Here is a 62,610-nt window from a genome sequence, read left to right on the forward strand (position 1 = left end):
ACTTTTTATCCGGCAACGTTTTACATTCATTGTGTGTACATCCTGTTCGCTTTAACCTCAAATGATTTCAAGCGTTCCATCTGTCCTGTTTTAATTAGCCTGAAAACTGCAACACATGACCTGCATTTTCACCGTGTTTCTTTCTAAACTGTTAACAATGAGTTTATTTCAGCATCACCCTGGTTATACCACCATATAGAGCACAAATTCCGCCATGTCTACTGAAGCTTTGTGGCGCCTGTATGAAATGTGATTTGCAATGGCATGCCTCTGTCCACTTGCAGAGAGTCAGACAGGTGCTCTCATTGGACATGAAGGCCTCTGGTGATGCATGTCAGTCTTGATCACCCGTGATGATGCCCCCAGGAAACCAAATAGCTTCCTTTCATTTGACATCCGCTCTGTTTTGTGTTTCAGCACTTTTCTGATAGTTTTGGCAGCCCAGGAACATCCGCTTGGACGGTGGAGACGTCCACGGTGCATGCTTTATGTTCCCCAATGCTTCCAATTGCTACTTTTGCAACTTTACAAATGAATGTTCGGACAATATGAGGCGAAAAATCATTAAATAAAATACTTTCAGAATAGTCATAGAATTTTAACTTCAAAAAATGTCTGCTCTTTTTATTAAACACATCACTTTTAGAGGTCGTTAATATATATTTACCATAATTCTGTAACATAACAAGCATTTTGACTCATCTTCTGAATCTATTAGCAAAAGTGAAGGCCTAATCCTCAATCTTTGCGTGGTTGTGAGGCTCCTCAAATGTGTGAATAACCCTCATCACTCAACACGACAGCAAGGGCCGCGCCCTGCACTTCAGATCATTCATTTCAATTACATTTATAGTCCCTTAATTATTGATTATCTATGGCAAACCAACATGTAATCCACACACATCAAAACGTTAAAAGTGGCCAGCCTGAGGTTCGATGGGGCAGAAAAAGGCCCATACTGATGTCCGACTGCTCCTTTTGACGGCGTGTCAGGGTTGGCTCACACGCCGCTTGGCCTCGTCTGGCTGACGGACGTCATCGTTGTGGCGGGCCTGTCAGAACAAACTGGTGTTCTGGGGGAGAGATCCAGCTTTAGTGTCTGGATGGGGAGTCTGCAACACATGCATTGCCCTTCCATGGAATATGTTCCTCAAAGTGGCAAGCTGGTGGCAAGTTAATGACAGGAACAAGCGATGACATCATAGAAAAACAAGATTACGCTCCACTTAAGACATCTGAGTGAGTCCATAGATCATGCACGTGGGGTGGGAACCGAAAGGTTCAACACATTCATAACTGATATGCCTTTTTACGCAAGCTTTGCTTCCTGCTTCACTTTAATTTAGCACAGAACTGATACATCACTTGGCTAGAGCATGACAAGGATTTTATTTGTGATTTATTCCCGTAGATTGACAGTCACAACGGAGGCTAATGTGTAATCATTAGCAAATGCTTTGAAAATATTTATGTATTGTTAACTGTCGTGATTTACTCCCTCCCTCACATTGCCATTAGCAAGTGCCTTAGAAAACAATAAATGCCACAATCGCTTTCACTTAATTAAGACAATAGATATCATACTGCAAGGTAAAATGTCACTCATAGCGCCGTCTCGTGCATGGGGCAATTTACTGCTAAGTGTTATGAGAGAGGCTGACACAAATAATAGCTGTTAAGCTGTCAGCTAGTGGGGGCTGAGTCACATTAGTGAAATTAGCCCAGATACACTATTATAAACAATGCCAGCATCTCTTAACGCATACATAGTGTGGAAATAAACCCACAATGCAGCAATAACGTGACGCATTAGGAGTGTATATTAAAAAGGTTGTAAAAGTACAGTTTGGACTACTTATAGCACCCGCTCAGGTTTGTAATCATATGTGAAAAAGCCCCTTTGAATATTCTAAAATGTTCTTGTTCTGTCCTGTTCTTAATATTGCACTAATTCAATGAAGTGGATTCAAATATAAGCATAAGCAATCCCACCCAGAGTGACACCATGTTTCAGCATCAGTGGAATCATCAGAGGTGACATTTGGTCAGCACTGTTAACTGCTTGGCTTCATGGCTGGAGGCTGAGTCACAGGCAGCACTGACATCTGCTGGTTGCAGAAGGATAATCTTACTTCAACGTAGCATTTTGTTAACTAAAGTATTTTACAGTTAGGATTTCATACGAATAAGATATTGTTTGCTTACAAGCTCAAACAACTCACACCTTCAATCTAAAAAGAACATGACTACTAGAAAGTATATTATGTAAGCAGTATTAGACACCTGCAGTAAATAATCTTTGGGCCTCTCCAACCATCTATCTACTTTGCCGCTTGTCTTCATTAGGGTTGCGGTATGCTGGAGCCTATCCCAGCTAACTTTGTGTGAGAGGCGGGGTTCAGCCTGGACTGGTCTTTGGGCCTCTGGTTGCCAATTTTAATGCAATACGCCTGTTTATCCGGGCTTGGGACTGGCACAGGAAGAAGTCCAATGGCAGGGTGTTGAGGCATTAGCATGGACCACTGCACTGCTCAATTTTAATTTTAAAAACACAACAAAATAGGTCTGTCCAACTTTTTTCACCAAGGGTTTTTCCATCGTCCAATTTGGCACTGCTCAGAACTTGATACCAGTCCACATTATTATGATTATCAAGCCCTGATATATATGTTCTGTCTAACTCAGGCGGTCTGATTCAGCAGGAAAAGGATCACTTTGACTTCTGAATGGACTGTATGGACAGAAGTGCAGTAAATTACTTAAAGATATGTGTCACTTAGCCTATACTGTATTCATTTTCTATACTACCAAGACATTCCATTCAACTGCCTTGAACTTTATGGAACAGTTTGCATATCAGTGATGTCACATTTTCATTTCCTGTGCATGTACTGTAATGCCGTACCGCTTCACTGTTCTTGCAGCAAAATTCATGAAAAAATATCATTGGTATCATTGGAATAATTTAACAATAATTTATTTACAACAGTAACTAGATGAAGGTACACAAGATAAACATAGTATCTGCATGATTGAGACAACTGGACTTTAGCAAGACCTGTGAAACTGTGAACCTGAAAAAAGAACAAGGAAGCATGATGACTGGACTTAGGAGAAGACTGCATCATTTGCATTTGCATGTGAATGAGAAGAAGTCAGTATGTAATAGTGTTGAGTAATAAAAGAGCACCATGTCATCTAAATATATACATACATTGATCTATATCTATATATCAGATACAAACCTACAAAGTGGCAAAGGGAAGCTTTGGAATAATAAAAGGAATGCAAAGAGCAGCTTTCACTTAACATTTCACACATTCATCAAAAGTATGCGATTCATAAATACATTACTTGGATTTCATAGCATCCAGCAAAAAGCTCTTTTCAGGCACGTCTGTTGTCAAGTTGAACACTGTATTTCTTAGTAGTTGGGGGTCAGCCACATCTTCCCCTCCCCGGGCTCCTGCTTTTTGGGCTGTCTGTCCAAGTTGGGGCTGATGCTCTTGAGCGCTGCGGAGGGCAGGCGAGAAAACCCTTTGAAACTCAGAGCTCCTCCTTCTATTGGGCAGATGTAGTCTGCTGAGTCATCAGGTTTCCTCTTCCTGAGGTGACTGAATTGGGTGAAGCCAAGTTTCTTGGGCTGGAACACACATAATTCAAACACATCATGATTGTTATTGTACTTCATTTATTTATTGATTCATTCATTTATATTTCATTTTGGATTATGGCTTACATAACAGTATTAGGGTCATGTTGAAAATGAATGAAAAACATTATCATATCAATATGTTTAATATATTTATATATTAATATATATTTAAATATATATATAAATATGACTCTACTGTCCTAATTTAACAGCATTATTTTGAAAATGTTTCAATTAAAATATTAATTATAAATCCATCCACTTTCTATGCCGCTTATTTTTGTTAAGTGTCACGGGGTATGCTGGAGCCTATCCCAACTGACTTTGGGGGAGAGGCGGGGTACACCCTGGACCACATGTTTTTGGAATGTGGGAGAAAACCAAAGTACCTGGAGAAAAAACAACCACACACGGACAACATGCAAACTCCACACAGAGATGCCCAAGCGCAGATTCAAACCCAGACCTTCCCGATCTAACAACTCAGTCACCGTGCAGCCTAAAATCTTCATTAATAAATTAAAATATTTTTCTTTCAGTGCGTACCATTCATCCTGTACAGAATATTGGAAACATATTTTTCTATGCAATATACATATTTTACTTTTTTTCATTATATATATATATATTTTTTTTTTATATGGCATTTTTACCTTCACTTTAGCTGTGGTAGTGAGGGGAACATGGCCTGTAGCATTGCCGTACTCTTTCTTCTCCTGCGTGGCCTGAGCTCCCACCAGGGTCGCGAATGCTGAGGCCAGGTGGCGTCGTAGTAATGTCTTCTGTGGAGGAATATTTAGCAGCAGGGCCAAAGTCTCTGGGCTGAAGCGAGGCTCCAGGATCTACACAGATGCACTTAGTGTTAAGTCTGTGTCATAGGCACCAGTGATTGCGCTTGAAAATAGAAATGACTCACAATCAGCCCACCATGTACGCCACTGCCCCGAAGGTTAGGCGCATACTCTGCAAGATCAACAGCTCGAAGCCATTCCATGACACGATGATTTGACCACTGCACCACCTCTGAGGGAGAAGGCTGCTTCTTAAAAACAATAAAAAAAACAATAAATACATGACTTGGGGCTGCATGCCCAAGTTTCTACATTTGGAAATGTGTGTCTATCTTGAACAGTGGTTCTCTGTCATTTTCCGTCAAGCCCCCACTGCGGGACAGAAATGTTTTCGTGCCGCTTAATTTGAAATACTATTATATACTATTACTATTATAGGTCTGCATGAATATTGACAGTCCTCCCTGCCCTTACAGTACACCACACCCCCCAAGGGGAGTCCACCCCACTATTTGACAAGCCTTGATCATGCTTGAGGTGTTTGAGGTATTATTAGACTATTATTATTGTTGTTATATTATAAATGTGCAGGGTTGGACAAAAGTGCAGATCAGAATGTTGAAGTGTTATGGAAATGTACTTATAATAAAAGAAAATGTTGTAATTGTAAATATGTACAGTACCTTCTTTTGGCCCACCCAAAGTCAAAACTAGTACAGCATAGAATAAGCCATCTTTGTGTATTTGTCTCCATCTTCTGGCCACATAATGTAAATTCAGGTTGACTTGCAGTGTATTCTCTTTATGTCGTAGAAGTGTTACATATTTGGACAAATGTTAAATCACACATGGTGTGGTCATAAAAATATACATCTAGGCATTTTCCTTACCTCTTCCCCAGGCCTGCGACGTAGGCAATGGGGGTTGAACTTGTTTGCATGGAGGACATGGATGGCACATTTAATGCTGAGATGATGAAGCTGACTCGTCACCTTCAGGCTCAAGAGGTCATTCTTAAAACAAAGGAATAAGAAAAACGTAAATTAACGTAAATAAGCGCATTCCCCTGTTTATATGTACTTTACCCCCCAGGCACCCTTTATCAGTTCTAAATCAAAACTACAGTGAAAGGCAGAAGCATGTACTATTACATTACCAGGGATGTCTACATCGGTGCCTGTGCAACTGGTCTATCTTACCACTGTGAGATATTGTATCATGCGTCCGTCAACACGGGCTTCATGGAACTGGTCTTTATACTGAGGCAAGCCAATATCATCCAGCCATCCTGCAAAGGAGTTAACAGTACGATATACGACAAGAGTTACAGATGTTCCTTGTTAGTGATAATGGGTGCCACTCTTGGGAGAGGTCTTATTTAAAAAAGAATATATTAGTATACGTACGAGTGACCCAGATGTGGTCCAGGTCTGCTGACTTCTCTGTCACTTTAGTGGTAAACGCCCTCAATGCCAACTGCAATTTTTTTCTGTGCAGAGGGTGCCTCATTCCCATCTCCTAAGGTCAAAGATCACAATTACTCAGAAAAAAAGTGTCACACTGATTATTTACTCCGTACCATGTGTTAGTACTAAGGTTTTTGATGGTCCTACCTTCTCAAGATCCTGAGGTGTAGCAGCAATTAGTGTCTGGCCACTTTCAACCCACTGCCTAGTAAGGTTGACATACTGTCCCAGTCCGAAGTCCTCCAACCAGCTGCAAACCTGCTCTCTGCTCCACTGGCTGAACGGCAGATTCATGTCACTGACAGGAAAAGGAGCAAATAAATTAACCTGGAATTCAGCCAGTTACAGTTTAAACTGTGATTGATGACTTTAGTCGTAGTCTGTTTGTGGACCCTTACCATGCAGACTCCTGAGACTCAGGGGTACGAGTGAGTCTGGCTCCTGCTGTGGCACGGAAACCTCCTCTTGTAAAAGGACCAGAATCCGGGTCCGCTGCCTGGACTCCTCCAGAATTAGTCCTTCGAAGTCTGCATAGACCGTTCAATTATATGCCAAATACTTTTGTCACAGTAACTGCCAGAAAGTAAAAAGGTAGCACTGCATTCAACTAAATGACCAGTAGGGGGCTACTCCATTGATAAAGTCTCAATCATAGTATATGGAATGAATATGTTATGTGTTTCTACTTCTGGGTGAAATAGGTGATCAAGAGTTGTGTGTATTTCTACGCACCACCGTGCAGCCTAGTTCAGTAGTTATTTTTAAAAAAATCACATTTTGGGGGATTTAATGCCACATCTGTTGAAGATACAACAAATATGTTGCCACACTACACTACTTCCACAATGTCTATAGTGTACATAATAGTGTTTGTTGCATGTTTATAGCATCATTTATTGTCTTCCTATGATGAAAATTCCAAAGCTCCCTACTTTTTCACATTTTGAATCATAGTATCCGAAATTATTCCATTATCTGGATCATTGGTTGATATTTTGTCAAACTGGTATTTTTATTTCCAAGTGCTCTGACCATTTTTTGTGGAGTCATATGCACAAATGCTGAAAATGGTGCTAGCTTGCAATTGTGAAGTATCTCAGACTGAAAATTCCTGAAAATTTCATCCCAGTCCCCATTCAGCACTTTTCAAGCTATTTTGAATACAAACAAACAGTTAACGCTGGCCAAAAAAAAAGCAATCTCCTTGGCAGAGGTAACAAAGAATAGCAACACAGCCGATATCAAACATAATGTGCACTCATGCATTATTAAGCATTTCCCATTTGTCCACACTCACTTCCCCCACAGTCTCTTGAGGCTCCGGTTCGTCTTCATGTATTCTGGGGCGCCCACAGCTCTCTGAACTGGTGGTGAATTTGTCCCAGCGCAGTTGTTCAATTTCACTTTCTCCAACTTCACTGGAACATCACGAAACATTCTTGTAAGCACAAATATGATTATTATTGTTTTAATAGAGCAGCAACGTGTGGATGCTCCTAATCTCCAGTATCTATCATCATGACATCAGCAGTATCTACTGTATGTGGGGGTCAGTTTGATGCTCATAATTATTGAGAGCTACAAGTAAAAGCGTGTTTTATTTCTGACGAGAGAAATCCCATTTAGGCGAGGTTATAATGCTCAGCGGTGGTTCTTTCCACTTGGATGTGGTCATCAGAGAAGGGGAACGGGTGTGTTTGGTTCGTCTAAAAAAAACACATCCATCCCATGAGCCTTCCTCGTCTGAAGTCCCTACAATTACTTATGATCAAAGGTACGTGGTCCCTCTGGTTAAAGGGGAGTGGCTCACTCCAAATATAAGTTCTGCCTGGTAATATAATATTGTTAATATCTGTATATTTACTTTGGCTGGAGTCTCCATCTTCACTGTCATCTGGAGATCGCTCGGTGCTGCTCTCGGTGGGAGACGAGCGGGGAAGCAGCATCTGACTCCTGCTGTCCCTCTAGTTGAAGACAACACAGAAGCAAACAATAGATATATTTGTATATTCAACATACACTGGCTTGCATAGTGAGGTCAGAAGTCACTGATGTTGGAGCTGAAAAAGGACCTGCTTGGGTCAGAGTCCCCAATTGGTTTCATTATCATTTTTAGTAGGCAAGCTGATGTTTGAGGGCTCTGCGTGGGCTTGACCAGTTACATCGGGGTCTACTAAATACACCACCTGTATACATTTGTAGAAACTGTTCCATTGGAGGCATAAATAAACCAATGATGGGACAGAAAAGGGCCTTCCTCAATCTGTTCTCCAAAGTTGGAAGCAAATTAAGATTCAGAGAACCCTACGTGTTATTGGTATTATTAGTAGTTCACAAAGCTGCTTCTGTGTCGCTGATGTGGTCTCTATTGCTATTGACGTCCTTGTTCCCAATATTTCTCCTTACAATGTATGAAAAAAATACATACTGTAAATACCTTTTGTTTCTGGCCATTTGTTAAATCATTCATGCTACTTGTTGATGTTTGTGTCTCCGGCCTGAGAAGACATAAGTAAAACCGTTAGGAAAATACGTAAATGTGCTGATGCGTCCAATGTCATGCGGGATGGAAATATACATGCAATACCTGCTGTCACTGTTCCTCTGAGACGCAAGAGACGTTTGATGAGAAGAAGCACTGGTTGTGGAAACCTGGATAGTGAGCAAAAATGTACTGAGTATTTCTCTTCAAAATTCATATCAAAATTCCCACATTAAATAGCGAAAAAAAAAGAATGTGTGGGCAACTTTTATTTTACATTTTTTAAACCAGCCTGTGTTAGTTATATATACAGTATTTGAAAAAAAATTCTTCCATCTGAAGCTTTGTGGCAAATACAACCTTTTTGTCCTTATGTTGCTCTTTTTGTTCATTTTGGTATTATTCTCATGAATTTTGTCATATCACAAATAATATTACAAATAATTTCCCAACTTAATTGCAGTTATTCTTATGACTTAATAAAATGTATTCCTTTTTTCCTTTAATATTTCAACTTTATGCTTCTAAAATAATCGTCTCCTTCATATTATTATGACTTTCTTCTTGTACACTTGTTCCACCTTTGTTCTTCACTATTGTTATGACTTTGCTCGCCTAATATTTTGACATTATTATTGTAATATTATTGCTCTTTTCTTCCATTTTTGCTGTTGTTTTTTTGTTTTTGTTTTCTTTCTGAACTGTATTTTTTAGAAGGTCATTTAAAAAAAAAACACCAGCGGCCACAAATGGCCTCCGGGCCGCACTTTGGCAACCACTGCTTAGAGAAAGGCAATATATTTATCAGGTAATACAAATTTAGTATTTGTTGAAAATACTACCAGTTGCTGTCCCAAAACTATTTCTCAACATCAGATATGCACATATAGAATATATTCATTATCATATTATTACCATTTTATTTTATTTGTTGACTATTTTACATATTTTGAAATTATAATATTTTATTATATATTTTAAATTATAAAAAATGTTATATTTTACAAAAACAAAGTTAAAAAAGGCGAATAGAATTGTTTGTACGTACATCAGACTTTACATCTTCAGACTTTGCACTGACGGAGTCAGCATTCTTCCTCTGCCCCTGCTCCTCTTCCTCACTGCTACTGGAATTTCTTCTTCCGTTTGACAGCAAACGACCGGCAGGTGGCGCTGCAGTAACAAAAGGATCTGTGAAGTATTTTTGTGTTATAGGAAACAGAGGTGTGTTGGCTTTCACTTTGCCGGAATGATTGCCTTTGATTATGTCATCAGGAAAATGAAGGGGAGGATGCGGGAGAGAAAAGGCTGATTACCTTGCCTTGTGTTATGTGGCAGATCTCTGAACTGCCTGCACTGGTTTAACAGCAGAGTGAGCTCTTCAAGACGCCGGTCCTTCAGAAGTAAGAATTAGAGGGAGTTAAAGGTTAATAAAAACCATTAAGATGTTTATCTATGGTTAAGAAACACGCAGATGCTGCTTCCTGCTACCAATGTCCTCTCGCCATATGGCCTTTACATCAAAAGAGCAACGAACGATGAGATACACACCAGCCCAGCTGCAGGGAGGGTGTTTTTTTTTCCATTTTTTTTCAAGTGGCAGCCGAGCTTGGCTTCACCATGACTCCCATCCTGCAGCTCCAAAATTAGGCTTGGCAGATGGAGGCCTATTTAAGTGTGGCTTTGCCTGTGTTGGCTCGCCTTGGGGTGTGTACGTGCGTGTTCAGCAGCTCTGCCACATATAGACCCACGCCTGCAAGATTCTACGTGAGAGTAGAATACAAAAGCAAGTCTGTACTATAATTGGACGGAGGGCGGTGCTTGTTAGCAATGACAGCATCTAGAAGTGATGATATCTGGTCCATATGCGGCCCAACTTCCCACATTATTTTTGATTTAATGGCACACAGATGTGTTGACTTACCTTTTCATCATTAGCTGCCTCCAAGGATTTAATGGCACTCTTAAGCCTTTGCAGCTCCTGATCTATAATGAGAAACACCATTTTCAATTATTATTCCATATCCTAGTATGGTGGATTCTGTCTGCTACATTTCAATCCATCCATCCAGCCATCCATTTTCTGTCCCACTTATCATGAGAGTCACAGGCATGCTGGAGCCTATCCCAGCTGTCTTCGGTGGTGAGAGGCGGGGTAGACCCTGGACAGGTCACCAGCCAATCACAGGGCACATATAGACAAACAACCATTCACACTCACATTCATACCTATGGACAATTTGGAGTCGCCAATTGATGAAAACCCACACATGGGGAGAACCTGCAAACTCCATACAGAGATGCCCGAGCAGGGAATCGAACCAGAGTCTCCTAGCTGTGTGGCCTGCGTGTTAACCACTCCATAACTGTGCAGCCTGATAAATTTCCAAACTAAGCTATGTATTATTTTAGAATATTATTTTAGAACAATAAACTTTATTATTTGTCACAATATAACTGTTAAATAGCAGCACTCTGCAATTTATTTATGTCCAGACGTAGCTTAGGTTACAGGTTCTATGAATTGACGGGTTAACTATGACCACATTTCTTTCAAGGTCAGACAGAAAATTGTTTGTTAAAAATAAATAAAACCTGTTCCGGAGTCAAACTGGACCAATACAAATCACAATTTTTACAAGTGTAAATGTGACTATAGGGGTGTTATTTCATGTCTAGAGGGCATTAATATTGTATTAATAATGTAACTTACCACAGTCAGGTCTGAAACCAATTAACTGTGTGGCCATACAGTATCTCAACCCCAAATATTGGTAAAATTCCAAAATGGATGAGCTTTGTGATATTGAAAATTGAAGGTACACTGTCATGAATACATCATAAACTGGTGAATAAATGTGGCTGAAAGCTATCTTGGCCTCCTGGGATGCCAAAGCCCTGAAACGTGTTTATTTAATCCTGACAAGTGGTTAGCATCTTCCTGAATAGATTTTCTTAGAAAGAAATTTGACATAATCCAAAACCAACCCCTCCCCCCAATGCTATTTCAGTAAAATAATGAATGCAAAAAGCTCTCTTGAAACTGAACAACCCACCGATGATACCAGACTGAGACTGGATGTGCTTACCTCTCTCAGAGCTCTCAGTGGAGAGTGGAGGTCTTGCCAGCAGCTGATTGTGCAGGCTCTCAATCTCAGCATCCTTACTGAGGAGGAGCTGCTGAAGGCTACTGATTTCCACCTGGGTGTACAACAGATAGAGTTGGAATTGTATGAGCCTACTTATGCACCTCGTCTTTCAGTGTTACAACAATAACATGCAAATGCAGATGCATCAGAACAATGGCTCACTGGATGACAGTGTATGTATCCCATTGGGCGACACGGGTGATACATTTTCACATAGACTTTTGTGCATGGTACACTGGTCACAGGTTTATTTTGGTCACATTCAAATTGTATTTGTGTCTTTCAAAAGACAATTAATGGGCTAAAGATTTTGTTCTTCTACTACCATGCAGTTCTAGTCTTAGCAGGTGAAGGACCTTCTAAAATTTGATGCAATCTGATGCAATATCTCAATACATTAGTGTGAAATGATACATACTGTATCATGATATTTATATGTAATGTACACAAATTGCATCACATGAGGAAAGATATGGTTTAATAACAAATGGAAAAGCATGCAAAAAGTGAAAGTAGAGAAAAGATGTCGCAATAAAGTATGATGTTGATGTAGCAGATTACTGAAAGCTATTATTAAATCTATTCCAACACTACATTTGAACTTTATGTGTGTGCACATAAAATGAGAGTGACTCACTTAACTGTCTGGCACATCTGATTGGTTGGATAGCGGTTAGGAAAGTTAAGTGGACAGTTAGCCAAGGAATTTGGACACTGATGCTGTCAAGTCAAAACTGTGTTGAAAAAAAATGGTGTTACCTTGGTGGCTTTGAGTCTTTTCTCATATTCTAACTTCTCATCTTGCAAGCGTTCAACCTTGTCCTTGAGACTCTTGAGCTCCCTTAGCAAAGCCTGGAACACAAACATAATGTTGCCTGTAGTAATCTTTGTAGTAATGTGTGGATAAACAAAATAGTGCATTGTCATTACATATTATGCAGGTATGGTATGAATGATCATGACCCAGTCACCGTTAACAGATAATATACGGTGAGCCCTGCTCCTGTTTCATTTGGTGTGAACTCGTGGTGACACACACACACACACACACACACACACCAGGTGAGACAAAGCATGCCGTGCACAACGTCACAAGTCATGCATCAGGCTGAGCATACACTCTCATCTCCATCGAATCGCAGCTGCTCTGCATCTGTGCTACTCTCATCGGGCCCCTCTGCAGCCTCCTCCTCCTCTTCTAGTTTGGTCTTCACCTCTGTAGCTGTGATACATGAGTGGTTGGTGTGAGAGTCCTCGGGGGATGTGGAGGGGGCGGGGCATGGCGCTGGTGAGTCGCTGTCAGCTGGGTTCTCAGAGGCTTTTTTCTCCTGGATCTTGCTATTGATCTCCTTCTGAAACCTACACATCTGCTCCTGCAGCTCACTAATGAAATTGACAACGCTCTGCCGGATGCAGTGTGGGAGACAGAAAAATTGGGAGAACGTTTTAGACCAATTTTTATCTGTGTTGAAATGAAGAAAAGGTCAGAACGTAGTTCTGACGTAGTAGAAACAGACATCTGTTCTTGATTGCATTATTGTGTTTACATCTTGCTTCTTAGATCAGTCAATTAATTCCACACTGGAACCTCAAAAGTCAGTTGTGGGTTTTCATGATGTCATCAAGGAAAATCCTCTTTTCCCACGGACACTATACCGCTTCTGACCCTCTTCCAGCTAGATGAGCCACCCTGTGTATACAACAACTTCATGTCAGGCAGCAGGCTTTGCTACACATCTGAAAATAAAGCCTGTTTCTGCCAACGATCAGTGAGTCAGCTGCAGATGTGAGAGCTGTAAGTTTTATCATTTTGTTTCTGTTGACAAATATGCCAACCTAACATGACAGCCTGTTAAAATATGCCTATGATGTTAGCACTTTAGCTCACATAGCTATGCTAATGTGCTAATGTTTGTGTGTTGTATGTGGTATAAGGTTAAACCAGCACATCTCAAATAGTAGGGTAGGCCCCCCTGACTTGAATATGTATACGTATATACTATAATATAATATATGCTTGGATTCTCTCCATTTTGTTTCATTTTCCTGGTTTCAGTTTCAAGTTCAGTCTGTACCGTAAATATAAATGAATAAATATCAGTTTTTAGTATTGCATATCGGGGGAGGTGAAATGTAAATAACTGAGAAGCACAAGGTTAGACAAGTGCAGAGTAGTGTTGTAACCCGGCTTGCATTCCGCTCGGGCTCGAACCACAGTCCACAGAATGAGTGGAGAGCGCTACCCATCTAGCTACACACCTAAACTGTCTACTCAGTGTCCAACATATCTCTTAAAGTGGCAGGAATTGAGGTTTACACATATATCTCCATAGGCATAATAGGCATAAAGTGCACAATAACACTTCTTGGAGCCTCACACTCCGTTTGTACGTGTTTTAGAGATGATCTGTGCCAATGTTCCGTTGTAAACAGCGACCAAGCTATGTTGGGACTGCGGGCCGAGGAAGTCTCACATGGGGTCCAGAGGATATGACAGATGATATGAACGCCGACATGGCTAAATTTAACTCTTGAGCTTATTGCCTCTAAAGGGTGGGGGTAGCTTCCACACGTCACGTGCGTGTTTGTGTAGTAAAACTCACAAGAGGCCTGTTAAGCGTTCAAAGACGATTTTTGCCTCTTCATGATTTCAAACAGATGCTGCAAGGGAAAGTGCAGAGGATGAATGTGCACTGAGGAAAAAAAGACGCTGTCTGCTCTCATTATCAGCTGTGTAATTTCTCTTTGCTCCAATGTCAAACACACTTTTGTTCACATACATTTAGAAAGTAATTAGCTTATGTTGTCCATATTTCCATCCAAAAGAGCTTCCTCTTTTCATAACAGCTTTGGGTATCTTTGCTAACCTACACATGTGCTGCATGCACCATCCATCATAGCAACCTTGAAATGCCTGAATTCCTTTCACCTGACAACACAATGGCTCTTTGACTGGCCATGTTTTGACAGTAACATTACAGCATTCTGCCTGGCTCTGATGAGAGTCCCTCTCAGTTTCATAGCGACCACCAAATGCCCAGAATGTCCACTAGTAAGCTGACACAACGGTCCTAAGCAAATACAGAATTAGTTTTGAAATATGGACCAAAAATTAAACCTCTTGGCGACTACTAAGGAGCAACCCGTGCCAAAGTTTTTTGGGAATGTTCCTCTCCATCTGTCCAGAGAGTGCTTATGGACTTCCATAAAATCAGCAGCTGACTTCAAGGTCCACCATATAGGACAGGTTTCCATGTGTTGCTTTGTCATTCTTGGCAGACTCCAGCTAAAATTTCCAAAGGTTCTCCAAACACAAAAGTCTCAGGAGATTAAAAGTAAACGTCCTTGAAAATACTATTCAGTGAAAGGTATCGAGTTATATATCCTTTCAGTCATGCATAGAGCTCACTTCGTCAAAGAGGTCCCGACAACTCAATGACCTCTTAAAATAAAACTAAAGCCTAAATCCCACCTAAATGTGTATTTGACAATGTGTATTGTTTTGGTGAAAGGCCCTACCTCTGCTTTGTGCTGCCTCTCTGTCCCATGGCCTTGTTTCTCCTCCATGTCTGCGAGCTTCAGTTTCAGGTAGGACACCTCCCCCATGAGACTCAGCTTCTGCTTCTCCAGTGACGCCCTATGCACAAGTTCCTGCCATAGAAAACATGTAATGAGACATAAGCAATACAAACACCGAATGCACACAACACAGGGCGATCCGACACTTACTTAACAAAGGCACCATTAGGTATGAGACACAGCAAACTACAAGGTCTGTAATAACAGCTTCGGACAAACCCACTGGTTTCAGTGGCTAAATATACACAACCCATGAATACTATTTATAATGCCTATTTCACAGCTCACTCCAAGTACACAGCAGAGAGCTGGAGGAGAGAAATAAGGGAGGGGGCGAAGAGACAAAAACATACAAAACAAACCGAGAAAGAATAGAAAAACAAGTTGAATTAATGATGATGTAATGCTGCCGATCAAACTCCGTCTTGAGACCACACAGGCACGTGTGCTGGAAATGGAGCTCTTTTTAGACAGGTGCTAAATCACTCAAAGTGCACAAATGACCACAGACAAGCATATGTAAAATCTTTGGAAAATTTTCTTTTCAAGGGCGCATGGAAAATATTAGAGCTTTGTCACCAGGAAGGGATTTACGGCTCAGGTCCAAAGCAGCATAATGTCCACGTCTTAAGCAATTCTGGCTCTTTGATACGCTGTACCCAGCAGTGAGACTCACCCCAGGCCACTTGTATTATTAGGTTGGCAGTAATGTTGAAGAGAGGAGTATTCAAATAAGAAACAATTTATTCAGTATATTACCTGGTCATCATCCTACTTTAACGTTTGCTGCTGCAGAGCAAAGTGTTTCCCGCATAGTAGCAAATGGTTCCCAGTCTCATGTAGATTTAAATGTCACATATCCTTTTCCATTCCGTGTTTTATGGCATTGTAGAGTTCAAGTCAAGAGCAAATAAATGCAAGTGGGAGAATTTTTCTCTTTACCAAGCGCAACCTCTACCTTCCGTCACGCCCATCTCTCCACCTTTTTCAGTTTTTTCCTCCCTTCTTAAGCTATTAGTCAGCATTTCCTTTCCTTTCATTCTCCCCCTTCTTTGTATGAGAGAGAGAGAGAGAGCATGCATAGACTAAGTGGTGGTTAAAGGTTACAAGGGTGTGGCTAACGCAGCTCTAATCACCTGTCCAGACAGACCAGTCGGGCACAGCAGAAACCAGGCAAAGACTCTGAGACACTGTCCTGGAATGAGGCTGTATATCCTAAATATTTGGGTTGCCAAGGTGATCTGCAGCTCCATGGAGTGGAATTCAAACTAGGAATGTCTTTCCAGGGAGTAAAACTTATTAGCAAAGATTGAATCTGCAGGAGGAGGTTATTTTGACAGACTGATGATTAGTGCAGAGCCCTCTTGCAGCTTACTCATTAGAAGAATGAAGTTGATATGTTGAAGTTAAATGAAGATAGGGGTGTAACAATTCATCCACTAAATGTACAGTGGTATGAAAAAGTTTGGGTACCCCTGATGATTTTCAAGATTTTTGACCATTCCTCTTTCCTAAACATCTTCAGTTGCGTCAGGTTTGATGGTTTCCAAGCATGGACATCCCACTTTAAATCACACAACAGATTTTCAATAAAATTCAGATCTAGGGAGTGAGATTGGAATTACAGCGCATTGTACTTGTTCCTCTGCATGAATGACATAGTAGAATTTGAGGAGTGTTCAGAATCAGAATCAGAATCAGTGTTGAGTGTCTTATGAGATTATGTCGGCACAACTTCAACTTTGTCACTGATTCTTGAACACTGTTGGCAAGAATCTGCTGATACTGACTGAAATCCATATGACTTTCAACTTGAACAAGATTTCCAGGACCTGCACTGGCCACACAGCCCCGCAGTATGATGTAACCACCACCAAATGTTACTGTGGGTAGCAATCGTTTGTCTTGGAATGATGTGTTCTTCATCCACCATGCATACTGCCCCTTGTTATGCGCAAATAACTACATTTTCGTTTCCTTGCCAAAGGAGCTGACACCTCCTCTTCAAAAAGCATAAGTTTGTGAGTTTTTGTCCTGCAAAGAGTGACTCTAGACGCAGAGAAATACAAGGAGAAATATGATCTCAGAAAAACTAAACTTCAAACACTTGCGAGAACATTAAATCTCACAGCATTTCAAATCAAATTATGGAACAGATTGAGTAAGGAACTTAATGTGAATTTAAGAAACAATGCAAGCAGTTGATGTTTGCAAAATACAAAGAACAGCCTTGAACGGCTGTGAAAAATCACCATTACATCAATATATGGTCATTTTTTTATGAAAAAGTTACTAAATCACTTCGGACTGCATTGTTCTAAATGAACCAACATTTTCCTTGAATTGTATCGGCAACCACGAATAATGATATGAGTTGAATAGTTATTCAAAGTTGAAGAGGATCTTCTTGGTTGTACCTGTTGTAGCATCTCCTCAGTGGCGTTGAGTTTAAGTCGATGCTCCACTACCGAACTCTGCAAGTCGGTGATTTTTACCTCTTGAGCCTCCACCTGGTCTGTCAGCACACCCACCTGAGGAAATAAATCTGATTTTGTGCATTGCAACAGTGTAACCACTAAAGTTGAATACCCTTGAGGTCATATCATTCAGAATTAGAGAAAGAGTTTCAGGAAAGATGTGCCTCTAAACATCTCTGACTGAAGCCCCATTACTGACCAACTTAGTTCAGAGGGTATGATCATGATAAATTATATTTCCATGATGGGAAAAATAGTGTGAAAATCTAAGCACACCAGGTGAGCAGTGTTGCCGAAGAGATAGTGTAGCACCTTAAGAGGTTCCACTCTTATGAATAATTTTCACATTACTGTGAGTCAACAATTTCTTTGTGTTTCTGTTGAAATGTCAACCTCTTCATTATATGATATTAAATGACATTTTGGGCCTCAGTGCAAACAGTCCATGCATTGTTTATAGTTGAATGCAAAACAGCAAAATAAGCTATTAAGGGCACTTAAGAACAACATGCGAGCGACAGCGCAGGCTATGCCAGTCAATTGGAGCAGATTTCCCAGAGGAATGTTTTATGTGAGGAGTAAATAAACAACTAGTGCAGTTGCTTTCACACACAGTTCATTTTCTTGTGTTCTAGCCTTAACCTGTCTGAGGTATGCACTAATTCAGTACTTCCTGAAACTTCATCTTACACTCTTTGCACAAGCATGCTAGTGTTGTAACAGCAGTAAACCTTCAGTAGAACTTTATTACTGCTGCTTGGCCCATGCTGGATCAGACACACAATAGTTATGCAACACAATATATCATAATACTGTGGTCTACCTCTGCCCTTTAACCTGCTTTGTCTCAACTCTTGTTTACTGTTATTTAAATCTTACCAAAATGTATGAGATTAGATGAAACAAAATATGTAATTAAAGTTGCCTTACCTGCAGAATGAGAGATTCTTTGTCTCCCTCCAGACGTGATAAACGCTCCTGGTAGGACTCACTGTTGTCTGATGACTGGTGGTTTACCTTGGAATATACAAGTTTACTGTTAAGTTTAGGAAGTGCACTGCTGACACAGAACAGTTCCCTAATAGGTCAAATCTGGTTTTCTTCAAACAAAGCTCCAGCAATTTGCAGTAAAAATGAACTTGGAGATTTTCTCAGTGCCTCTGCCTTTCAGAGGTTTACTAAAGCTGCCTTCAAATTATACACAACATTTTATTTCATCTTATTAGTGGAGTTGGATGAAGCCTCGGGGCTTCCTGTGTATTTAGGGATATTTTGGAGCGATCAGAGTGCAAGAGAAGTATGATCACGGCCCGATGAGCTGATTTTTTTCAGAAAGCTTCACAAAACCACACTTGTGGAAACATTATGTAGCTGAGCCTCCAGCCAGAGCCAAGAATCCCAAGTGGTTTGAAATCGTTTGATTAAAAAAAGGTCTCAAACTGATTATTTTCTGAGAGGCATTACAATAAAATGCATGTACTTTAACATTGTGCAGTAGATACATATTTTCTGCAGAGGTTTTTGTCACCAAAGACAATTCCCACATGAACCATTCTAAGGTGCGTTGTTTGGTTTGGTGTGTTGCTAGATTTGTCATATTGTTATTGCCCCAAATTGTATAGGGAACTGTATAGGAAACGTCCTTGTGTAGTTTTCAGTTAATCCACAAGACGGCAGTAACTTATGATCCAATATGAATATTACAGCCTTGAACATTGGGCAATACCGAAATCAATCCGATACCAGCAGTCACCATACATACCTTTATTACCACATTTATATCCACATCAACGGGTGAGTAGTTATGCTTTATTTTAGTTTTATTATATTGCAGCTGATTTGGTGGATTGTACAGTATGTTTAACAAAGATTTCATAATCGGAGAATGGGTAGTTAGGTTTACATTATTAATATGAGAAGAATTGGTCCTAAATTCAAACAACTTCAGGGGGTTCTTTTCATTTATTCACTCTTATGTATTAGGTTTCAGTATCGTATATCATGAGCAAACCTGCTGAAAGTTACGTACATTTATATTTAGTATAGTCTAGTGGAACAGTTGCCGTTTAAACTTCAAATGAAATGAAAGTATTTGCCCCCTCTTTGACTGACAGTTCTTTATTATTATAACCTAATGCATGCAGCCTGATGACTAATGACTGCCTCATGGGTCATGTGTTGACTTCCCATGCATGTTTAGGTTTTGAGCAGCAGGAAGTGGTTTAAGCCCACTTGCACATCCAGTTATCTAAAGTTCATAGTTTTATGATATGCATACATGCAAATATAACAACTGCTAAAAAGCATGCTGACTTCAGCTTCTGTTTTGCATCAGCTTCATTTGACCAAGTGCAATATGATGAGTTTTATCCTTGCAACAAGTAGTCTGTGACAAAAAAGTTTGTATGTAAAAGTAACACAAGATCATGCATGTGGAGGTGGTCTTACCTTTCTAAGCCAAGCAAAATGTTTGTAGAAGTTAATTTCATTCTCCATCCTGTAGGCCCATTGTAGTAGCCCTACCTTTTAATGCTGGATTGAAGTGACATTTAATGCTGCATCGAGCCAGGAAGGATTACAGAGTCCCTGCGATAAATCCTAATACTTTTGGACTCCTCTTGCAGACCATCCGCACTGCAGTTGTTGACAGCACGAGAGGCCCTTCTGTGGTTTTTGAGTCCAGGCAGCTTTTTAGAGTTGAGCTGAATAACTCAAATGATGCCAATTGGCTTGACTCCCTTTTTCTTTTCCTACCTCTTTTCTCTTTCTCAAAAGCACTCTAACTGCCTCTTTATGCACAGAATGTCCAATTTTGCTGCACTCATCTTGTTGCGTTCTTCCTATGGTCCCTCTTTTGCTCTCTGTGCCTGCGGCTGAAGTACCTCCTGGTCTTAAAAACTAAAGGGGCTTGGGGGGAGCTCCCTGCAGCACATGCTCCTCAGATGTGGTGTGGAGCAAAGGGGATCGTAAAGGATGAGGGGGAGGAGAAAGCCGCTTGGGTGTAGAGTTCATAGCAATTCAGAGCAGAAGATATGGCCACATTCTAAGCAACCGGTGCAGGAAATGAAGGCAGGAAAAATGTAGGTATTAGGATGAAGAGAAGTCGGGCAGAGAGGCAGAGAAAGGGGGGAGTGTTACTACTTGTATTTAAACAGGAACTCTGGTTATTATTAGAGCCATCGCTCACCTAACTCCCCCAGGACATGCTGGTCCAGATGTAGACCATCAGAATCAAAGTATGAAACACAAAGACTCCAGTTGTAGTAGTCTGAGGTGGATGTTATTAAATCTTATTTTAGTGTGTGTGAACACTCACCTCACTTCTCTGCAGCCCTGTCAGTATGGCCTGAGAATGTTTCTCATGTTCTTCATCACACCCCTTCACTTCTAGCAGTGCCCCCATGTTGTCAGTCAGCTCCAGAGCGTCTAAAGTGGACTTTACTTGTGGTTTAATGATCAGTTTTTTAGGCTGGGACTTGGCGGCTTGACTGTCTAACGGCATCAGAGCAGTAAAAAGTATTTCTCCTTTTTTACCTGAGGAAAGAAGTGGATAATAATTATATGTATAGTAATTATATCCCCCTTTAAAAAGATAATACCACACAGTCATAGAGGCATTCATTAAAAATGTGTACTATTGTGATAGTATTTTACAGTAGTGTAAAACTGCAGTGCATATGTCTCTAAGAATTGGTAGCTACCGTATATGATGAAATGCTACATTGAACAAATATGAGGAGTGATTAACATCATACGTGTCTAATGATGTCATATTGCTTAAAGCTGCTGTATGTCACAGGCTTCAGATGACATTGTTTTCAACCAAAAAAATACAACACTCTCATAGGTTACCAGTAGTGGTTTAAAAGAACAAAACATTCTTTTTCACAGTTAAGAAAATAGAAATTATCATAGAAATTAGCATATAATTGTTTCGACCAAATAAGATGACTGGTCACACGCAGATGAATGGCATTTCACAAATATGCCATAGCATGTCAGACAGTCTCAGAGAGATGGAGAGGTGATCAACAATTTGCAGTCATGTTGTTGTTTCAATAGATATTCATGTGTTTTGTGGACATGAAAGTCAAATATCCGCCAAACTGTTGGTGAAGCCAGAAGCAGCTCTTTCACCGGGAAAGGTGCATTAATGTTTGACACGCTGTGCAGCCACGGAGGTGGAGAGAACCACAGTGCTCACTGTCTGGAACATGGTAGTCCTGCAAAAAATGTGTAATAACCACATTTGCACTACCGCTGTTGTGCCAAGATTGTCTGCAGGTAGTAAACACGGTTCCCTCAAGTACGGCTTCTGAGGTCCTCGGCACCAGTGGTGCTCCTGACAAAGTGTCTGCGACAATGAGTGCTCCTCTTCAGGCAGGTTGGAGGAGCGCCAGCGGTGCCTACTCTTTGATACGCGGAAATTCATGAGTCTCCAGCCAGTAGCTCCTAAACATTTTTCAATTAGCTATCCAAAGACATCCATTCATTATCAACTCCTATCCTACCCACTAAGGTAGGATGTGTTGTTCGCAGTAGTCAGGAAATAGTTTGTGAGTGTGACCGAGGTGTGAGTGGACAGGCCCAGAGGCGGGCCGTGGATGGAATAAATTCTCTCCGTTTGGGTGGGAAGCACAAATCCAAGGAAATACAGCAGGAATAGGTGCAGATTCTGGAAGATGTAGAACGTTTTTTGTGCTGGTTATTGTGTGTAGCTGCTCTATAGGAGTCCACAACTCAATACAAAGGGTCGGAAAAGAACATATTGACAAAAATTGTCAAGTATTTTACTCCAATTTTCTTATTTGTATTTGTATTTCTTATTTGTATTTTTAACATGAATATAATATATATTATACGTGGATTCCTCCTCTTGGGGTTTAATAAAATTTACTTTACTGCATTACAGTAATATTTTGGTTATCATGATGGGGAGAGAATATTACAGCACTCTCAGTATGATGTAGTGCAGTTATACACTACCCCAAGCTTGAACCACAATAATAAACATATTATTAAATTAATACCTCGAAAAACCTTTTTCTGTTAATTATTTTATTGTATTATATAATGAATCCTGGGTCCTGTGAGTAGTAGTTCCTGGTATTGCCTTTTGGGGGCAATGTTGCACAACAGTGCAGTCTAACTGGATGTAAATAGCATCACATGGTTTGGAGTGTAGTCCACTTTCACCTCATGCACCCTCAAATTACAGGTTGAATATATGTGTTGCTATAATAACAGTCTAGGGCAGAAAGTGCCGTCGCTGCTTGGATAATGAAATTATCACAGGACCAGACTTTAGCCATTGTAACTTAATGTCTTCAGTGATAAGCTGTTATCAGGCTTGTTAGGGCCTCAGCAGTGTGCAAATGGGTGGAGTGTAGCCTTTATTAATAAAAGTGTGTCTCCTGACCCTCTGTTACAACAGAGAAACCTCAAGTGGTTCAAACTAACAGCCTGCAATGGCGAAAATGTATCACCTCTTTGCCAAAGCAGGGGCAAGGGGCTATGCACAAAATTAGGTACACTTCCAAAACCCTCCCTTTAGAGAGATAATAATTCTTATTTTAAAAGACACAACAGTAATAAGCATATTATTAGGTTGAGCAAGGTGTAATTATATAGTACATTGTGACAGTATATGTTAGTATACCGTAGTCCAACTTAACAAAATGATCTAATGAGTATGACAAGGTAATACGGTCTTACCTGCAATAATGTCATTCATTTGCTCCAAGGCAGCCTCCAACATATGACTGGCATTTGACGCCATGGCAACCAGTGGTATATGAAAGCAGTGCCGCTAGAGCCTCATTTAGTGGCCTGAAGTCGTCAGATATTCTCTTCTCCTGAGACAACTTGACTTGGATCTCACTCTGAGCTCCAAAAGCTGTCCAGACATCTGACTAACCTCCCACTTGAAATAACACCCTGACTCTCACTTGGGGCTTTAAACACTCCTCTCATTTTGTGGCCAACATTTGAAACCATTGTTGGTGCCCTTATCCAAATATCATATTTAGAATGTATTTCCTGTCAGTTGGTGTTGATTTATACCGATGAGAGACCGCATTACATAAGCAGTGCACAATGCCATGATAAAAATACAGCAGTTGGTTCAGTAGTCACTCACATAACTTCTTATCGTCTTATAAATCTGCCTAAAACTATTCTCACTATTCTCTCATTTGTACTTTTATTACATAAATAAATATTTATACAGAGCGATTCCATCAGAAGTCACATCAAAGTTGTAGACCTATGGACTAACATTTTAACCTTTAGTCCACTTACAGTATATCGAGGACATGTGTGGTTCAGCCTATTTTTTTTTAAATTAATATTGTTTGTTTATGCCAATCAATTTTAAAGGTAGCTTGTTAGAAATCTATGAACTAATGTGATCAATAGCAATCCTGAGTCTCACTTTGCTCATACACCGCTGAAGATAAGCAATTTACCTGGAAAATTATTTCTTGAAAGTCGCATAAAAGGATGCATGTCTTGTGAGGATTCAGCATCACTAAGTGAACATTTCAAGGGCATGACACATAATATGGAAGTGCTAAAGTGAGCATACATATGTGAAGGACAACATGATCATGTCTGCATAACTTGTGCTTACAGCTCCATACAGCATGGGCATGTCTAACTGAGAAAAGAAAACAACTACAAGATATTTTTTTTAGTATAAAACAATTTAAATAGAATTTCCCATCATGTTTGTTGGTTTGTTTGTTTGATTTTACAGTATTTATTGTAGTTATAATATTTTATAATATATTTTAACTTCTTGAAGCCTTTAACAGACAATTAAACACTTTGTTTTCTTTCTTTCATAGAATGCAGATAAACTGCATTTAGTTACCATAGTAACAACAAATACTTTTCCATTGTTCCAAATTTAGCTAATAATTCTATGCCAACATGTTTTTTACCTTTGTTCCAAGGCATCAGGAGTTAAATCATAATAGATGATAGATGTATTATGATTATCCTCACTAGGGATGCGGACATGCTGGAGCCTATCCCAGCTGTCTTCGGGCGAGAGGCGGGGTACACCCTTGACTGGTCACCAGCCAATCCCAGGGCACATATAGACAAACAACCATTCACTCTCACATTCATACTTATGGACAATTTGGAGTCGCCAATGAACCTAACATGGAATGTGGGAGGAAACCAGAGTGCTTGGAGAAAACTGGGGAGAACATGCAAACTCCACAAAGATGCCTGAGGCTGGAATCGAACCAAGGTCTCCGAGCCTGCGTGCTAACCACCCGTCAGCCGTGCAGCGCTATTACAATTATTATTATTATTATTAATTACTACTTAACAATATCATCAAATTCTTCAACTGGACTATCATGAAATTCTTCAATCAATGACTAGGGAAATGACACTGACTTGTTGTTATTGCTAACAATAACCCCATTTTTACACATATCCACATTGGGATGGAACAAATAGAAGTATGACGGTTTGCAAGATGTGTCATTCCAAAGTAAAATACTTGGGAAATGCTACCACCTAGGCATCTAATGCTAGCTGTAATACTTGGAAGAAAGGTGATTTTTGTCTTGAATTATTTGGTGTTTTGGAGAAGCCATACCATGTTTATGTAACCAAAGGTTTGATAATGCCCGCAGAAGTAGTTGGAAGTTCAGCGTGCCAGTTTGAATATTACATAAACAACACTGTTGTTTTGCTGACTTTGGTTGGTGTCTCTTATGTTTTCTTTCTGTATAAAACCGCATTAGCAATTAAATTCGTACTGAAGCATTTCAAAGCAAATGAGGACATTAGAAGAGAAGGATAACAGTGACATTGACGACGGAGGAAAAAAAGAGGCCATCCTGGCTGAACCACAGTTGAGATGTTTGATGTATGTGTTCCATGAGGCGACGCCACTGAAGATGGCTAGTTTCCTACATATAACCACAACTGCAATTAATTTAAACAGTGGCAATTTAATGAATGGAGTGAACATTATCTTCGTGAAATGAATCAACCAGTCGACCAGTGAGATTCTCATCAAATTCCTAATGGAGGAAGAATGGTATTGCTTTTAAAAGAGACAAGAGTTTGTCAAGAGTCATTCTCCTCTCAGCAGTCCACAATAGCTTGGAAAAACCAAGATACCATCGTCAGATATTTTTTTAGTCTTGACATTTCATCTATGCCTTGTGAAGTGGTGTGACCTTTCAGAGTTCTCTACCTTTGAGCAGTGAACATCTTGTGCTGCTGTCCATATCAGGTATACTTCTGTAATACAACAATACGTGAAGATAATGTCTTTCTGGTGGATTCACCTTTTACTTTTTTTTCCACACTTTTGTTGTGACCCTGTTGTTATTTGAAACAAATGTTTAATGGTTCTTTTATCACGCCCCCAATATGTTCTATCTTCTTCTAAGTATTGTCCAAACTTTTTCCACTGAGTGAGAAATGACTGTAAAGTGGGGAACCTTTTATTTTGGTAATACAATTACATCATTCCCCTAATATTTTGTCTTTATTTCCGTAGTATTATTTATTTATTTTGTTTGGTTTGTTTCTCATAATATATTTTTTTATTTGTATTTTTTCTTTAATATTTAAAATTTGTAAATACTTTATGCAACTATATTCACTTATTTTTTTCCTCAGCTAGCACAACTTTATGCTTTAAAAAATTAGACAGTTTATGTCATTAAAATATGACTTTTGTAAATATTTTGACTTTATTCTTATTTTTTAAAATTGTTGTTTTTCCATTTCTTCTCAGCGTTCTTCTTGTAAATTTCCTTTTTGTAATCCTGACATTATTCCTAGAATATTTACACTTTATTGTCATGGCATGTAATTTTTCCACAACCTAATTTTCCAAAGATTCTGTTTCTCATTCTTTAATATTTCAACTTTTCCTTGTATGATTATGATGTTATTGTCTTAAAACATATTCCTCTTATTCATCTTATTCAGGCTTTGCCACTCTGGAAGTTGTTGAAAAAATACTGTTTCAGGACACCAGTGGGGGAGCCTGACATTTTTCATTGGGGTGGCTAAGGTGAGACCGTTGCTCACATAGGGGTGGCAAGAAGTTGACATCATGTGTACATGGCCAGTGGGGTGGCTGGAGAGGGACGGGTGGCAGCCGTGGTCACTGAGAGGCTGAAACAATAAAATGCTCCTCTGAATTGCCATGAAAATGTGTTTAGCCCGTTCATTAAGTGTGCAAAGCTGATCTACTCACAGGCTGAAACTTATTAGCAAAATAGCACTTGCAATCTATTTAGCATGTTTGCTTTCATGAATATGCAGAATATATGCACAAAATAGTGTCTAATAGGAGGAGGATGCAAATAAATAGGAGGAGATGCAAATGCATTCATTCTGTACCCGCAATGCGTTTCAAAGCTGAAACCTGTTTGCGGCTGGTGTTTTTCCGTCTTTTTTTTTTTTTGCACATTTGGAAGGCAGGTGCAAACTGGCGTAGCGTTACGCACAAAAGGTCAAGGTCACGAGAAGGAGGCAGGCACAGTTACATACAAGGGATGCAAATAATCTCTTGTGCGCTGGTCCTATTTGGACTGTGAGAAATAACAAGCCATGGCATACCTCCATTGGAAATCCTCCATGTAACACAGCCTTTTCTTGCATCTGGATCATCTGGAGCTACACCTGCATCCAGTTCCTCATGAAAATATAATCTTTCTACAAAATAGTGGAGTAAATATCACTGGGTTTGTTTCCTTCTCGGTTTTTACTGCTAAATTTACCAAGATCCATGATACTAGTTGTGGTTGGCATTAAAGGCCATATCTCCGCCACCTTTAACAACCTGAACTTATTATATTAGAATCAGTGATTGTGTTTAATTAATGCACTAATTCATGCTGCGTCTTATGATGTTAATTGGCCATGAAAACGATATGTGACCCTGAATGCAATCAGTTTAAGCATCCAAGCATACATACACAGTATCTCTCATTCAAGTAAACTCGAACATGTTGCTCCGTGAAGAAAACTCATTTAGTTTTGAAGAAGCAACACCAAGACATATTGCGTTATTTGGAGCGAAGAGGTCATCCCCAATTCTCAGCCACTGTTTGGCTATATAGACTAAATGTCAGACAAGTAATTAGAACAGCCAGAAAGAAAGATCTTCTATGAGGACTCTATCTCACCTCTGTAGCCTTCATCCTGGCAGGCTAACTGTGGTTCAGCTGAGAAGTCGCATGTCATACGCAGCACCAACTAATGAGACATTAACAAGCAACCCACACACCTCTCATGGTTTCTTTGTGCTGTGTTTTGCATGTTATCCCCTAAAAGACAAATGAAAACCTCATCAGAAGAGCAATAAGTGGACAAGGTCATGGTTATTAAGAGCCCAGATGTCCTCACGCCAGCCGGAGACCCTCGACTTTCAAGGGGTGTGTGTATTATACATGTGGAACTCAAAGCAAACACTTGAAGAAGTCTTCATGGAGATGTGACTCTCATAATTAAAATGAGGAATTAAATATTGGACAAAAGCCCAATTGCCAAGATAATCAAGTTGGGATATCATAATAAAAGTTTCTATTTGTACAAAATATCAAGTCAAATTTTGATAGGGCAGAATGTCACGACAAAGACAATAAAACTGTAAAATATAAATATATATATTTTTTTTTAAACAAGAATGTTTTGGTATTTTTATCACAAAAGAAATTGTTTTCCAGAAAGTGGGGTTCGGCAAAGGTCCAGAAGTCTTCCGGAAGACTTGGGAGTGTGACCAATCTCAGTGAAGTGGGTGTGCCTGGAGGCAGGCTGTGGGTGGAATAAATTAAAACAGATTGTTTTGGAAATCCAATAAATCCTAAAAATAATTCTGAATGATCTCTGAAGCGTTCTATGCGCGTTATCTTGTGTAGCTGTTTTATAGCCCATAGCTCTATCCAAAAATCTTTTTTTTCCCATTCTATTTCATTCATATTGTTTGTTATATTAAAACTGAGCTTTCAATCTCAATGGGGTTATCTGGTTAATTAAATGTTAAATACATAGAAAAATGTTATTCATATTGCAGTGCATCTTTTTAGAATGTTTGTTGTTCATAAAATATTATCGTAACTTTGTGTATTATTGACGTGCTTTGTAAACTTTTGTAAGGTTTTAGCTTGAGCGCTACCATACTACAACCGCAACAATGCTAACAATAGCGAGCTTGCTAGCGAGATTCATGATTAAAACATATTAATTTAGTTAGGTGGTTAGTTAGTATATAATAGCACTTTTAATAGTTACACAACCATTGTTGTAACAAGCACCACGTTAAAGAAGTTTGTTTATGAACCAAGAAAGCAAACTTGATTGAGCTAATCGCCAACTGATGTATCAATATGGTAAGTACTCTATTTACTGGCTGACTAATAGTATGTTAGTCCGCAAAATTCACAAAGTTACCAGTTTCTCATTGGTTCAAATACTGAGTTTTTATTGATTAAGAGACGCTAATATGTCATTTGTACGAGCATGGCCTTTGGTTCTGAAACGGGTTTTAATGTATCACTCCAATCTTAATTCTCATAATTTAGATTATATGTAAGAAATTAAAATGAACAGTAGACATTTGATTGCCGTTACAACACTTTATTGTAACCGCTCACTGTAAAACAGAACAGCACTAGCCTAAAAGTAACATCCACATAGGCACACTGGAGAGATGTTGCAATCTCAAAACATTTAAGTAAAGAAGAAGACATTTGATCATGACGCCACATGACTGCAAACTGGAAGAAAAAGACAATGTTTTCATGTCATGTCATTACCAGTCACCCTTGAACTGAAGACAATGGAAAAAATATATATTATTTTTGCTAATACTTTCCAGACACATCTCTCAAATGTTCAACCATTTCCTGTTTACATGCAAAGCAGATCCATAACACAAGTCCTTCAGAATCCCTGCAAGGTCATTTAAGAATTAACTTGCCAAATTGTGAGTACAAATTTGATTGCTTGCCAGTGCCAAAGGCTGATATGCAACTGATGGCTCACTGCATGGGAAAACATTGTAGCAATGTTTCCAAGTTGTTTTAAAAATAGGTTTGTCTTATTAGCTGTGTCTTTTTGCAGTCTGCTTCCACAAGCAGTTATTGCCTGTCCTAAAAACCAATAGGGTGTCTGTCATTTTGCATACATTTATTTTAAACATTTTAATGCTGTAAATTGTCTTTATTGTGATGGTTATTTTCTAAGCCTTCTGTAGAGGATAATGGGGTAATATCAGAGAGTGAGTATTAGAGCCACACTGAAACCCCCTCCCCCAAAACTACAATTACAAGAAACAATACTAGAGTAAATTTATAATATCACAATAAACATAAGACTTTTTTAAAGGAAAAATAATTATGCATATGAAATTCATTTTAATTTGAATAAATTCCCACACAAACCTTAACACACCCTGAGAAAAGCAGTTCCATATATTAGTCAGTTGATGTCATAATAAACAATTATTAAATTGTTCTAACACTTTCGTTTTGACAACTGAAAATATATGGTTTTGCAGTGGGTTAAATAATCTCATTGAATGGTATTGATGTGACAAAACATTGACTACGCTGTTATTTTCTCAAAAGTATATTAACAACAATCAACTTCAATCAACAACAATCATCGTATCCAAGTTTATGCGCATAATATTTTAAATAAATATTTTTCCCCAAGAATTTATTCTACTAAAAAGTTATGACTTTTTACTGTTTTGTAATTTTATGTAGGTATTATCTTAAAATTTATTTATTTTCAAGGTGGCCCTAATACTCCTTCATATATACTGTATGAAGATAAAAGAAAAGTAGAAAAACAAGTAATTGGACTGATTAAAAAAAAAAGCAAATTTGATCTGCTGGATCAACAATGGCTAGTTTTGATTGAATCATAGGTATTGACAATATTTTTTTTTTCTTCACAGACAAACACGTCCAATCAACTTCCACTTCACATCAACAAACAGAACAACAGGGAAACAAACAAACAAACAAACAACAGGGAGATATCTCAACAAGCAATGACCTCATGCACAAATTCTCTCTACCAAATAGAAAGGCAGTTTGACTGGTTGTAAACACACACTCACCTCAGTTAAAGACAAGTAACAAGACAATGTAATACAAAAAAAATGTGTAAACCAAGGAAGACAGACGTCCAATGTCTGCATATGATCGTTTACCACTTTGTTTTTTTCTCATGGAACATTATAGAAAAGAAAACATCCATCAGAGTGGTCATTCAACATGCAACTGATCCAGTTGTGTCTTTCCATCCTCTAACACCATAGACGGCTGCACTTTTAACTGTGTGTGTGTGTTTGTTTGTGTGTTTGTTTGTGTGTGTGGAGGCATGTGCTGGTGTGTGTGTTGTGTGCAGTAATTAGCAGCACCAGTAGGCTGAGCCCAGGCCTTAGGCGAGATCTTTTTGTCAAATGTTGTTGTGGGCTATGGAGAAGGTGGAGCTTTCAGAGAGTTACAGGATCCTCCCTGGCTACTGCCTGTGGTCCCCTGGTACTGTAAAGAAGCACAATATATGTAATAACATTTCAAATAATTGCATTGGTGAGCGTAAATATTAACTGTCAAAATGATAACTTCACTTTTGTAACAGTTGTTGCAACCTCAACATGGGCCAAAAATGCTATTCATGATGTACGTATGTATGTATAATTTTTTTCCATAAATATATATCCACAAAATATAATTCAAAAGACAGTTACCCATTTAATTTAACATGACTGCAAGTATATTATGTGTAGTGATGGGCCATTTGCGAATGGACAGTTTATTCTTTGAAGTAAACAACGAGAAGTCAGTGAGCTGTCGTCTTTTCTTCCCCTGTTTTTGTGGTCAACATATGTGGTGCTATCCAACACACATAGGCAGGTTGGAAAGGTGAAAAAAATGCGCAGCAGGAAACAAAAACGTGTGTTCACTGTGTTTCTGAACGCCAATCTTCAACAGACAAGCATGTTTTTTCCTCCAAAAACACCCCACCTCTTGCCCAAAGACAGCTGGGATAGGCTCCAGCATACCCGTGACCCTAGTGAGGATCAGCAGCATGGAAAACGGATGGATGGAGATGGGTCTTTTTTTATTTTATAATTGTTTTTCTGGTTCAATGTGTTCCATGATGAGTGTATAAACGAAGCCATAAAAGCAGTAAGCATTTAATATAATTATATTTTGCAACTCTTTGGTTGCATACATGCCAAACATCCTGCCTTTTCTCACCAGAGAGCTTTAGTGATGGTGATGCCATCCTCAATTTCATCTGTACCACAATTTCACTCTTATTTACATGTGAACTGCTCATGGAAAGCTTTCCATCAGAAAGAGACCCATCTCTTGAAGCCTGAGGCCAAATCATGACAAGTTTTTGTCTTCCACTTTCTCTCTCATTAGTTTCCCACTGTGCTTTATCTAAAATGAGAAAACTGATAGCGATTTAAAAAAGTTCAAAAGCAAAGCAAGCAGGCAGGGAGTCCTTTGATAGGGCCTTGTCAGATTATACAAGAGAAACAATGTTTAGTGTTAGATTCTGGCTAGTTTGTATTCCCATCCACATGTTGCAGTGTTTCCTTGCTGTTGTTGCTTGTTGACAGTCATCTCTATTATTTCTTTTTTTTTTGAGTCAGTGCTTTACAACAAGCATTCAAGCTAATGTTGTTGTGTGTCACTCTCTTTCACGATGTGTCACATTAGTGGCCGTTTCCTTCCAAAGAGGATTCTGCTTAATAGCAGTCATCTCTTGAGGAGTAGCATAAAATTTGCAACTTCACACGAGTGAGTTATTACTTCTTCATACTTCCTCATACTTTGTCTGTGAATGAATAATTTGTAATTCAACCAAAAATACAGAGGTCAAACTTCAGCAGGCATGACACGTGGCAGGTGGGCCACGGTTAGACCTCGATGCCGTCCATTACAGACCTATAGACAAATTATTCAAGTATTTTTTTGTTTTAACGGGGTGCTTCTATTCTCATCGACGCATCTTTGTCAGGCTTTTTTGTAAAAGTTTATCACCACAGGAAATCCACTGACCAATTGCAAATAAAAAAAAGACATACAGCTAAAGAAGATAGAAACAATTGATATATATGGATAAAGAGGACACCGAGACAGCTGAGACAGAGAACACAAAAATACAACATAGCGCTCAAAGAACTGAAAAGTGGACAATTCTTTCAACGCAGAATGGACAGACCCATTTATATTCATCCTTCCCTCTTGAAGCACAAAAACAGGTATATGCTCAGAGGATATGGCATTTATTACAAAGTGGCGAAATGAGAGAAACAAGATTTACCAACGCTCAGGTCAAAAGATAAGTCTATGAACAATCCACACCAATCCTGCTCCTAATCCGGGTCAGTGGTTCCTAATCCTAACCTAACCTAAGTGGGCACCTATGCTTGAAGACATTTTATGTGAATACCCCTGTTCTGGGGAGTTGCATGTTCTCTTGTTAAGAAATAAAAGTACATTTGTTCATGGCTGTTCTTGACTTGGGACCACTTGCCACCATTCACACTGACAATAGGATCTGACCAGCAGTGTACCCTTCCTCATTAAGTTAGTTAATGAGGTGATGCATTCTTGTAATGCCCTCTTTTCCATCTGACAAAAGACTTCCTGCATTTTGCAGATAATTAATTCAAAGGCATGGGCTGTGGAATTAAAGCTAAGACACCAGCAGCATCTTTTTTCTCTCTCCACTTCAAGCTGTCTCCCCTGAGTCAAAACACTTTAACTCACTTCCTGTGAGGTTAGACTACAAAATGTGTCCACCCTGCACATCCTCAATATAGACTCCCTGGAGATGATAATACTCACTTTTGATTGACACTAGCAACTTTAACACCACTGCTAAAAACAACAACAAATACTCCAATTGAGAATGTCTGGGTCATCATGCATTGTTTAATCTATAGATTGTCCTAATCAACGTCTGGTAGGAGATCCCCGTTTTCCCCAACAAAATACCAATACTTTCTTTCTTGATAATCTGTGCAGTTTATATATTTTTCTGAAGAAGTTGGATCTCTCTGCTGTGTAATTTTTCCACTTTAATTTTGAGTATAATTCTTAATCCAGTCCTTTGTGGGTTTATTATTTGTGTTTCAATTGACATTTCATATGCTATTTTGTTCTTTGTGTTGCATTTAATTCTGTGATGTCATTGCATTTTATTTGAAATGACTGGCAACCATCCCAAGGTTTACCCCATGCAAAGTCAGTGTATTCAACAAATCACACTGAAGAGTAATCAGTATTCAAGTATAAAGTAATCACCTCAACAAGAGGGTGCCAGTGGGCGACAGGTTTTCGGGGATACGTGAGCATTTCACTCCAGTGGTCTCGACCCAAGCTGTCTGCGTCGTTGCCAACCCGACACACACCAATGACCTCGTTATGGCCGACGCTGAGCGCATAGGAGAAGAAAGACAAGACATTTGGTTACAATCGATTCTGCAATGCAAAATGTTGCAAAAAAAGTTCAACAATGGGGTGTGTGGTGTGACAGAATTATTGCAGGGCATTCTAACCGGTCATAATCCATGACTGCAATCAGCAGGCTGATCTGCTCTATCGTCTCTGGCAGGACATCAAAAACAATGGCCTCGTTATAGACCGGATTCAAAGTGTTCCTTTTTGTGGAGGTCTTCCTCTTCTTCAGTCTGCGACCGTCACACATGAGAGAAACCTTTACATATGGATCTATAAGAATAGAAATGAAATATTATAAGATAACATTCATTCACTCAACCCCTGTCAAAGCTGTGGATTTAGTAAAGAGAAGTGGACATTTCCTTACCTGAGGCACCTGTGATATCCATGGCCTTTAGGTTGCGAGCCTTTATCATGGTGATGGTCAGCCTCCCCGCAGTCGGTAGGTAACACAGAGAAAACATCAGGTCGCCCAGGTCCACGTTATCCTAGAAGATAAAGAATTTACATGTTAAATACAGGCACATTTACATGACTGTTTTTAGTGCTATTGTTATGGCATGTGCTGAGGGTGTAGGGCGATGTAGAGAAATGTGTTTTAATTAAAGCACACTCTGGTTTCTCCACAGTTGGAGACTTATGTTTGAGCGCAGAAAGGCAGAATCACACATTGCTCTTAAAATAACTCAAGTGGAGGGGTGAGAAGTAGCGCGCACACACACACACGCGTCTGCTGAAGATCTCAGACACTAGAATCTATTTTTTATATATGTGGTGTTCAATGAGTTTAATCAGGGTGGGACTTAAAAAAAATGTTCAATGGTGGGATGATGTAAAAGAAATAGTCTATGTTGCATGCTGTGCAAGTGGGCGTTAAAAATGCTATATTGAGCAGCTCAGTCAAGCGTAACCAGGTGTGATTCTCAGCCGAAGCATAACTGTGCCTAATCACATGGCCACATACAGAAATCCTCTTTGATAAAATGTAAATAGATCTCCATTCTCCACAATCCTTTCGAACAGTAGTAATAGGACTAGTGAATGATGACCTTTTACTGCTTAATAGCTTGGCATTCACATTTTTGACCACAGAAATGTATTGCTGTACAATACAATATATGATGTTCTGTAGTGACCCAAATATAGGAGTATTTTCAGTGAAATCAAATATCATGAATCATATTTCTTAGCTGCTCAACAGTTGTTACTTAATTGATTACTCTAATGTTAAAATTAGACATCTTAACTCTTCTGTTTGCTCACTTGAACAACCTTTGAGACATTTCCCCTGCGTTATGTCTTTCGTGGATGAATCTTTCCAGGTCACTGGTGTGAGTGAGTGACAGGAAGAACTAGTGAAAAACTATGACCTGGTGCCACCTGTTGGTTTGGATGTATAAATCTCTACCAGGGGTGTCAAAAAACTAATGTACAGAGGGCCAAAACTCAAAATCGACTTTGACAACCCCCATTTTCAACACTTGTATATTTGGAATGATTAAAACACTCTTTAAAACCTTCTTGTCCTTTTAGCCAACATAATTGCTGAATGGAACACACTGATGTGTCATCAATGCACACACACAGTGCACACGTTTGATGTTGCGAACATGAGAAGGAATGCTCCAATACTCCAGGATGAAAAAAATAGTACTTCAATTCAAAATGTGGCCAAGTCAATCACAAACTGTGCAATTTCATAGTCTTTGCAGTGTATTGTATGTAAAAAAGTTGTATTTATTTAATTTCCATATTATGATATGGTATTTTAAATCGTACTACTATCCCATGTTAAATCTGGCAATGAAAGTTACAATATGGACAGTCTCATTGGAAACCATGATGCGGTTATTATCTAATGATCTAATCCATTCAAATAAAGTAGGCACAATTGCCAATTGGCTGCAGCATATTTTCCCACTGAGACATACAGTATCGTATTTACACAGATAGCTGGCTTTTGCAACAAGGCAAACTGTGCACAGTCTGTGTCTTTGTGTGCTTGCGTTAGACGCTCAAGAATGCAAAGGAAAACAGATTGTGTGAATGGAGCATACCAGTGCTAGATGCACTGATTAACAATCAATATGTGGGTATAGAGGACATGGCCAGAAGTTTCTGCACTATACACCAAAAAACAATTATCAACTGGGAATTCACACACATTGCCAAAATCAATAAAACCTCAATTAGAGGTACTGACAAAACAACATCTCAATTGAATTTCATTTGTTTTCTCTGTCTGGTTGGGAGGAGCCTCAAACCAAACTGGAGTTATGGGTATCATGTGATATGGTACCATGCAGTACAATGACGCAAGAAGACAAATGCTGCTGCCACAAAACATCCATCTGTGCTCACGTTTTAATGAACTCAACTGGCACATCCTTTTCTATATGTGCACACAGTGTAGGCTACTGGGTCTACAGTTTGCCAATGATAATAGTAATAAGCAGTGGCTCAGGAGAAAGAACATGTCGTCCAGAAACCTGAAAGTTGGTTGTTTGAGCCACACTCCATCTACCCAATCACTGTTGTTGTGTCTCTAGTGTATCAATATGAATAGTGGTCGAAGAGGGGCAAATTGGCAGCCATGTTTCCGTCAGACTACCCCAGCTGTGACTACAGATGTAGTTTACCACGACCAGTTTGTGAGTGAGGAGTGAATGAACAATGGTGTGTTTAAAGAGAATAGACTGCTTACATAATGGTGGCAAGAATTTGGAATCCAAATGAAGTGCTTGATAGAAATCGATTATGCATGATTGCACCAATTCCATCTACTGATATTGTTTTGACTCCAGTTTCCTCCCACATTCCAAAAACATGCATTTTGGGTTAACTGACGACTCCAAATTGTCCATAGGTATGAATGTGAGTGTGAATGGTTGTTTTTCTATATGTGCCCTGTGATTGGCTGGCCACCAGTCCAGGGTGTAGCCCGCCTGTTGCCCAAAGACAACTGGGATAGGCTCCAATATAAATGCGACCCCAGTGAGGATAAGCGGCAGAGAAAATGGATGGATGCATGGATATTGACTTGTGCATAAAACAGATGTATTGGCTGCATTTGAAATGTGTCTATGGGTTTGTAATATAACATCCCACAACATTATGTACACATAATGTACCCATGACAGTTTCAGAGATTGGCTTTCTTACCGATATCCAGTACTTAATTTTCATACCGATACTGATATAAACTGCAGCTCTTCCCTCAGGTCATAAAGTTTTTTTATGCCAAAATATGAAACTTGGGACTAATGCAATCAGTGAAATTATACACCGGGCGCGTTCAGCATGTCACGCATTAACGTAGCATCAAGGAAACCGATTAAAGAAAGACCCTCTCCTCAATGACATAACCAGCTCTTTCATTGCAAATTGCATATTTACAATCCAAAGGCAGAACTTGGAAATAATCGATCAGCACGCACATACAGTACTGAGCTAGCCAGCCTCTTACTGTGTGGAGTACATATCATTATTGACAGAAAAACCAGTGCCAATATGAACTGATGTCTCATTCTTATATCACCAATTTGGGTGGGTGATACTGTTGGTCAGTCTTCGCTAGACATCCCTGGTCGTAGCCAACCCTAGTCACAGCTTCAATGTGGAAAAACATCTCACACGTACTATAATAACAAACCATAACAGAGAAACTAACATTGTAACCTAAACTTTCAGCTGCAAACGTGTAAATCTTGCCAGAATGATGCCGCATGATATATATTTAGTCACACTCTTAAAAATGCTGGGTTATTTTTTTGACCCAATCGCTGGGTTGAGCCTGTTGGGTCATTTAATTGGGTTATTTTTATTGAGTTGGGTATTCTGAGAACCCAATTCGCTGGGTTAACTCTGTTGGGTGCTGAGTTATTTGCTGCTGGGTTGTGATTTCCATTATATTGTGCTGGGTTATTTTGGACAACCCAGAGCGTTGGGTAGAATTTTGGACACGCGCAACAAAGCCCCGCCCACAAACTTACTTCGTTCGGACCCCACATTTCATCTGAGGAGACCAATTTCAGCACGGAGCAAGGTTTGTTACATTCCCACTATTGTTTTACCGTATAAATGACTTTATATTATTATATAACGCTTCATAAACGTGTTAAAATGTAAGTTCGTGAAGCACTGTTGAGTACTAGCTTGAGGAATCGATCGGTAACCTTAGCAAACTTCCATTCCCTCCAAAAGTGGCAAGCGAACACATTCGCTGGCGAGCTATGTAGGAACCAAACTATGTTGTTGAAATTACAAGAGACATGTGTGATAGTTATGAGGACAACGTCAGTTATCTCGTCAATTTGCCATTTTATGTGATATCAAGTTAAAGAATCTCGTGAATTAATACGAGCGTGCTGATGAACCGGTGTTTTTTTAAGCTAGACTGCTGCATGCTAGCGGGCTTCCGTTAGCCACCGATAGTCCACTGTATACTAATCAGTTTGGGCGCGAATTCGACGACAGTTTTGTAAGTTGCATATAAATGTTTGGACTACTGAATCTTATTTCATTTCATGGTATGTTTGTTCTTATGCACCCTCTTTGTGATGTTTCAGTTCGCTGAAAAGTATCTATGGATGAGTTTGTCAGTTCCAAATTGACTGAGTGGCAGCTACCGGGGCTGATTGAAAGGTAAGTCATCTTCATGCCTTCATTTTATGGGTATTGTTTTACAGTAGCTACTGTGCCTGCTATATGTTATAGACATAAGAAATTGCGGTGGGTCAGTCACTGTTGCTTGTACCAATACCCACATTTTTAACAGGGTGAGCCATCTTGTGATTCCAATATATATTGCTGTTATATCAGCCTGCGAGTCAAAGTTTGCTCACCACTGCTTGAGACAATGATGACAAACCCTCTATGGTACACATTATGATCCCAATTGGTAAAAAAAAATGTTTGGGGTGTGTTTTTGTGTTTTAATATAGACCAAGTAAACATAATCGAGACATTTTCTCAATATTATTTTAGGGTTGATTGCAATACGACAACACTGCACAGTAGTGGAACATATTGAAAACAGTTTTATCTAAAATTGTAATATATTATAATATTTAAAACTCATGTTCTCAACAATCTGGTAATGACACCCATAATTGTCCTACAGATGCCAGGGGAGAAGTTGCCCATGACGCTGCTGCCCATCCTGCTCCCTCCGCCTGTGTTTAAAAAGGGCAGGAAATTGGCCCGGGCGAGTATTCAGGAGGTGAAGAGAGCCTTCATCGATGTTAAGCTGGTAAGTAATTTACCTTTCAACAGAAATTAAAATGTAAATGAATTGTGACATGACTCCAGTTGTTCTTTTACACAGTTTTAAAGCAGGACTCTTTTTATGAGGAGCGACTTGAAAAGATTGTATTTCGTGGAATGTGTGACAGCGTAACATTTGGCTGTTTCTCATTTCATGAAGCACTATTCTTACAAGTTGTAACTTGGTGTAAGTTGTTACTCCATAGTGATGTGTGACGTATAAACCACAGACCAAACATTAGACTGGCCAAACCCCCTGAATAAATTGTTGAACACGCCATTGACTTTACAGGTGTCACACTTCTCCCCGTAGAATATACGTATATTGAAATAGCTTCAGTAGAGAGCTGATGACAATTGCTCTGCACTGCTAGAAATACTTACAAAATACTTACCTTTTTTTCTTTTCTCATCATAGGTCGGAGCTAACATGGTGGAATACTTGCAGCAGGCACAATCGCCTACCCATTTGTGCTGCTGCTCACAGAGCCTCTTGTTCTATGTATATATCACTATCTCATAGCTGTCCCCCTCACCCGTTCTTAAAATGTAATTTTTTTGGACATAATTTGTTCATATGTGAAGGAAATGTTGTGAGTTGTTATATTTGTATGTTCTGGAAATGTAATATAAATATATTATATATAATAAATAAATATTTTATTGTTACATTGGTGTCATTGTAATATATTATTAATAATATTAGCATACAATAAAAATAAATAAATTATATATATATATATATATATATATATGGTATATTGGCAACCCAACTTGTTGGGTTGAAATAACCCAGCCGTGTAGTAAATATGAACCCAGCGTTGGGTCATATGAACAACCCAATGTACAACCCAATTGTTGGGTTAAGAGAACCAACCCAACTTGTTGGGTTAAAATAACCCAACGCGAGGTTGGTCCTATATTTAACCAGCGTTGGGTTGGGAAACAACCCAGATTGGGTTGTTTTTAACCCAGCATTTTTAAGAGTGCACTACCAAATTTCTGCTATTGCAGCTGAGAGCTTCAGAAATGGATTTATTTTTAATTTGAACATCTGTGCCTCATTTATTTTGTATCACAGACTGATTTTCTGCAGTAACCAATGAGATGGATGCTAATTGTCATTACATTTCACTACAGCATTTATCTTGCCAATTATTATACACTGTAAAAAAACTGTAGATTTTACGGTAAAAAAAACTGGCAGCTGGGTTGCCAGAAAGCCACCGTAAAAACTACTGACTTTTTTTACAGTGTAGGAAAATCTTCACAGTCCAAGTCTTTCTGAAGTCTTTTCTGATTTATGTCACAGGAGATTATTATGTGTATATTTATTATTCAGTCGCACAGATCACACTGTATTTATTTATTTACTTACCGTGGAGACATATTTGATTTCCCGGCAGAGCTTTGTCTCCCGTGGGAAATCTGCCAGATCCAAGAAGTTGTCCACGACTACTTGGCCAATAATGTCATGGCGTGAAAATCGGTCAAAGTCGTAGACGCTGAAGTGCAGCTTGCGTGTGGGAAGCTCTGAGTAGGCCACGGGAAACAGGAAGACCTCATCAAACACAGGGTTTAATGTCTTACGGTGCACCTTAGTCTGATGCTTGGTCATCCTATCAGGCAGCAGGTAGATTTTAACATAAGGGTCAGAGGTTCCAGAGAAGTCCTTGGCTGGGAGGTCCTCCGCTCTGTGGATTTTAACAATCAGCTGCTCCAAGTCACAGTCAAACTTCAGGATGAAGTGGAGGCGCCCGCAGGCTCCGCCTCTGTGACTACCGTCATCCCCCTCCAGAGAACGCTGTTTGTAGAGCTCCGGTTTGAGGCGCCCAAGGCCCAGTCCCATTCCAGTGAGTGAGTCCTGTCTTTGGAACTGAGTCACGTTGAAGTCAGGGTTGGACAAGTTCATATGTCGGTGTATGGAGCCTTGTCTGTGGACAAAGAACATAGTTAGAGTTTACACACTCATCATTAACAACTCTGTGTTGCTTCCTGTTGACTGGAAAGCTCTGCTTTTGAGCTATTATGGCTAGGGGTGTAAGAATTTATTTTAACAATTCAATTTGATTCACAATTTGTGGTTACCGATACAATTAAAGGATGATATGGGTTAATTTAGAAAGATACAATCCAAAACGATTCAGTAAATTTAAATCAATTCATCAACTTATTAACCAAAAATTCATCCAGTGTGACTTTGAAATAAATACCTAGATACTGGACGGTGCAGGTGAAGCTTCAGAAATTCCCATTACCATAAGCTAATCAGGTATAAATGATGAATAATGATGAGAATAAATGAAAAAAAAATGTTCAAAATGCAAAAGAAAATGAGGTAAGAAGTTCGTATAGCTTGGCATGATGAATTATTGACTTTAAATAGCTGCTGCAGGTTTTCCTTTCACAAGGAAACTAAGGAATGATTTTTCTTGGCTCCTGCCAAACCAGTCCACAAACTTTTGGTCCGTCCTCCTGTCTAAATAACAAACAAGTTATTGGGCGAGCCAAGATGCTGTGACTGCAGCTGATTTTTAAAAAGTAAAACCTATATACACTCCATGAGGTGTCCTAATTTTTAGATAGATTTCATCAATGCTGTGTCATTAACAGACAAATACGTTTTGCTTGATGGAGGACATGTGTGGGTGGGTGTGTGACATGAGTGTTCTATTTTTTTCCACATGATTGTAAATCTGATATAGTTAAAAAATAACTGACCCAGTTTCCGACATGGAGTGCCCGGAGGGTGAAGGTTCCGTTGTCTGTCTCTGAATCCGAGGGTTAGTGTGAACCCTATTTTCACGATTTTTCTCCTGCTGGGCATCAAGTGGAATGTCTGGAGATGTAAAACTGATCTTCATGGCTGCCTCCGGTGGAGCCAGGACTACAGGGGGTGGTGATACAGGTGTACCGGGAGCCTCCACAGAAACAACTGACGCCACAGGAGTGGGTTCCTTGGCGATAGAGCATTGTGAAGACTCACGGCGGTTGTGGACTGGGGGGTCCACGGCCGTGTAGACTGGCTGCCTGGGTACCGGCTGGGTGGGTAGGGGACTCATGGCCGGGTTGAGGTGCCCGCCATGGGGCTCCTTGGTTGTGGGGAATAGACCACGTTCCCTCCATGGTATCCAGCAGAGTTTCCAGGAAACAAAGAGCGATACTCCAAATAGAGCCAAGCCACAGGCTGTCACAACCAGAGACAGAAGACTCACCGACACATCTGGAAAAGAAAATGAAGAAGAGTATAATTTCTGTTATTTATACAACAACCATGACTCACAACTTGGGGGCAAAGGGTGAGCAAGAGACATTCATTCATTCATTTTTTACCACTTATCCTCATGAGGGTCACGGGGGGTGCTGGAGCCTATTCCAGCTGTCTTCGGGCGAGAGACGGGGTTCACCCGGGAATGGTGGCGAGCCAATCACAGGGCACATATAGACAAACAACCATTCACACTCACATTCATACCTATGGACAACTTGGAGTCGCCAATTAACCTAGCATGTTTTTGGAATGTGGGAGGAAACCGGAGTACCCGGAGAAAACCCACGCATGCACGGAGAGAACATGCGAACTCCACACAGACATGGCCGAGGGTGGAATTTAACTCTGGTCTCCTAACTGTGAGGCCTGCGCACTAACCGCTCGGCCGCTGTGCAGCCCAGCAAGAGACAAAACATTTTTATTTTGTATGGCACACAGAGTACTTATGAAATAAAAGTACAGTGGTAATGGGGGAAAGACACAGCAGCATCCAATTAATTAAGAATAGAAAATAAAAAATTAATTAACAATAACATAAATGTTGCAATCACTGTATGTAAGCGCTACAAGATAAAAAACGAATGCCCAAAAAAAAAGCCAACTACGTACACAAACAATTATTAAGAAATGCTGCAATTTCCCAGAACAGAACTTAGCACTTCCAAGGGTGTCAGACAGGTATATGCATCCTTAAAGAGATAAGTGAGATGACAACGACCCCCATCTTCCAAAACCTACACTGGCTTCCAATTCGATATTGCATACAGTTTAAAATGCTTCTATTGACTTTCAAAGCACTACACAATGTGGCTCCACACTACCTCATAGATCACCTTCACTCCCCAAATTGTCCCCTCCGCTCCACTGACACCAACCGCCTGCCACCACTCTCAATGGGCAAACATCTGGACCTGGGGAGACACAGCCTTTTGCTTCGCTGCCCCCTCCCTTTGGAAGCCCCTCCTCCACCTGCCCATAACTGCACTGACCTGTCCACCTTCAGGAGTCATGCCAACACCCACCTCTTCAAACTGGCTTATAATGTTTAATGCTTCTGAAAGTCACAACAACAACAAAGTAAAAAAAAAAACTGCATACAGAGCGTACTTTGTCAGAACTGACAATACATTTTCACAAGCATTATTTCCAGGCTTTTGCTGGCCACAAAAATTAGGTAGCGGGTCAAATCTGGCCCCCAGGCCACCTAATTTTCTCAACTGCTCTTGGAAAGGCACGACTTTACAAATTTGTCATCACAGGCAACAAGTTCAACAAGTGTGTTTATTCTAAAGCTATTGTTCTGTTTTCTAGATTAATAACAATTATCTAATGTCACTTACCTCTGTTTGGTATCTTTTATGACCAATACACAGTCATAAATATATACTGTATGTGCATTTCAACAGCAGCTGCCTGGATAGCTCAAAATTGCTTTTTCATTGGTTCTAAGGATGACCCTTAGCTGCCCTGCAATGTGGCGGAGTGAAAAAATATATATAAATACATGTTTGCCCTAAGCTGTGCCTGCACTAAATAGAAATTTGTAATTAGGGAATTTACACCAGCGATTGACCGGGCAAGTCCCAAAGATCGACTGGTCAATCACGATTGACACTGGCCTAGAGCCTCAAATCTCTGCAAGTGTACAGGTATGTACACATTCTCAAGCTTTTCTAAACAACAAAGGAGTCAATCTAAACAGTGTGTTCAGATGACATAACCAGCAAATTGTCCCTATATAGTACACTTAACATCAACCTATGGTTATTTGAGGCTTAACCAGACACATTCTAGTTATGGACTGACACCCCCACAGGGTGGTCCATCGCACTATTTGAGAAGCACTGCCATAAAAGGAGGTGAGGTGTGACCAAATAGTCATGTTCTTCAACTCTTATTTTTTCACAAGGTGAAATATTTTAGAAGGATAGAATAGATCAAAATAAACTGCTGAACAGCATAACAGTCCAGTCTTTTACGTACAGAAATTCTAATTAAGAGTTAAAAATGGATATCTCTCCTGCCTGCAGACATGAGTGGTGTGCAATTTCATGCACATCAAACCACGATGTGTGAATAGTTTCATGAACACATTAGCAGCTGTCAGAACTCAAGAATTATAAAGTTTGCAGGTGTTTACGAGTTACTGTGTCGTTGTACCTATTACATGCATCTACTGGAGGGCTCAGTGTAGTCAGGTGCCTTGAAATGAGCACATATTTATTATGTAGTAAAATAAATACAGCCAATACTTGATGCGTTTTGCTTTGGATGATGGGTTTTACTTCAAAGTCATTATGGTGATTTATGAATATAAAAAAAATACCATTGTCCAGATACCTCTGGATTAACTCTATAATATACTTTGCTTTTATGTGTATGGTATTTTTTTAGACAGGAAGACAGACTCAAAGCTGCAAAGCCCTGTTAGGTAATGTTCATTATTTTAAATACATAAGGCCCTTGATATTGTTGTATTACAATTTTAATCAGCATGTGCAAGACTCAACTGTTGCCCGGCAACAAGTGTTGGGAAGAAGCTGGGAAAGCAGCCTGTGTATCTGTGAAGGTGGCTCATACTTCTAATTAGCAGCAAATCAGGCCAGCAGTTACTGTGTATTGTGATGAATTGGTAATTGACCTAACCGTTTCTCTTGCAGTGGTGTTATATTGAAGATATGTAGTATATTCTACCATACACATATTGTTATTACATTCATACCTGTTGCTTTAATAATAACTTGCAAACACCATGTAAATGCAAGCTGATGCTCACACACATGCTCCAGAGCAGCATTGTAATAGCATCACTCTGCTGTATCATTCTGACACTGCCTATTATTGTCTTGTTTCGCCTCGTTCTGTGGGAGGCCAGTGAGGCATACTTGGACTTCGGTCATGTCTTGACTCTGCCGCATGGTACCGTTAATAAAGCCAGTAGATTTTATAGACTTTAGCTTTAATGCACATTTGTATGGATTATTCAACGTGGCAAGAAGCAGCTGAAAGGGAAATTAATCATAATGACTACAGTCTAATCATTGTGAGCAACGAGGCAAACGCCAATTTCACTTGCAAGATAATGATGCAGTTAGTGCACAATTTCTTTACATGTCAAAATAACAGCCCTTTTTGACTAAACATTTTGCTATGGATAACCAATGGTTACCTTCAAAGACATCTATCTATCACCCCTCATTGTATACTGTGCACTTACTGCACGGGTTCACTTATTCACAGCTGCACTCCATTCACAGCCTCTTTTGAATGCACAGATTCAGGTCAGTTTGATTTTGACAAATGTCCAACACATGAATCTACAATGGCCCGAGACCACAGCCAAGCTATGTGGATTTGGCTGTATAGCAGATTGCAAACCTCTTGCATAGAGTCACTTTTTCAGCAGATTAATTCATTGACCTGTTTTCTACCTTTTATCCTGTCAAAGTCTGTTCAGAGAGTTAGGTGTGAGATGGGGTACACTGTGGACTGGTGACCAGCGAATCACAGGGCACATCTAAACAAACAACCATTCACACTTGCATTCACACTTACAGACAAAACCCTTGCAGGCAAAGGGCTGCGATTTGAACCCAGAACTTTCTTGCTGTAAGGCAGACATTCTCATTTGCTAATTCGCAAAAAACATTAAAAAATGTAATTGATTTGATTGATCAATTGATTGACAATTGTTACCATCACCTTAATTGAAACCCATTTCAGTCCCTTTCAGCGGATCAATATAGTGTTAAAAACATAATGAAAAAAGGTTAGCTTTGTACAACCATGTCTGCTGTTTGTTATCCTCACTGCCTTTATCCACAGTATTGTATGCAGCTCAGCAGTAGACTTTCCTTTTCCATGCTAAGACATCATTGCCTCGAGATTCTGTGTGTTTCATGGTGGTCAAATCCATGTACACATCACACCTAATGAGCCAAATGTAATTAATTATAAAAGAACAATCTACACATTAATTACTGATTTTACTTCGGGTGTCTGTGGTCTGTATAGGAAATGTAACACTTTACTACATTAAATGTATTATCAGCTGTATCTGCATTCCCTCAAATAGAATGGTGGCCTCCACACTAATATGTTATGTTGAATAAACGTCACAGCTGTGTTCGCTCTGCAATGTTTGTAAAATAATTTCTATGTTTTCCGATTGGTCATTGCAGGAGACCATTACTAAATATAACAGTCTGAATCAAGGTGTCGTCTTACAAACAAACTATTCACACAGCAACTAAACCATCAAAAGGCATATCTCGGAAATAAACCAATAATAAAGGTGTAAAATAAAGAAAATAATTATGGGAAAAGTTTTCCCATAATTATCGGAGCAAAGCACTCCATTGAAAGACAAGCATCATAGACACTTCTGGATGGCGATGCAACGCTGAGCCAGGGGACCCAGAGCCCAGACGGAGGTTGACGTCATTGCAGCGCCCCAATGAATGCGATGCTCGGACGCAATTCATTAAGGGAAAACTTTAAGAGTTGGTTATATATGGCATCTATTACATTTGCAAGTGTATGTGTAGCTTATGGCCACACTCTATGTGTGCCCGATCTTGTCTGATCTCAGAAGCTAAGCAGAGTCTGGTTAGTACTTGGACAGGAGACTGCCTGGGAATACCAGGTGCTGTAAGCGACCGGTCCAGGATGTACTCCGCCTCTCGCCTGAAGACAGCTGGGATAGGCTCCAGCATGGCCGTGACCCTCGTGAGGATAAGCGGTATAAAATGAATGAATGACGTGTCTGGTAAAATTGGATGAAGTGCACAATCTCTCTTCTTGGAGCTTGGGGACTGGCCATCTATACCACCTGGGGGCGTGCAGTGAAGGTGGTTGAGGAGTATAGGTACTTGGGACACCATATTTGACAGCCTCCCAAGTTTGTTCTACATAGAGGGGATCCTCAAGAAGTGTGACTAGAGACAGTGTCATCTGAGGAGGCTGAGTTCATTTGGAGTTGAAAAACCGCTGTTGACTATCTACCACTCCTTCACTGAGAGCATGTTAGCATTTTCACTTAACCCGGGGTTTTACCCACTTAGTCTTTAGGACCAGACATACTTGTTCAGCATCAGCTCCAAAATCCGACAAACGGTGCCCTTTCTGTATATTGTGGCCAGCACATAACACACTGCTCACAGGATGCTTCCCATGCACTACACTCTGAGTGTCTCCCATCATGTCGTAGTTTAAACTGCTCACTCTGCAAAACACAGAGGAGGGCGACCTTTACCTCTACAGCAGTCCAGCATCTGAACTCTGACACCTCCCTGTCCAGATCTTGTCCAACCCCCATTTAATTTCCATTGTTTAATGGTATAGTTTCCTTTGTTTTATTGTCTGATGTTCCATTTGTTCTTGTCCTGCTCCTCGGTATGCTGCTCTTTTTGCCTTTCAAATTTCCCCTCCGGGATGAATGAAGTGTTTGAAATTGAAATTGAACACACGTCAGAGACAGGCATGGACAAACAAGCAGAGCTACCGACACAGAAAACAGCGTATTCATAGTAAGGCTTACAAACGAACTTTAAAACATTCTAAATTCCAGGATCAAAATAGATTTTGGGAAACACTTCAATACACTATTGTGGGACCTTTGAGACTATTTAAAATAGATGAAAATCGCATAAAATGGGACGTTCAACGTCTTATACTTGTTGTGCAGTTGACCAAATAAAGGCCACCAGTCATTATATGGGGAAATACAGATATTAGGCCATTAGTATGCATAGTAGATGAAAAATAATACACGATATGTTTGGACATACACAGATAACACCGGATAAAGTAAATTGAGCCTGCTAAGTCAAAGCAAGACTGAGTATTGTGTGGGCACTGTCAGAAGGCTTCACACAGTCGCTGACAAAGCGTCCTCTCTCTGCGCTTGGAGATCCTGTGAATACCAACCAGAGTATGTGTGATTTGAGGGAGGAATGTGGAGAAATGCAGGGACCTAAGATGTGAGGACACCATCATGTGGGCCGGTTGCCAGAGAAAGCGGAATGAGGGAAAAAAAATCTATCGACATCTGTAAAGATTCAGAGAGTGTATAACAACACAGTGAAGCAATTTTGTAGCATGGGGCCTTCAAAGATGCAGCAGTGTAGGAGGCAACCTAGTGCTGAAAAGGCAATCTATGAGAATGCCTCCCTCTTGAGATGTTTCGATTTGTTTGAAAATTGTCTCTGAGTGATATATGCTCATGATTCCAACCATACAGGGAAAACAACTAAACATGGGAGTGGTGGTAGGTTCGGTAGTTGGAGTTCTTCACATGCCCGAGGTGCAAGGTTCAATACTACGCCTGTGAATCAACCACAAACCACCAACCACCTTCTTGCTTATCTTTGAATCAAGGATTTTCTTGATGAGGGGCCAAAATGGCTGCACAGTCATCCCTCGCTACATCCTGGTTCGAACATTGTGCCCTCAGAAATTAATGAATTATTACTGTTGGTCTGTTACTGTTAATTAAATAAATACATTTGTATTTTACTGCATCAATCAAACCCTGCATCTCACATGAAGTAAGCTGGGATAAGCTCCAGCATACCTGCAACCCTAGTGAGGGTAAGCGCCATAGAAAATGCATGGATGGATGGATGGATGGATGGATGGATGGATGGATGGATGGATGCATTATCCGAGGGACGAGTTTAATCGTATAAATGTACTTTAATACGCTTCAACCTGAATTGGGCATGTACTGTATGACCAATTAGCATCCTCTTAAGGAGATAGAGGCGGCATCTACAGTACATGGATCTACATGGTTATATCTCAGAAGTAAAAGCTGGATAAAAAAAAATGGAGGAGGTTGTGGAGCTTCTCCAGTACAAAAGTGCAAAAGTATCTGGCAACAAAAGGTACGCTGATCTATCCAAATTTTCAATTTGGCAAATTGGACTTTGGAATTTGGGACCCTGATTTTGGCATAATTTCCTATTTCCTGTTATGCACCGTATGCTGCAGCTTCATTTGTGCTTGAGGGCGTTGAGTGTGCACTTTGTGCGTGATCAGCAATTAGCGTGCTTTTTGATTTTGCCTGTGGCTTCTACTAGTTGGGTAATTGTCTTTGCTTTCATGGTTTGTTGTTTTAATGCATCCCCCTGGATTCCTGTTAGCTTTTTGTAGCTATTGTATTATTGTAATATTGTCCATTTTGGACATGTTCTTGTTCCACACCATCCATGAGAATTTCTCTTTGCCCTAGCCTTTCTTCCTAGTTGTTATTTGATTCTTTATATTCTTTTTGAGCCGTGCTTCGTCATGTGAGCCACTAGCCAGTCCATGAAGGTTGCATTGAGTTGTTGAGTGTCTTTAAACATGAGTACGGATAATGACAAAATTCATTCGTTTCATACTCTTATCTGAATGCATTATTTGTAACAGATTCTCATTTATAACGAGTATCCGGCTCATCCCTGCTAGCCACAACTGATTGTTATATTGTTTACAAACTCAGGTAATAAGTCCTTGGCCACAAGCAGGCTGTGGGGGCAAAATGCCAACGCCACTAGTAAATAGTAGGAAAGCTATGCAGCAGTGTCCACCTGTGAGACTCATATGGTACTGTCTGGTGGTACTCTTACACTCTGCTTGCATTTGGTCATCATACTACCACATCAAATATGTGATCATGTGAAATTTTGCACAGTGCTGTATGAGAAGTAATTTGATGTAAACATGCAGAGCCCTGGGTGCTTTCCTTGGTGGAAATGATGTTTTAACACACTTGTCTAGTGCCACAAGGATGTGAATATTCTAAACTGGCTGTCCTTTTCCTAAACACTTTTAAAGAAGCATTTGTGAATCAAACTCAGATTTTGCTACATTTATTTTTGAATTATGAGAGCCCTCTAAACATGAAATAACACTCATATAACCACATTATATTATGGTATTACATAATTGAAAATCCATTTAAGACATGAATAAGACTTGTGTGTGTTGCTATAAATATGTTCCCTAGGGGTGAAGGACAAGAATTAATGTCAGGGTTAGTTCGTGTTTGAATGGAATTTTTATTGGGGACCTGTTCAAATTCAAAAACTACTGGCATTCCAGAGATCAACTCTGGTTTGTATGTGTGTCAGTGTGGTATGCTACATTTCATTCAAACCAGTTGAAAGTTTGTTAGAATATGCATTTTGCACTTTTGGACCTTAATGAGGTTTTAAGTACTGATACAACATGGAAAAAATTGATGGTGGAGTGAGACAAAAACACTTGTCATTAAAAAAAAGATGATAATAAACTGAAATATTTTTCACCTCATTTAAACTTTAAGACCACAGGCTATAAAAGCCAAAATCTGCTCAAAAGTCTCATTTTCTGTCAGGCATTCACAGGGTCATGCCCTCCTGATGGTTAAATCTAAAAAGCTTTCCCTTCTTGAACATGGTCGGTTTGTCGAGCTGCATAAGCAATGGCTCTCGCAGCGTGCAATTGCTGCTGAGGTTGGACGATGTAAGATAGTCTTTTGAAATTCTTTGAAAGATCTTGAGCATTATGGAACAAAAAAGTCACTTGGTAGACCCAAAAGAGACTTGGAATCCGATTCACTGTCCATCAAGACACAGGGCGGTCCTCGACCCAAATTAAGGCCCATACTGGTGATGACTGCAGCGCAATAACCATCAGACGCCATCTGAGGTTTCAAAAACAATTCAAAGACCTTGTCTCCTTCAACGACAAAAAACTGCCTGTTTAGACTTTGCCATGGAGCATCAAACATTGGACATTGAAAGATGGTGAAAGTGGAAAAAATGTAACCTTGACAGTCCAGATGGCTTCCAACGTCACTGGCATGACATGGAGATTCCACATGAGATGTTTTCTACCCGGCACAGTGGAGGGGGCGTCCATCATGATCCAGGGTGCTTTTTCATTCAGTGGAACACTGGAGCTTCAGGATGTACGGTCATCAAATGCAACTAGTTATGTGGAGATGTTGCAGCAAGCATCCCTCATGACCGAGGTTTTTCAACAAGACAACGCCGCAAGCTCACAATCCTCGCTTGACCAAGGACTTCTTCAGGGAGAATAACATCACTTTTGGGGATTTAAATCCCATAGAGGACATTTGGGGATGGATGGCGAGGGTAGTTTCTAAAAATGGCCAGACAGTTGAAGCCATCTTCACCACTTGGAGCAATGTTCCCAATAGCCTCCTGGAAACACTTGCATCAAGTATGCCCTAACAATTTTTCTGAAGTGATTAACAAGAGTGATGGTCTTAAACCTTTGATGGGATGATAAACAGCCAGTTTTAATTTTATTATTCTTTTCAATAAATTACTTTTTCATAGTGCTTTTTGTCACACTCCCCCTTCTTTCTTTTGCATAGTGTCACTCTACTTAAAACGTCATTGAGATCCAAATGTACCAAAAAAAGGTCAATTCTACCTGTTTTTCAACTGGTCTTAAGATTTTGACCAGGTCTGTATGTGTATCATGCTTGAAAATGCTTAGTTTAGGCATAAAAAACCCAAAAAACATGTAAGATATGCATCTTTATTGACAAACAATGGGCTGTATTCAACCACAAAACATTATGATTTATTAATTAAAATATTTTTGAAAAACCATAATAGAGTGAAGCAAGTGGTGAGTTCCAAAGGATTGTTTGTTTCTTTTAGCTTTTTCCTGATTATGAAGTCGCCACAGCAGATCTTTTTGATCCGTATACTTATTTTTGGCTAGAGCCCTTTATATTCCGGATGTCCTTCCTGATGAATACCGATGATGCTGACTCGTGGAGATTCGAACCCAAGGCTCCAAAGTCCAGAAGGGAAACCACTACACCACAGCGGGCTGTAATATACTGTAAATAGTACTATTTCCTGCCCCTGTCTAAGGCCAGGGCATCTCTAAAGAACATATCTTCATATCTAACATATTTCTAACATATCTTTGAACATATCTCCTCATCTTTGTAAGGCCAATGTGCCATAGTCACTATGAACTCTGACTTATAATTGCTTCCTTAGTCATATTGATGTGTCATCACATAGCTGTCAGATGATTTGTATTTATCAAATTCCACCTCGTGGTTATCAAACGCTGAGGAGGATGTGCAAGTGAGGGAATACAAATAGTTACTAATGAGCTCATATAGGTTGAATGATGATGGATCAGTGTAATATTCAAACAAAAGATGAATGAGTAAAACGTCTCACTGCTGTCTACCACACGCACGCGCGCGCGCACACATACATACAAGGGTGAAACGTGACATTTGTGACTGAATATGCAAGCCGGTGTTGAGATACTGCTATCCCTGCAACACAATTTAACTTCAGTAAGTCCACTGAAAAAAAAAAAACATTGGAAAACACACACACACATACACACATCTTAACACAACAATAAGTGCAGGAGTATGCAAATTCATGTCTGTGCAAAGCCATGACTATATTGCAATAATGTAAAAAAAAAACCCACTATACAGATAAACGATCTTATTGTATTTAACCTGCAAGAGAACAAAGCACGAAGATTTGATTGCAATGGAAATTCAATAGAATATTATACGATTATACCCAAACGTGGACAAATTATTGCAATGACAAACTCATGCAATAATTTCTCCACATTTGGAGTTGAAGGTGTATTTTTAGAAGTCACATGCCTTTACATCCATTCATTTGAAAGCCTTTCTCCTCACCTGAGTCCGAGTAGCGTGGTCTGGCCAAATCACGGAAATAGTAGATGAAATCCAAGCAGTTTTCGCTCTGCACTTCCCCCCTGGAACAAAGATCCGAGAGGAGTTCAAGTGCCTTTTGACAAATCTCGTCATCTCTGTCTCCAGGCATTTCCCACCAGCATCCTTAAATCATGGAGGTTCTCTTAGAGGCACCACCACAGCGGTCTGTTCGCCTCACACTCACGCCTTTACCACGCTGCCAGTCGAGCGCTCATCAGGCGGCACACCTACCCACGCGATGGAGGATCACACATAAAACCCCCACGAAGGAACAAAAAAAAAAGTGAGACCAAAAGCGATGAGCGTGTCCCACGTGTGCCTTAAACGGTGATCTGTGTGGCGTTTTTACTCATGTGTGGTCTTCAAAGTAGGTGTGCTGCTGCTGCACACTAAAAAGCCACCGGTTGAATCCACGCATTGACACTGCGGCGTGGAGTGCTTGTCCATGGTACTGGCACGTGCGCGCGCCTTCGCGATTTAGCGTGCACTACGCAACAGTGTGGTGCGAAAGTGTATGATTCCATAAGATTCCATAAGAATCATATGTATATGCATACATACATATAGCTCAGTGGTTACTTCAATGTGCAATGTGCACCAATATAGCTGTGCTAAAATTGTCAGATTTCTTCAGTAAAACTACATGAAAATAGTACATATATATATATTGGTTGTAGTTGTAGTTGTAGTTTGTAGCATACTGACTGCAGAAATGTTTATTTTTTTCTGCCATGCTCTACTTGACAGTGTGTTGCTTTTCCTTATTTCCTGTTCTGTGCCCCTATTTTGTACATTCGTTTCCTGTATTGTGTTGTTCTGCTTTCGCTACAAACCTAATCGGAGGAGGCTGTCAGCGCAGCTGTTGCTCATCTACCGTTAGATGATGTCTGTCACCAAGGTTTTTCATTGCATTCCTCTACATCCCCTCTCGCTACATTCATGTCACTTTTTGTCCCCAAGGTGCATGCGTCCTTTTTTGTACCATAGTCTTTTCTTCTTTTGACCCCTCCGCAGCTGTTATTGTTGGCTCATGCTCAGGGTTAAAGACTGTTTTACTTGCACTTCACTGCTTTCTCTGCATCCTGGGGTCATGATTGGTGGGATTTACAAAATCACAAACCTCCTTCCGTATAGCTTAGCATATTCATGTGTTTGGGTTTTTTTTCACACCCACACAGTTTAAAGGCAAGCCATTCCCATCCTTTTTCTATACCACTTGTTCTCACTATCCCAGCTGACTTTGGGTAAGATGTAGGGTGCAGCCTGGACTGGTCAACAGTCAATGACAGGGCACATAACCATTTGGAACTCACATTCACACCTATGAACAATGTGGAGTGTCCAATTAGCTGAACATACCCTGGATGTTAGGATGCAAAATGCAGGGGACTACCAAGTGCCTTTTAAATCTAAAGTGAAAGAGATGGCCTTCTCCTGAACATTGGCAAAACCAAGGGGATGGTTACTGACTTTTGAAGGGGTAATCCTTCTGTACAGCTGGTCAATATAAATTGTGGCAACATACCTGATAGTAACCCAAAAATGGTCTGTAAACATGGATGTGCTCTAGAAGAAGGCTCAGAGATGTTTTAATGTTTTACCGCTCTGTGTTTGCCAGTGCACTGACTTTTGTAGCTACGTGCTGGGGTGGCAAGGGACAGCAAGGAACACCAGACAGCTGGACAGGCTGATCAAAAAAAGCCAGTTCAGTGGTGGGAAGAGGGTTGCGCAGACAAACAGATGAGACATGGGCCATACAGGACAACACCGACCACCCCCTATACTCCACTTTGGCAGAGCAGAGCAGCAGCCAAAGTGTGAGGCTCTTTTCTGCGCTCTTCGACTGAGCTGTACTGTTTTCCAACAGATTGTTTCACAGAACTCTGCATGGGAAAGGCTCGTGGTCATAGAGACACTCGCTACCCTCTCAACATCTGGAAGTCTAATCTGGAAATGTATCACACCTGTCCTCTCAGATGCAATTTTGATCTAACCAGTGTGGTTTTTTTTGTATTCTTATTCTTTTATTGAATATATTGCTGTCTGAGCAATGAGAGGTACCGAATATGCGCTAACTCCTAGGTCACTATATTGCCCAAGTCAAACTACCATCCACATTCACTATCTCACAAATCGAGTATACACACACATTACGCAATTATTTTTTACAGTATATCTTCTCAAAGGACTATATTATAGAAATTAAAACTGTATATATTATTGTGTAGTCACTGTACTGTCATGCTCCGCAGGACAGGAGGGGTGACTTCCTGTCTTGTAGTGTGTAGCCGCTTCACCCGAGTGGAACTGTGTACAGTTGTTTGCAATCTCAATCAGTTGGCTTCATATAAAAGCCCATTTTCATCACTTTGACGGGGTTGGCCAATTGTGGCAGATGCCATTCTTTTGCTCACCTAAATGTTTCATCTTATTTGCTGCTACGACTCACCTGCTTGTGTTTTAACAGAAGCCTTTTCCTCCATCGCTTTCTGTTGCCTGCTATCGGCACAGCTGTGAGTACCTGAACCTGCTTGTGTGTAATAAAAGGCTTTTATTTGCCCGCTGCCCCAGTCTCTAAATACTTGGGGTCTAGCATTCGACAGCTCATCACAGGAACGTAACATGTTCAGCTTTTATAGCAGTACAGGTTTACTATCCACAAAAAAATGACTCAACACATAGTCATTATATTGTCGGAATAGCGGGCAACGCATGTAAGTACCAAGATAATTGTGTCTTTCTGACAGTCGAGCATGATAGCAGTTGTGTCATGGTCTGGGGATGCTTGAGTGTTGCTGCCACTGGGGAGCTGCAGTTCTTAGAGGGAAACATGTCTTTTACCAGGATAACAAGGTGCTTTATGAACATAGTCGGCAATATTTTTGTCATTTCAGAGGTACTGTACCACAGCAAAGTGCAGTCACAATAACAATATTCATTATTACATGAATATATTTCTGGCTGTGGCAATTAAAACTGTTATCCTTGTAAAGCGTCAACTTTTTAGAAAACACTTCCTCCATAGTTGGCAAATGGTTGTTTAATTTTAACATAATGAATAAGCGGACCATTAAAACCAGTGCAATTAATCCAAGCCACATAATCAATATCGTCCAAGAATGAAAAGGACAGCTTGATTGAAACCTGAACACATTAGGATAGGTGATGGGAGTTGTTTACATATAAATCTTCCCAGGTCCATTTTTGTCTTTGTTTTGTGGGCTTGCTACTAATCGTTGTCAATAATTCAGGTCAATAAAGTTCTTGAGGGACAATCAATGCTGATATTTCCAAGAACTCCATTGTTGTTACCGCTCACAAAGCTGAGAAGAATAAATCTTTCCAAAAAAGGTGCTTTCAAATTTATTGAATTCATTTCACCGATTGTCAAGTAATTATATGATGATCTCCATGTGGCCTCAGGGTGCATATCATCATCATTGCACTTGGGTAGAAAATAGAATAGCCAGGGAAGGGCGTTATAGTATAGAATTATGGTATACAATTTTGTAGAAATATTAATACACAGGGAATTTGATTTTGGTGGTGATGATGAATGTAATGAAAATTAGCATATCATATTAAAGGTTACAAACATAACAGATTTCAACTTTTTTTTCTTCTATATTTATTTTATTATAATTTAAGGTTGTTTTCCTGATGTGTTTTCAATATACGTCTATCTTTGAGTAGGAGTCTTTGACCAAGTGCTATATTAAAACATACATTACTATTAGCGGTTTTATTTTAGTGATATTATTTGTGGATTTAGAATTTTTTTTATTTGATGAATTTAGCCATGGTTTTTCATTCATCAATATATATATATATTTATGGATAAACATTATTGCTGTCCTACTATTTATGGCCCTATATTTTTTGTAGACGAGTGTCTCTAATTAATGGAATGTGAGCAAATAAAAAACACATCTAATCACTACAGAAAGTCCACTGAACAGATTTTTGTTACAAAGTAATACTGTACATGTAGCTTCAATGTATCATAAAACACTTTGAATAGCTCAAAAGACCAAGCAGAGTGCTGCTCAAGAGAAAAAGAGTGAAAAATGACTGAGAAGACGGGAAAATGAGGCAGCTGTGTTGCTGATTTCCAAGAACAAAAAAAAACCCTATCAAAGATAAGTATGTTTAATGAGCTGTGCTCTGCCTGCTTTTTGTCTTGTTGCTCTGCTGTTGCACAAGTGCGCTGCCAAGCATTTCCACCCTGCAATCATGACAGCGCAGCAAGCATCATCACTCGAGAGATTAAATGTATCTCTGCAGAATGACACTTGCGGATATGTGAGGTTGCTGAGTGTGTCATATCTGTTATGATCACTATAAAGAGTTCCGGTCCCTAACCCATTGTCTTTGAGGTCAACTAATGCGGCGAGCTCCACACAGAGTACTTACTCAGTGATCAAAACGCCATTGTGAAACGACAGACAGCGCAGGAGTTGTGCCTCTTATAATCATCTCTTTTCGAACTGGCTCTGACTGTTCTACACAGGATTAGAGTTTGATCCCAGGCTATTTTATGTCTAACCGGAAGGAAGTTTATCAATTAGCAGAGTAGTGCAGTGGGTCCAGTGGTTATTGCTGTTGCCGTAAACCATTCATTCATTCATTTTCTTTCTTTTTATTTTCATTCATTCATTTTCTACCGATAGAGCCTATCCCAGTTGTCTTCAGGCGAGAGGCGGGGTACTGGTAGCCAGCCAATCACAGATCACACATAGACAAACAACCATTCCCACTCACATTCATACCTATGGACAATTTGGAGTGTGGGCTTGAGAGGCCCCTGTCAATTGTAGGATTGACAGGGGATGAGTCTAAGGTGTACCCGCCTCTCACCCTGGGATTGGCACCGGTAATGGCAACATAGAAATGAATGGATGGATGGAATTAGTATAATCCATCAATCCACTTAAGAGAAAATCCATGGTAAGACGGAGAGAAAATAGTACTACTGTATAGCTAGTGGGCGTTACAACGTACCATTTAAAGGATTCCGTTCAAGAAAGATAGGGTCCTTACCATGGTACTTGTCAAGAGCTACTGACAAATTTGTTTGTTTTTTGCCAACAGACATGAAAACCAGTGTTCAGCGTGTCAGAAGCAATCAGCTCAATCAGAATGAAGGAACAAGACCCAAACACTTCCACTATTTGTTGTTTCACAGAGGTGAGTGCACTCTCCTCATCCGCGGATATTTGGGAGTTGGGTTTCATACACACAGAAGATGGATGCATATTAAAACACGTAGCACAAACAGTGGTGGAAGACAATATATTCTACGACCACATTGTCATTCAAGGAAATGACACATGTAAATAAGTTAGCTTTCCCTCACTTCCATTTTACTTTGTGTTTACTATTATTTACTTGTTTTCTACTTTCCTGTGGTTACAGAAATCAAGTACATCATAGCCTGTATTTAATTGGATTATTGTGCTATATCAACTTTCCCATTCAAAGGTTTAAAAGGAACAATACAAAATTTCCAAAACTGTATTTCAACAAAATGCATACAACGATTACAAGAGAGATGTTGATGTGTCGCTTCAGCATAAGAATCTATTAGCTACTTTATACAAGCACATGCATGAAATCTGATGACTCTGGAAAAGATGCATTAGCACACATTTGGCATAAAATCCGTTGCCTCTTGAAAATCATGGCTTTTTTTTCACTATTCACCATTCTTTGAATCAAACAATGGCGTTTGAAGAAGAGCAGAGGAGGAGGGCGGGCGAGGATTGTTTTTTCTTATCTCCGTTCTTCTTTCTGTGTCGATTTTTTTCAAAAGCGTTAAGACAGGCTTTGTGAGTGAGTGATGGGTCTTTAAAAAAATACAATATAAATGTGTGTGTGTTTGTAGGCGATACAGAGTGTGTGATAGAGAGCGGGAGACTGCAGCAATGATCACAGTGTACTGTACGTATGTATCAAGAACAGGATAAGACAGAGTATTGGTATGGGGGGGAGGGGAGAAGAAGGAAAACTGTAATTCAGAGGGGAAAATACACTTGGACCAAATGGATGTTGAATAGCCATGTAATGTTTATCAGCCAAGCTAGTTGTTTTTGTGGCAGACATTTATCATCCATGGATAACTCCATTGTCATTCCTAAAATGGACAGTCAAGACATGATTGCATTGAGGAGAGAAAGAATACCAGAATGCAGTATACGTCGTGAGCATGTCACAAGGTGTCAACACTATACTCTAAATGTGGTTAGATGTTGAATAAGCCCATCGGTTTGACTATTGTTGTCCAATTATACAGTCAGTGTGCAAATGCGAGAGAATGAGCATGTTAGCTACCTTCCATGAGTGCCTCCACCACCATCATTGTGAAATGCGGGTGTTAATGGCTGAATGTGGCCACTGTGTAAAAACGCTTTGAGTGCCTTAAAGGTAGAAAGGCACTTTGTAAGTGCTGCCCATTTACCATTTAGAAGCCCACAGGGGAGCATATACTCCTGCAAGGCACTGCACAGCCAGCTTGTGAAGAGTTCTTAAAGAAATGACATTGGCATTAATTAACACTTTCTGGACATTTCATGAGAAACACCTGTACAAAGCTACTGAGGTCCAATACATTACTGTAAAACAAAAAAATATATATTTGCAAATATAATGGTCACTGCGTAATGTCGTATCCATTTTTATACCAGTGCATACAGCAAGCACAATAATAAAGGAATTGCAAAGTTACGGTAAATTTTCATGTATGATGACATAGAAGGATAACCATGAATGATATCATGAATGATATCATGAATGATATCATGAATGATTTCATGAGAACAGATCAGAAAGACATAACACAATCACAAGCCCCGGTGGAAAGACTTGCCTGCACTTGAGTGGAATGCAACACAATAAAGCAGTGAGCAACAATTGAGCGGGTTGATAGCAGGTCACTGGGGTATTCCGCTGGTGAGTGGAAACAGGTGTGTCAAAGTGGGCCCAGTGGGCAGGTCAAGGAAAAAACACTTTTGGGAAATAATACATGACATAAACAACTGGAGTGGCACCAATGATCTCGTTTGGTGTACAGTTATTTCTTTCCAGGAAGTAGGATTCAATGTTAATAAACACAATATTTTCATATTTTGAGTATAGAAAACATGTTTATGACTTATATATAAATAATATAAATATATATTTTAACATTATTAGAGCTATGTAGACATGAAATAACACCCCCTTAATCACCTGTACACTTCTATTATTCTTTGTGTACACCACATTTCTAATGCTCAGTTCATGTAAAATCACGCGTGAGTTACAGAGGAACATCCACAAAAATCATTGTAACACACCGCAGGGGCGAAGAACACAATGCACGTTTATATCCTGTTGCAAAAAATTAGCAAAATTGCACTGAAAATCTGCGATAAGGGAATTGCAATATTGCAAGGAAACACTATATTCCCTTTTCCAGTTTGTGTGATTATAATTTGTTTCTAAAAGGCTGATTTGTTTGAAGTTATGCTAATGTGTTTTATGAAAGGCTAATTTATTTTCTGTAATGTGAAAAATGTTTGCAGTGTTTTAGAATGTTTGGATAAGAACAGCACAAATCTTGGTTAGTGTGCATATTTGTGATCCTAACAGCACAGAGGTGTTTTGCTTTTATTAGTTCTCTATTGATTGAGCGATGAGTGATCCTACAAATGAGGCTTTTGGTCGCCTTTTGTTGTGTCCATGGTGTCTTGACAGAGCATCAGCTGGCTTGCTGCATATTAGAGAGAGAGAGAGAGAGAGACAGAGAGAGCTCAGTAAGTAGATTCTGGGCAACAACGGAGGGCAGGTTGGAGCTGATCTGTATATATATTCATGTGAATGCAAGACTTCTGGTTTTAACGTATTTGCTTGTTGTATTATGCATGTTTTCTGGATTTGATATGAATGCACCGGGGGAACAGGAAGCAACAGCATTTCATGTATGAAACATCGCTGCCTTGTTAGCAATATTTCAAGAAATGGAATCTGTCCACATGTGTATATTGTATGTTTGTGTCCTTAGGGTTTGGAATGGTGAGCATTGTCGCATTCCCTGCAGACAGTACTGCAATATGGGGAAACGTGTCACTATATCCAAAACTAATAGAAGTATAAATATTTTAGTTGTGCATCATCATGTTTGAGTTACTGCAGACGTCCAGTTCTATCTGTGCTTGATTTGATATAAATGTTTCATGATAAACATCCCTAAGTGATATGTTTAAATGTGTGATATGTAATTGAATCATTCTATCAATGTTTCTTCTGTGTGATTACCTTCCCGCCTGCTATTTAGGTGTCTGGTCTTTCCCAGCACCATTGCAACAAACCACCAATCTTACTGTCGGAAACGACGCATGCACGCGCACACACACACACATGCACAGTGTGGTTGCCACGGTAACAATGCAGCAAGTACCTCTAGCTCTAGTTATGGTTGTCCACTTTCATTCTTAGAGGGAAGAATTGATCACTATCCCCTCACCAAATCTCTAATCTGGATTGGTGTCACTGCAGAACAGCTGGAAATGGCCTGAACTTGTACAAGGTAAAATGCTGCACTTTACGTGCAAAAATGGGCTACTTGAGGAAGAACACCAATTTTTCCGTCACGTGTGTCAGTGCAAATGGTCAAATGATTGCAGTCTCAGTCTGAATGCAATGATGGCGTATTAAACCTCCAAGACAGGATGACTAGATTTATGGAACAGGAACTTTGCATTTGTGAGGTGGACTTCGTGGCAGCTTTATCTGCTTATTTGACTTCAAATGATGAGACAAGAGCTGATTATGAATTATGAAAGTATGTGTTTGCACGGTTGTATGACCATGATAATAACTGTCGCAGAGGGTGGAGCACATAATGCAACTGTGACAGAAAATGACCACTTTGTCATGATCATTCTTGCATATGTTGTCTATACAGTTCAATAAAAATAATAACATGTCAAAATGCAGAGATATATATTGCTTGAGTGGCCATGCTTGCAGTGTTCAGAAAGCATGGTCCACGTCTGAATTATTCATTCTAAAGACTCAAAGAAAACATTTGTGCTCCTCATGATTCATCCACATAGAACACTTTCACAACACAAAAATCTAAAGTAATATTGATGACTACTATTAGGACTATAAATGACCATAAAGATATCAAGTATATGCATTATTGATACATTCTGCTGGATTATTTGTGTGACCCACTGATTTTCATTGAAGTTATTGACACACGGGAGGCGGAGCATAC

General features: G+C 39.7%; 2 protein-coding genes and 1 long non-coding RNA gene across 8 annotated transcripts; 1 reads left to right on the top strand and 2 right to left on the bottom strand.

Annotated features, from left to right (window-relative positions):
- Positions 1-2,992: 2,992 nt before the first annotated feature.
- Positions 2,993-20,434, bottom strand: ppfibp2a (PPFIA binding protein 2a). 5 transcript variants are annotated; one of them, XM_058088621.2, is made up of 22 exons: positions 20,048-20,434; positions 18,530-18,616; positions 17,540-17,653; positions 15,063-15,194; positions 12,662-12,946; positions 12,303-12,395; positions 11,484-11,595; positions 10,319-10,380; positions 9,711-9,789; positions 9,443-9,567; positions 8,500-8,564; positions 8,350-8,410; positions 7,777-7,876; positions 7,210-7,330; positions 6,311-6,439; positions 6,060-6,210; positions 5,853-5,964; positions 5,646-5,734; positions 5,337-5,459; positions 4,572-4,697; positions 4,309-4,497; positions 2,993-3,643 (listed from the first exon to the last, which is right to left on the bottom strand). In XM_058088621.2, the coding sequence occupies exons 1-22, from the start codon at positions 20,093-20,095 to the stop codon at positions 3,425-3,427; spliced, it is 2,622 nt and encodes an 873-aa protein (XP_057944604.2). In that variant the 5' UTR covers positions 20,096-20,434; the 3' UTR covers positions 2,993-3,424. The 5 variants fall into 5 exon arrangements, with proteins under 5 accessions (XP_057944604.2, XP_057944605.2, XP_078651668.1 ...); XM_058088622.2 differs by lacking the exon at positions 12,662-12,946 and having other exon boundaries at positions 9,443-9,585; XM_078795542.1 differs by lacking the exons at positions 2,993-3,643; positions 12,662-12,946 and having other exon boundaries at positions 3,916-4,497; positions 9,443-9,585.
- An 8,781-nt stretch (positions 20,435-29,215) lies between these two features.
- syt9a (synaptotagmin IXa) lies at positions 29,216-53,765 on the bottom strand. 2 transcript variants are annotated; one of them, XM_078795692.1, is made up of 7 exons: positions 53,310-53,765; positions 42,070-42,571; positions 40,727-41,282; positions 34,451-34,571; positions 34,182-34,353; positions 33,928-34,057; positions 29,216-31,137 (listed from the first exon to the last, which is right to left on the bottom strand). In XM_078795692.1, exons 1-7 carry the CDS (start codon positions 53,455-53,457, stop codon positions 31,075-31,077), a joined length of 1,692 nt encoding a protein of 563 aa, XP_078651818.1. In that variant the 5' UTR covers positions 53,458-53,765; the 3' UTR covers positions 29,216-31,074. The 2 variants fall into 2 exon arrangements, with proteins under 2 accessions (XP_078651818.1, XP_057944610.2); XM_058088627.2 differs by having other exon boundaries at positions 29,216-31,143.
- Positions 38,595-39,880, top strand: LOC144901616 (uncharacterized). Its single transcript, XR_013629668.1, has 3 exons — positions 38,595-38,727; positions 39,206-39,334; positions 39,767-39,880. It is a non-coding gene; the product is annotated as an uncharacterized LOC144901616 (long non-coding RNA).
- Positions 53,766-62,610: the final 8,845 nt, after the last annotated feature.

Source organism: Doryrhamphus excisus, linkage group LG13 (genome assembly GCF_037039965.1).
Source record: "Doryrhamphus excisus strain RoL-2023G ecotype Guam linkage group LG13, RoL_Dexc_Guam_v1.1, whole genome shotgun sequence".
In the NCBI taxonomy this organism is placed as follows: domain Eukaryota; kingdom Metazoa; phylum Chordata; class Actinopteri; order Syngnathiformes; family Syngnathidae; genus Doryrhamphus; species Doryrhamphus excisus.

Bases quoted from the DNA above. Each gene is read 5' to 3' on its own strand.
- ppfibp2a (XM_058088621.2), bottom strand. From the start codon at position 20,095: ATGGAGAATGAAATTAACTTCTACAAACATTTTGCTTGGCTTAGAAAG. The intron at 5,735-5,852 runs GTACGTATACTA...ACTCCTTTGCAG, and splicing joins GGACCACATCTGGGTCACTC to GATGGCTGGATGATATTGGC. The intron at 5,460-5,645 runs GTAAGATAGACC...CTTTGTTTTAAG, and splicing joins TGATACAATATCTCACAGTG to AATGACCTCTTGAGCCTGAA.
- syt9a (XM_058088627.2), bottom strand. From the start codon at position 53,457: ATGCCTGGAGACAGAGATGACGAGATTTGTCAAAAGGCACTTGAACTC. The intron at 42,572-53,309 runs GTGAGGAGAAAG...TTTCTTTTCCAG, and splicing joins ACCACGCTACTCGGACTCAG to ATGTGTCGGTGAGTCTTCTG. The intron at 41,283-42,069 runs GTCAGTTATTTT...CTTTGTCCACAG, and splicing joins CACTCCATGTCGGAAACTGG to ACAAGGCTCCATACACCGAC.